This window comes from Struthio camelus, chromosome 2, assembly GCF_040807025.1.
Source record: "Struthio camelus isolate bStrCam1 chromosome 2, bStrCam1.hap1, whole genome shotgun sequence".
In the NCBI taxonomy this organism is placed as follows: domain Eukaryota; kingdom Metazoa; phylum Chordata; class Aves; order Struthioniformes; family Struthionidae; genus Struthio; species Struthio camelus.
Window position 1 is genome coordinate 137932338 of NC_090943.1, and position 72089 is coordinate 138004426.

The window sequence follows — 72089 nt, forward strand, 5'->3', positions numbered from 1 at the left end:
GAAGTTTTTTCTCAGGTTCAGAACCTGAATATTACTGAATATACCTGAATATAAATATTTCATTACTTTTAATTGCTATTTGCAGAGAGTAAAATTATTGTCCTTATTGCACTTCCTGCCCCTTGTAAAAAATCTTCATCTTGAAATAATGCTTTTTCTTTTAACCCATAAAACTTTCTTTTCCATACTTCTTAATGCTTCTTTTCTCTTTAATTTTGACCAATTCACTATGAGCCAGCATCTCTGTTCCTTCACTGAATGGGCTTTGGGTGTCCTTCAATAGCCTTGTTTTATTTCAACGTAACGGTCAGATCTGAGGAAAGGACCTCTTTTTATAGTAACCACAAATGGAGCTTAAGTGCAGTAACTCATTTGTTTCTGTTAAATACTTGCATTTTTATGAACAGAGCTTTGTAATTTTTTTTCCTGTTCTTCTGGAAACTGATTTTTCTAAACAGGTTTTTACCCCTAATGATCATCATTTTTCATTGGTAGCATGTTTTATTTATAAATTTTATAAACCTTGATCAATATGTTCCATTTATGTTGAATACGCAGATAGTTTACATTATTAAGTTCATCTCGAATTTTTCTGTTGATTTATTCTTGCATCTGAGCTCATCTTCAAGGGAAAAACAATCAGATTATTGACAGCGGGCTCTTCTGTACCAAATCCTTTGGAAACAATGAGGATTAACTAGTGTTATGTTTATCTATCCATTGGGTTTCTGAAAATTTCTATCTGTTAACTTCCATTCCAGCAGTACATATTTCTATTAAAATTATGTATTTTCTGATTGAATTATGTGGACACAAACCAAAGTTTGTGATGAGTGTGGACAGAAGAATGTGGGGTGGAGGTTAGAAAGACAGATCAATGTGACAGTGTTTTTTCTTTTTCTGATAGCATTCCCTCTTCCTTCCTCTACTCATTGCTACCTTTTTGCTGGATTCTTTCAAGATCATGCCTATGGAAAATATTATATATAAGCTCTTTTCTTCTCTCACTGTTTCAGACACCATCTTTTTGTTTTGTTTGTCTTGTCTCCAGTCTATCCTATAATATTCTGAAAAGCAAATTCATCCTATTTCTATAAGAGTAACATAATGGCAGCTGCCATATCTCAAGCATTCACACTCTCAAATATCACCCATTTTTTACTGTGCTCTTTCACTTATAGATCCTCATCTAATTGTATTGACTTTTTCCTTCTACGGTTTTTATAATCTGCCTCTTGCTTTTTGATCTATCGATAAGCAGCTCATGTTTTTTTTTCTTTTCTTCAGTGACTGTGCTTTTCCATCTCCCGTGTTCAGATGTTCTTCATTTTTTTTGTGGCAACTAACGTCATCTTCGTCTTCTAGAGGATGGAAGCAGTGGATAAGCATTTACGTTGCAGTCTCTGCCATTAGCTTGTACCTATCAAGAAAATAGACTATCTAGTCATTGCTGGAAGATAATTCTTTCCTTCTGCTGTTGCTGCAATCCAAATCTTGAGTGCATTCCACTATAGAGTCTTTTTTTTTTTGAATTGCTTTCATCTTGAAATCAGGGAAATTTCTATGTGTCTTTAGCCTCTGTGGGAGAAGTACATACTCATAAAAGTTTCCCTCCACGAGAACTGGAGGGTAAAGCACCATTTTCATAGTGGTATCTTCTTTTAATCTCCAATCAACTGGAAATTTGTTAATTTTCAATGTAATGTATTGATTGGCAGTGACATGTTGTCCTACATAGAGAATGCTTACAATTAGGAAGGCATCAAATTACGCTACTTTGTCTTAGGTAAGAAAAGAACAAAACTAAATGTCATTGTGTACATGTGTCTTTGTGTCTGTCTCTCCTAATGGCTTTCAAACCTAGAAGAGTGTGGTGAAATGAGGAGGTTCCACATTAGGAGCCTCATCTGAAGGAAACGCTAAAGAAGGAGGTTAGAAACAGGACAGGAATTGTTCCAGTACTGCTAGGACAAATTATTTTATTTTAAGCAGGGAGTTCTTAAAGGTCAGTTCAGATTAGCTTTCTGGGGCACAGTGACCTATTTTATTATTTACATCAGGAAGGTAGAAACAGACAGCTAGGATGTATGCCCAATTCATTCCGAAGTAAGTACATTTTAAAACGTACTCTACGATAGGTTATTCAATAAATTTGTGTTTTCCAAATGTCAGTGCATCATTTATCCGCTAGGAACAGTGCGTTTTTGCCAATCTATTACTGTTCCAAAGTCTGTGATAGAGTTCTCTGGCAATAACATGTCGATTAACTTTAATCACAGCATATTGCTCAGTATTTTTTTCTCTAGATTGGGAAGAAGTCATCTCTGTAGAACATTTAAAACTAATTAGAATATTATGTTGGTTTAAAGTATTGAATTCTAGATTAGCCATGAAAATTGTGTTAGCCTTAGTGCAAAAGAAGTGTTCATTATCTGTACAGTTTTTGAAGTATTTAAAAAAAGTATCCGGATATCCATCCTTACTCCACTGTTTGACTATTACATACTCTATTTAATCATGCTCATAATCAAAATAGGCTTGAAAATTAAAAATAAACATGCTTTCATACTGAATTAATTTTATTTTTCCTTAGACACTTATGCATGCCAGTTAATTTTTGTAGGATTGATTTTGAGCACTCAAATGCCAGAATAATTTTCTTTCCAAACTCAAACTTTTCTATGAACAACAAAAAACAATTCACCCGTCTCTTCCTGTGAAATCTTATGTGGAGCTTTTTCCGCATTAAACCCACATTGTTAGGTGAAAAACACCCCTTGAGAGGAAAACAAGGTAGGAGAACAGGTATCTAGTTAGGAGGTATTCCATCTAGAAAATTTCCATCTTTACATATTACAAAACTCATTTTCTAAGTTTCCTAAAACCCTTAAACACTGAAAATTACAGATGAAGTCACTAAGCAGTAAAGCAGTCAATGGGTATTTTTCTGTTGACTGGAAAACGGCCAAGATTTTATTTCAATTGTTAAGATAGTTTTTTATTAACACCCATCCTAATGATTACTGGAATTAGGCAGCAGGTTTGTGAAGTAGTAACTATTTTCTTCTCCAAATACATTCGTGAATCAAAGACTAAAGGGTTTTGGGAAGAAAGGTGAAAGGGCAAGACGGAGGAAAGTGAAATAAATCTTCAATTGGGGTTACATTTTCTGCTGTTTCAAACAAATCTGAGTTTTGCTGATGGCAAAAAAAGAAGTTAATTTCATTGTGGTGGGGCTGACCACAAAGACTTCCAGTCATCAGCATAGAGCAAACTGATGGCCCTGCCTGAGAAATTGTACAAACTCGTAGCTGTAGAAGGCCGTCTGCATCAGACTACACAAAAGTACATAAAACACAGTGTGGGGTGGGGTAACAAAATGACCCCGCTTGGCAACAGTGATAGCACTGGTCACACTGCTGGGCATCTTCAAGCACAGCGGCAGCGAAACCACTAAGGAGCGCAGGACTTGAGAGGATCTTTTTTGCAAGACTGATTTCAGTTTATTACAGGGATTCACTTCAAATCATCCTTCTTATAAACCTATAAAATATTATGAAAGAGATTAATTTTCCTTGTCCATCTTGCAATGAAGTGGAAAATTAACTAATTTTATGACATTTCCTATGGACTACTGAACCAAAAAGAGAATGTGGAGGAATTCATGAACATGATTGTTGAAAGTTTTTGCTTAGGAGCAGTCCTGCTAGACATTGTTTGCAGAAGGCTGAGCAGTAACATAGATTATAAAATTGTTTAAAAGAGAATAGAAAGACTCTGTGCTTAGTAAAAGCAAGTCTGGAAAGTGGAGGAATATGCTGAAATAATGGTATAGAAAAATGAACTCAGAAGAATTGTTCTGAATAGGAATAGGTGGGAAATGAGCACTTGTCAAGGCCAGAGAGGAGGGGATTATGCTAGTCAGATCTGGTGAGTGTGAGGGCCTGGGTCATAGACATAGCTTATGTAGGAATGTAAATCTTTGGATTTTTCCAATGTTACCCAGGAAAATGTGTGTTTGCCAGTTACTCTGTCTTTGGCAATCTTATAACTTTATCATTTGTGTCTATCTCTCTCAAATTCACGTTACTTCCTTTTCAGACTCCTCCTGACTGGGTGAGGCCACTCTATGACTATGAAGACTGTAGCTTTCCTCATTCTCCAGAAAGAGCTCTCCGTTACTTCCAGACTTGTTTAAGGTGTTCCTAGCTGCTTCCAGATGCTTCCAGTCCACCTACAGTTCCTTTGTTTGAACATTTGGCTTCATCTAAGTCTTCACGTCAAATTTATTTTTATCCTACAAAGCCCGAGCTCTGGATCTTTGCCCCCTTCTGTGCAGTCTGATATGGAATCTTGAATTTTGTTTCATCCAGGAGAGGCAAACCAAGTCTTCTGAAAGTTATTGTCTTCTGCCTGAATTTTGGAAGAGATGGGGAGATGACATGTAAATCTTTGCATTTTTAACTATTATTCTATCATTTGTGTGCTGAGTGGCTACTGAAAATAAGGATATACTGGGAAGGAAATGCTAAATTTGAATAGGTATGAAAGAGTAGTTACATGATCATAACTATAATCTTTACTATATCTGTTCACAGGTTTAAAATTAATCACAGTCTATTTTCATAGACTATAATCTCTCTATAGATATAATCATAAAAAAAAAAATCTCTTTTTTTCCATGTAGTTGCTACACCGTTATTAATTCATATTTTTAAGTAAAGGGAGTAAGGAAATGGTCGACTGCTTTTGTTAGCCTCTGTCTCGTTCTCTGTTCAGTCTCCCCAGTCTTTTGCTTCCCTTTCTGTCTGTGCTACTCTTTCTCTTCTTCTTCCCTGCCTTGGCACCAGTGGCAGAAACTGATGAGCTGAGATTACTGCGTTCAGTCACAGGTTAGACTCTGTAGACAGGCTCACCCTGCTTAGTGTGAACAGACTCTACGGACACTTTCCCTCTCCAAGTCTGACAAGTGTCCTCAAAGCAGCTAGTAAGTGAGACTTTCAAAAGCTTCCAAAAAGCACCATTTGGGAGAGTTTCCATATGAATGGCACCCACCCAGCTGAAGTGACTGTTCTGCAAAATGGGAAGTCTGCATTCTAAATGTGTGTCAATACCAGAGTGCCTCAGCAAAACAACAAGGTAAAAACCAAACTGCCTAACCTTGTTCTCAGAAATGGCTGAAAACTCTTCTTTTTCCTTTTCCTTTTTTTTTTTTTTTTGCCAATTTCTCTCAAAATCATTAAACCAAAGACAGAAAGTTAGCATGAAGGAAAAAAAAACAGATCCAGTATTAAAATTTTGTCAGAAAAATATAAAGAAGTGACTTGGAGAGAATAATGGTTGAGCATTCATAACTTAAAGGCTATTTTAAAATCATTTGCAAATAGCCCTCCCTGAAGGTGAGGTAGAGGGTGGGAAGCGAGACAGGGAGACTTTCTAATGCTCTGCCCATTGCAGAGGGAGCTCACTCATTTTTCGCCCCAGAGATCATCATAGGTAAAACTGTTTAAAGTTCTCTGAAGATATTTAATAGGGCTTATCAGTGATTTATGCATATACATACATACCTGTGTGTGTGCATATATATATATATATATATATATATATATATATATGCTGCATAAATGAATTATATGGTGTATTTATAAAATAATTTTGTATTGAGGAAGAGTTACTAAGCTCATAAGTTTAAGATAATTTTGGTACTCCAGGAGACATAAATTCCAAATTTGAACCTAGGAAGCTTTAACTCTATCTTGTCCCATATTGTATCTGATGCGCATATTTATGTGCATAGTTCAAAAGGCAAGCGTGGAAACTAAGTTATGGATCTCATGGTCAAGAGATCAGATAGTTCTGTGTTCAGAATTCAGTAGTGGCACAACTGAGTGAAAAAGATGTATTTCTTTTTTGCTGCGTGTAAAGTGAAGAAAGCCAAAAGAAAAACTTTGATTAACTGAAGAAAGGAAGGGATTGAGAAAGAAAGATACGTTTACTTATGCTATTTTAGAAGTAAAAATATATGCATCTTTTACTGCAGAAGGTCAGCTATGGATCCTATTCTTTAACAATGAAGAAAGGACTTTTAGCCATTTATTTATTTTGTTTTTAAAACTGATAGAATTTTAAAGCCCCCAAATTTGAAACTTATTTCTTGCTTGTAAAATTTGAAATTTATTTCTTGGTTGTACCGAAAAGATCATAAGGCTAAAACACTTTGAGGATTTGCTGTCTCTCATGTATGAATTTATACTTCTTAAGATCCTTTTCAAATTTCAAAGATGTACAAAGTTTTACAGAAATGTAGGTTTGATATGATTATGTGTAATTCAGTTGTCTTCTAGGAAATGAAACAAAAACTAGAAAACCAAATGGCATATTTCCTTTTTTGTATTTGTTGCAATTAAGCATACTTAAAACTTTCAAATGATAGTAGCAATGTAAATACTAATTATAAATTATATTTATGTATTAAGTATTGCATATATGTATTATATGTATTAAGCATATATTTTTATTTGTGGAAACAGTTTTTGCCAAGACAGCAGGTTGAAGTATTAGTCAGCTGCTAGTATGGCTGTTGCTCAATTTCTGAAGTTCTTCTCATGCATGCAAATCAATAACTCTTCTTGTCATGAAGGTACAGCACCAATAGGTCATATTTTCTATGCCAGTAAAATTTCCATCAGTCTTGAGTAAATAGGTTGCTTACATGATCCCTTTCATGCTTCTGCATTGAATAAAGCCGTATTCAGAATACGAAAGCTATTAATTTCTTGATCATGCAGGTAGTGTGGATAAAAGGATGGGTCAGGGTAGGTGGTGTGGATAAAAAGATAAGGATAAAAGGACAATAAAGATAAAAGTTTCCACAGGGTATGGTGTTAGGCATGCTTTTTTCCCCTATGCCTATGTAAAAAGGTCTAAGGCCCATTTGGAATTAAATCTGGCAAGAGATGTCAAAGACAACAAGAAGGGGCTTCTTCAAATACATCAAGAGTAAAAGGAAAATGTGGGCCTGCTTCTGAATGGGGTAGGTGCCCTGATAACAAAAGATATAGAAAAGGTAGAGTTATTGAATGCTGCCTTTGCTTCAGTCTTTACTGCTAAGGCCAGTCCTCAGGAATTCCAGACCCTGGGGACAAGAGAGGAAGGCTGGAGAAAGAAAGACCCTCCCTGGGTCGAGGAGGATCAGATTAGAGATCATTTAGGCAGACTTGACATCCACAAATCCATGGGCCCCGATGGGATGCACCCATGAGTGCTGAGGGAGCTGGCGAATGTTATTGCTAGGCCACTCTCCATCCTCTTGGAAAGGTCTTGGAGATCAGGAGAGGTGCCTGAGAACTAGAAGAAAGCCAGTGTCACTGCAGTCTTCAAAAAGGGCAAGAAGGAGGAGCCAGGAAACTACAGGCCTGTCTGCCTCACCTCCATCCCGGGAAAGCTGATGGAACAGCTCCTCCAGGAGGTCCTCACTAAGAATGTGGAGGACAAGAAAGTGATCCGGAGTAGTCAGCATGGCTTCACTGAAAGAAAACCATGTTTAACCAACCTGATAGCCTTCTATGATGGAATGACTGTCTGGGTAGATGAGGGCAGAGCAGTGGATGTTGTCTCCCTGGACCTCAGCAAGGCTTATGACGCTGTCTCCCATCACATCCTCGTAGGTAAACTCAGGAAGTGTGGGCTAGATGAGTGGACGGTGAGGTGGCTTGAGAACTGGCTGGATGGCAGAGCTCAGAGGGTTGTGGTCAGTGATGTAGAGTCAAATTGGAGGCCTGTAGCTAGCAGGGTCCCCCAGGGGTCAGTCCTGGGTCCAGTCTTGTTCAATATATTCATCAATGACCTGGAGGAAGGGACAGAGTGCACCCTCAGCAAATTTGCTGATGATACTAAACTGGAAGGAGTGGCTGACGCACCAGAAGGCTGTGCTGCCATTCAGAGGGACCTAGACAGGCTGGAGAGATGGGCAGCAAGAAACCTTATGAAGTTCAACAAAGGCAAGTGCATGGTCCTGCACTTAGGGAGGAATAACCAGTACAGGCTGGGGGTTGACCTGTTGGAAAGCAGCTCTGCAGAGGAGGACCTGGGAGTCCTGGTGGACAGCAAGTTAAGCATGAGCCAGCAATGTGCCCTTGTGGCCAAGAAGGCCAATGGTCTTCTGGGGTGCATGAGGAAGAGTGTTGCCAGCAGGTCGAGGGAGGTGATCCTGTCCCTCTCGTCAGCCCTGGAGAGGCCTCACCTGGAGTCCTGTGTCCAGTGCTGGGCTCCCCAGTACAAGAGACACATGGCGCTGCTGGAGAGAGTCCAGCAGAGGGCTACGAAGGTGATGAGGGGACTGGAGCATCTCTCCTCTGAAGAAAGGCTGAGGGAGCTGGGCTTGTTCAGCCTGGAGAAGAGAAGACTGAGAGGAAGTGTATAAGAAGACTTATACACATCAATGTGTATAAGTATCTGAAGGGAGGGTGTCAAGAAGATGGAGGCATACTCTTCTCCGTGGTGCCCAGCAACAGGACGAGAGGCAATGGGCAGAAACTGAAACACATGAAGTTCTATCTGAACATGAGGAAAAACTTGTTTCCTGTGAGGGTGACTGAGCACTGGAACAGGTTGCCCAGAGAGGCGGTGGAGTCTCCTTCCCTGGAGATATTCAAAAGCCGTCTGGATGTGATCCTGGACAGTATGCTCTAGAGGACCCTGCTTGAGGTGGAAGGTTGGACTAGCTGATCTCCAGAGGTCCCTTCCAACCTAAACCATTCTGTGTGATTCTGTGATATCCTGTAAAGCCTTAGTAATATGGGTAATTCATGCTCTTGGACAAAATCCTACTAATCTCTAGTGGATAGAGGTGGATAGAGATTTGCAGGTTTCTGATAGAAATGGACTATTCGACTCACAAAGAGTTCTCAGGTCTGATGCACATTTAACCAGTTACTAACACAGAGAAATATAGTATTAGGAAGAGAAATGACAGGAATTCTTGGAGAAAGGCCAGATATGTGGAAAGGTAAAGGAGAGAATAAGTAGAGCAAAGAGAAGGGACTTCTTCAGTCTGCTTCTGACCATACCTTTGTACCTCTGGAAGCACAGTATAACCTTTCCATATTATCTCCATCTTACGGATGATGAGTCTTTTTCCTGTAACTGCCTCACAGCAGTATTGTGGTGCTTAAGCAGTCTGTAAAACACTGTGTTAGAATTCATCAGAATGCACAAAATGAAAAAAGTTCCCATCACCATGATTATGGTGTTTCTCTTCCTCCTCTTCTTCTGACTGCTTCAGAAAATGTTGCCTGTAGAGTTTATTTAATCATGTCCAGTTATGCACAAAACAAGGCTCATACAAAAAAAAAAGAGTTAGGGGATTTCAAAATCTTCTACTTACATGGACACATAATTATGATGAAAATTGTTCTAGTTATGTTTGGAGAGTGCCCTCAAAGTGCTCTTACTGCAATGCCATTGAGCATCCAGGGGCAATCACAGAGAGCAAGAATCAACCAACTCTGTGTATATATGTTATATAGGTCCAAAAATGTTGAATCTGGATTCTACCTCAGAAACGGGTCTAATCCAAGAACAGTTATTAATCTGGAAATTACCAGTAGACTCTTTCTTATACTCTCAAGTGATAATGGCCACAAAGGAGCAATGCTAAATAAAACTGGCCTTCAGTTTATAGAAATAAATAGCTAATGAAAGGGTCTGTAGAGAAAGCTCAGGTTATATAGATAAAATCTACTATTTCACCTGATTATCGTTATTGTATTACCTTAGGTGTGTAAAAAAGATTGTTCTTTAAACAAAAAAAAAGCTTAACTGGTGTTATCACAGTATGTGATTAAACTTTTATTGAATTCTTTATGATTTCTTCTGTTAGATATACTTGCTTGGTATAACATACTAACCTATAGTCATAAACTAGTAACTACAGACTAGGAATTGCAGGGACAATGGGTGATGCAGGAAAATTGGCAATGTGAATGCAGGGCTAACAAGTCAAGGCAAACCAGACAGAATAGTAGTGTCAGCTGAAACACATGAACAAGTCTTCAGATTAATCGCAGAACTGAAGAACTACAGGCTTTTTGAGCAAAACTGCAAGTTGGTGATTGCACAGTAAAGGCTTATCAGAGCACATAGTTGCTAAGAAGCTTCCATGGCAACATTTCTGAAAAGCAACCTTCACCTAAAACACAGCATACTCATATGAAACATTTCCAAAGGTTATGGAATTGATCCAGCCTGTGAAGCTCGGTCGAACACCAGGGATGGCCATGAACTCTGAAGATCTCTGGTTATTTCTGTTGTCATAGACACACACAAAGAGAAAAATCTAATCACAAGACTGGCTTATCAGTTTTTTTTCCTGCAAGAGACTTTTAGTATGTCAGAAATGTAACTCTCTGCTGCAACCTTAGGTTTATTCTATTTTTCAGGGAAAAGAAAGGCAAGAGCAGAGGCCTCTGTCTGACTCAGTCCATTTTCAATAGGTCCTTGTCCAGACTATATTCAAAACTTAGGGTTGTAACCACTTTTGTAGAAGAATAGATCTTCATTCTTCCTTCCTCCTGTTCTGTTTTTTAAAAGGTGGTCTTGTATTTTTCAGGACAATCAAAATTTCCTATAATAGATGGAAAGTTAATGCCAAGAGGTACCTTGCATTTTTCTGAAGAGCATAAAGAACACCTCATTCTGATCTCTGCTCCTGAATAGATCTGTCTTCAAAACCCAGATCCGGCATTTTCTTGGAAATGGGATTCTTCCCTGCAATCATCTAAGACAGTCTGTGAAGCTGTGATTTCTGAAACAGTACTTTGTAGGTCACTACTATGCAGTATTAGACGGACACAGATTTTGCGCTGCTCCAATATATATTTTAATTTTACTAAACTCACCTGACTGTTCCAGAACAGTAGGATACTAGCCATCTCAAATAAGTTTTTTTCTCTAACCTTTAACCTCTTACATTTCATTCATAAATAATAAACCTATCTTGCTAGAGGACCTATGATTGGGTCCCAATTTTTTCCTGACTGCTAACAGAACAAACTTAATCTGAACAGATTTTGAGGCTTTCATAACTCTGTATCAATTTAAGATGTAGATTAAGTAGTCTACAACCATCATATGCCTCTAAACTATACACTGCAAAAACACTTGGCAGAATTGAAGGTAAATGCCTTTTAAAATTTAGAGTAAAAACTTGAGATTTAAATGATTGAAGTGAGACACTCAGATTCACACGTACAAGTTTAGTGGGATGATTTTATCACTTACATTGAAATTTTAAAATTTTATTACTAGAATTTACAAACTAGTGAAACAATCAGTGATCTAACTTCAGATAATAAGCTGTTTAGGGAAGGAACCTGGTCTTTATATTTGTTTGTAAAGCAGAATGTCCTGCTACATCACAATATTATAAGCAGGAAATTTATTTCATAAAATCATCTATTGTTAGATTTAACTCTTCCGTTTTGTTTTATCTTTTCAAGATCATGACCACTTGCTGTGTCGTATTTATAAATAGCTTTGCCTAGACAAATGGGACACTTGAATGTTGAGCTCATGTATCATGTTAATCTTTCATATATATTCATTTTCTATTTCCTTGCCTAATTATATTAAGATATAAAAAATGTAAAAGTGTATATTTTGGTTAGTTATACTGAAAGGTAACTTTTATTTTTTGTTTTTGCAGGGAAAAAGTTCTTGTATTGACTGCATTCACTTGAGGACTTAGTTTTGATGCTGTGTAGGACTTCTGTTTCCTAGAGGAAAAAAATTTTTGAAAACTCTAATGGCAGGTAGAAGTGGAATTGTTCTGGATGAATACGGGCACGCTGCTTGTAGATCATGATAATGAAAGGCATGCTTGGATTGACTGATAGCGTAGCGGCATTTGACTGGCCTGTGTGAGATAACGATAGTCATTACACTTGATTTGGAGAAAGGAGATGAATCTTGCTTTTTTACATATCTAGAAAGAGTTTTAGCTACTAGATCAGAAAGCAGTTTGTCCTTCTCCTAATACTTGTTTTTCTAAAATGGACTGGGTCCAAGAGAAAAGACTGAGACCTAAAGCCAGACCGTTTCTGTAACCCTCAGCACCAGCCTATTTGGCAGCCTCAGCTGCAAGAGCTCCATCTCTCTCTCTCCCATTCGCCCCGACTGGGTGTCTATGCATGTATCTTCCATCCCAGGTAGTAATAAAGTGTCATTGAAATATATAGTTTCTACAAAACTGTGTTCCAGAAACTCAGAACTTTCCAATGGATAATGTTGCACTGGAAACAGAACTGTACCCCGTTGTTAGCAGATCTTGAGCTATTCTGGCTCAAGAAAAACCTGTTGTCCAAGACCTTGTCCTCGTCAGCTGATCAGGAGACAGTCCCAGGGAATTTATTTGTTGTGAAATTTTTCTGACTCATTGGATGACAACCTATAAAAGCTTTTATGTTCTGGTTAAATTCAAGTAAATTTTAGGAGAAACATTGCAGGATAAGAGTAAGATCAGTAAGAGTTACCTACTTAAAATATCTGACTGGTCACTAGCAATGGAGCAGTTTCTGACATTTGGCATCACAGAACAAGTAAGAAGTTATAGGCAGTAAAGACACACCAGCATCATCAGTTAAAGCATGTTATTGAAGCAGTGGAACTAAAACTACTGGCCACTAAAATAATTACTATTCCTGAGTTTTCAAAAGATCTTTGCATTTACCAAAAAAAAAAAAAAACCTTAAAGCAATTATCAATCTTTTTTTTTTTTTTTACCATGATTTGAAAGTACTTTTACACATTAGCTGGTATAGGATTCTAATTTATTCAAAATAAAAGGAACTGCCTTGGTGGGATTTACAATATGAATAAATTGATAAATTGTAATAATGGTCAGTTACAACAACAGTAAAAGAGATGGAATCAGGGTAAATGCAAAAATAACCCAGTTGTGTGCTATAATTCAAGGTAATTCCTAAGCTGTTGATGATTTTCTCTGTACCACTGCCAAGTTCATAATTTACACTAGAGGTTCCTTTTTGGTGCCACTTGCTTGACCCAATGTTACCTGGTCAACTCTTTCTCCTTCTGTAGACAGATTTTGTTCATCTTGGCTTGATCTTGCAATTTTCTGTGTTATACTTTTAGTGTGAATTTTATTTTCCCTCCCCTCCTCCTTGTGTTTCTCAAACAAATTTTTAGCCTGGTATTTTTATTCCATGAATGACATTGCTGGATTTAGTGGCACTGCACACAACAAGTAACACCAATGAAATTGGGCTTTGGTATTTTATGTGACCCATTTAATATCCTTCTAAGTGAAGTACCAGTTTTCTACTTTGATTTCCAACTCAGTGTTAAGCATTTGACAAATTGATTATAAACTCATTTTCCTCTTACATCATTTATTTAAACAAATGTCTCACAAAAGTGCACTTCCATATGCTGCAAAACATTGGCATGATTTTTCAGATTCATTTCCACACTAAGTAATTTACAACTTAGTATCAGCAGCAAACAATACAGTGTAAAATGCACATTTGTTCTCTTCGTCTGTGACTTCTATATATGAGTTGAAAAGTCTTTTCAGTTTTATCTTCTAACACATGCTGCTATTTGATATATTGAAGCAAAAAGCTGCACCATTGATGAGCTCTACAACGCTCTTCACAAAAGGAAAGCTTGAGTGAGACTTTCTGCCACTTTATATAGCTGAGTAATTATAATTGAGGAAAAAAAGAATAACAGTATTTGATAGCATCTCCAAATCTTTTCTGTGGCCCAGTATGTGCCAGTAGATATGTTGGGTCGCTTGTCCAGTGGACAGTGCTCTGCAGCACTTTGAGAAGGGAGAAAGGGGATGGCTACAAGAAGATCTCTGACCCTCACTGCCTGGTGGCATCACCCGCCTCACACAAGGTGAATGTGAGAACGAGCAGCTCTGCGACCTCCACCGCGCACACCCCGCACAGGAGGACTGTGCTCACCTGGATGGCAGCCAGACACCCATTAGCCTCCCACACAGCTGAAGAGGTGGGACAGGTCCGCAGTGCTTTGCAGCCTGCAGCTCCATTTGATTTTGGGTGTCTGGCTTGCTTGGTGATACCATATTGTGGCACCTACACCCTCTGCTGTTTGTTCTGAAAATAGCTTTCGCTGTGATTATACCTCTTTCTGCTTTCTTCTGCGGGTTCACTTTTTTGGTAAAACAGCAGCAGCAAATTAGATTGAAAGCTGGTAGCACTGCTGTAGCTTTTTTGTGCACAGAGGGAGTATCTAATACTATCAGGATCTTTATTATTGTTGTATTGCTGTATGTTATCGTTAGAAACTGTAATCTTTTCTCCATGCGATTGTAATTCCTCAAATATCGTTGTGTTTGTGCAGCTTGCTGATGCACAAGCTGTTTAATCCAATTCTTGTACAGGGCACTTGTGTGCCCTCGGTGTGTGTCCTGCTGCGCACTCCCTTCCTGCTAAACCTACCCTCAGGGCAGTTTGACAAAACTTTGGGTGTCCAGCAGAGCCTTGTGTTTGAGTATTTGCTTACCAGTTCTTAACCCTTTATTCAGTGGTATTCAAATAAACCCTGTTATTCAGGGTTTGCTTTGTGAGCATTGTTGGCACATAGGTATTCAAGCAATTCCTCTTGCACTTTTCCCTCCTGTATTTGAGGAAAGCTTTGTCCTCCATGCCTGCTTCTCCTTGGTACCCTTTGCTGTCAGGATTGCTGTTAATACACCATTCACTCCTACAGCTCTGGCTGATTTTCTGAGCATCAACTGAGTTAACTAATAGGAAGAGATGAGCAGGGGAAAGTGAAAGGGAGAAAGACAGAGGGAGGTTCAGCCTTTCCCACTCTGCCCTGGAGGTAGTAGTGGCTGGCATGGTCACCTGGTGCAGGCACAACCTCCTACTCAGAGAGCTAATTCACCCTTCTCTTATCACAGCACTTTTATGTTTAAAAAATTAATCATGTATGAACGAAGATGCCAAAAGCTAGGACACACAGGTGGGAAAGGAGGCGGGAGGAGTGAGGTTTTATGTGGAAAATTTGAGTTCTTTTCTCTCACTTGAGCTATGTCACTTGTTTTCATGCTGATTCTTGCTTCTGCCGGCCATCAGGAAAAGCAAACACACAATTCTAAGCCTGAAGCAAAGAGGATTAAGATTGGATATAATTAGCACATAACTGGCATGTGATTCTTACCTCCAGAAAATGAATCTTCTTTCTTCCCTTTGCAGTAAAGGTAAGGAGAAGGCTTTCCAGGAGCTTGTGCTCTTTGGGGAGAAATTAGTGCCCATCCCACATAATCTGCTAAGATCTTCCCAAAAGAAATAACCAGAATAATGTTAAAGTGACTTTTACTTATGCCCATAAAGTGGCATCGACAGTGTGGTGTGTATCAGAGCAGAAGCTGAATGGAAGTTGGGGTGGTATTAGCTGATCCCCGTTCCCTCCCCGGAGCGGTGTATCAGCTGCTGACAGTACTGTGCTGTTGCCAAGCCATGCTTTAATCGCTGGGCAGCCAAATTACTGTGAAAGGTGATCAACTGATAGTGCTTCACCAGAGAAGGAGCTATAAATAATCATTAGTAAACAGTAATTAGAGACACTTTAGGATCAGGTAGTTTTTTTTTTTTTGTTAGGTAAGACCTGGACTATAGATCTCTGAGGATCACTACAATTTTCCCCTTTAGAGAGGCACTAAAAATTCTCCACCAGGTCGCTGTCCGGCCACTCTCCGTTTGCTGGTGTCCCCTCTGGGAGCCCTTTCTGCCGTTCGCTCTGGAAAAGCAAGGAACCGTAGCAAACCTCCAGCTAGGGGCCTTGACTAGACGAAACGTAAGGAAGAAGGTGAAGAGCTTTGACCTGCTTGGACAGTTTTACCGTTGCTCCCGAGACGCGGCCCTGTGCCTTACCACTAGCGATCCCGGCCGCGCTGCCAGGGTGCTGCAGGGCCGGGCCCGGTCGGGGAAGGACAGCGGGGAGCCGAGGTGGCCACCGCCGTCCCGATGACGGTGACCGAGGCCATCCGCAGCCCAGCGGCTGCCGGAGGAGCCCGCAGCAGTGGGGCAGGCCCGCGGGGGAGCCGGGCAGCCCAGGCCGCGCCATGCCGGTGGCCCCGCATGGGCCTGGCTGCCGCCACACGGCACGGGAATAATTATTCCATCTACCTTCCTGCCCTCCTTTTTTTCCCCTTCCTTCCCCTTGCTGGCCTTTGAGGCGGATAAGACATAACGTTTCCCAAGAGCTGCGCTCAGGCGGGCAGCTAGGGTTTCGGGATGCGCAGAGGCAGGAGGACTTTGTTTCCCTGGCAACTGCGACCGCAGGAAAGCTCTTACCGCATCTCCTCCCTTTACGCCGGGGTGCTATAATTGTAGCCTGTGGTCAACCAGGTAGCAAAAATAACTATGGAACGACCTGAAAAAAGGATTTGATAGCCTGCTCCGCTTAACTCGTCTTGCCTCCCTCCCCATCTCTAGAATAAAAAGCGACCTTTGCGCACGATCCCCCGTCAAAATACCCAGCGTCACAGTTCGTGGCTGAACTTCAAGGTTTGCCCTGTTCTGGCAATTTGACTTAAGCCTTGAAAGATGCCGTGGTCTTTCGGGGAACAGCACTGGGGACCAAGCAGCTTCCGCGCAGCAGCGGCAGTGCGCGGGCACGGGAAGGGTACAGGGGGCCCCGCTGCAGCACCCCGCGCGGCTGCCGCACAGCACCGTGCCAGTGATTCAGTGCGTTTCGTTCGTAGCTCTGAGTCAGGGCTGGAGTAATGTCCCAGGGCATTGCTAAGGTTTTGAAGCACTGTGCTGATGGAGGAACAGCTTTTTAGCTTAGACATTGGTAATGAAGAGAAAAAAAAAAAGTCGAAGCCCTTCCCACCTGATATTTTAAAATATCCTACATCTCCCTCCCGCCATGTTCCCTATTCAATCAGGGAATTTCACTAGGCATGCAGAAGGAAGCACTTTATAGCACTTCTACCTAAATGTAGCAATATTACGTAGCTGACCTGTGAATGTGGAAGGGATTCTCGGGAAAAAAACGGTATGGTTGTGTGAATGCACTTGCATTGTTCTGCCTTAGCTATAGGACCGCTGAATGTGGTATTTCTTTACCTTTGAGGGCTAGAATTTACAACATAAGGAATGTTCCTTAAATACAGAATCTGATATGGAATTTTATTTTTTTAATGGGAAAAAACGTCCAGGCAAAGTCCAGTGAGGTGAACTCTGAATCTCCAGTATTGCCATGAAAAAATCTGGGGGCATGTGAGTCCCAGATCTGCAAAATCAGTGTTGCAGCAAAGTTGTAGCTGAGTGGCTGAGATACTGTGCTCTTATGCTGTCTTTTTTCCCAAAATCGTTCCTTGTCTTCTTTTGAAAGAACAGGATCTGCTGTCTCACATGATCCCTCAGAGGAGAGAAGAACTTCTGGGAGAGTACTGGTGTGTGGACAAACTGGGCTATGTTGACTGCAGACCTTTTCTTTCTCTTCCCTCATGAGTTCAGGACACTCCTGTCCTCCACCCCAGGACTATCAGAAAGGATATAACGGCGCTGAATGATTATCTGTTGAAGAAAATGAAGAAGATGGGTAAGCATGATTCTTTGTCCTGGGTTTTTCTTTTGATACTACTGCAAGCATTTCTAGTACGTATGCTGAGCCCAGTCACTACTGGTAACCCAGTTATATCAATTTTCCTCAAGAATGCAAACATAAATAAGCGAAAGATTATTTTTGTCAGTTTATATGAATTTCACTTGACTTTCAAAGGAAAAGGCACTTCTCTAGACCAAGGGCTCCTTCCTCTTGAATTGCAAAGGCCTAAAATAAATGATAGCTGGAGCTGAGCCTCTCACATGGAGGATACAGAGACAGAAAGCACAAGGAAACATATATTGTCTTTGGCTTGCCCTGTAATTTGCAGTGTCCTGGCCAAAGTCCACCTTATTCCACGCCCATTTATTTGCAACACACCCTTACTCCACTAAGGGGCAGCGATTGTGCTGTTAACACATCGTTTTAGATGCGATCACTGAAGAGTTTCAGTGCAGAGTTTAGCAAGAGAAAGCTAAAGGTCAGAACTATACTGTCCAACTTCAAAAAGCTTTGAGTCTACTGTTGTGCTTGAAAAAGCTTTGACTCTACTGTTAATTAATCATACTAAGTTTTTCAGGCCATCTCCAGTTTAGATTTATGCATAGCAGTAATAGACTTTTCTTCCCCATATGGATGTTTCTGATCCACCTGTAGCAACTGGAGAATTGCAGACTGCTGCTGCTGCTTTCTCCCTCTCCAGAATAACCCGTAAAATCCATTTCATTGATTAAATAGCTATATTGCAGCTGTGTATGGTTGCACTTAAGGTACTTCCCGAAACAAAATAATTGCTCATAAGAAATGGATTATCAATGAAGGCTAAAAATATTGCTATCTTATGGCTCTCCGGTATATTTTAATTCCAGAATATGAAGAAGTCCAGGGAAAATGTTATAAAGAAGATAGCAATTGCCAAATTGTTCCACGTATGAGATGAAGTAGCAGTAATAATTCCTTTCAGTACTTTTGCAGAGGCCAATGGATTGCAAGGGAAAAAAAAAACAGGACAGGGATCTGTCCATTTTGTGTTAGGGTCTTGTTTTGTTTTCCAAGAAACTTTTATTTTCTTAGGTCTATGTTCAATCCTTAAAATGTATTTGGCTTAGGAATGCTTTTGTTGTATGTTTGCTGTCTTGCACTTGTTGACAACCTCAGCAAAGGTTAAACTTTTAAACAGCTCTGTACAGACGGTAGTAAGCAGATGCTGTAACATACAAGTCTGTTCTGGACAAAGCAGTGGCCAGACTCAGAGCCACCACCACCTTTAATCTTGAGCGTCTGCCTCAAAAAGAAAGGATCTGGATATTTTAAGTTTTCTTCATGACTTTCAGCTCTGCAATAGACATTGCAGTTTCCTTTTTCTCATCTTGATTATAGGCTTCGAAAGAAAAAAATGTTTTAAAAATAGAAACTTCAGCCTGATCACAGAGGCTCTACAAAAGGAACATGAAGTAAAGTTTCTACATAAAATAAGGATGAAGGATACCCACAACATCTTCTCTGGCCTTCTGAACTTCACTAAAATACACAGAAATGCCTGGCAGTCTGCTCTGGCCTGCAGAGACCTGATTTCTGCAGTGTGTTTTGACATGCAGCCAGTCTGGCTATATCCCACCTCTTCTAGGGGAGTGGAAACTACTTAGGTCCTTTCTCACCTCTCCAATTTGGCATTTAGAGGGAGTTCTACTGGGAATTTCAAGGCCCGCATGTGAACGAAGAGGTTCTGTACACAGATTGGGATGCCAGCCCCTGCGTGATGGGCTATTAGCCCGTGAGCTATGTGAGCTATATAGCTCTGAAGGGTTTGATTTCTGCACACGCTGACCCTCCATCCCCAGCCACAGTTGGTGTACAGAGACAGCAGATCTCTGATGGTGGAGTTTCTTGTGTGGTGCAAAATGGGATTCTTGGCTTCCAAAACAGTACAAGACAGTTTGAATTAACTACGGGCAGCAACTGGGGTTCCTTCAGCTGTTCCTGGCTCTCTCTCTCTCCTTTAGTAGCCACCTTCTGACATCCTTCCAGGTTGTAAGTGTGAAGGAGCACAGCACAGCTACCCAACTAGAAGTGGTCTGAGTATGCAATTATGAAGCTGAGTCACAAAAGAGCTGATGGACCAGCCAAGGAATCTAAACGGAAAATTCCTGTTTTATTCAGCATCTACTAGTCCACAAATCATGAGGGATTCAGAAAGGTAGGAGGGAACATTGCTTGAGGCCTAGGATGCAAGGGGAATGAGGAAAGGCAATTTGGAAAGTGTATACAAATTATGCATTCATTTATTGTAGAACTTATTTCTTGCTTTTCTTTTAATTTGTCTGCCTCTCAGTGTTTAGACAGAAGTCATGTGAGCTTCTGAGCTGCAAGCATGGAGACAGAGTAGAAATGTGTGCATTAGTGCAGAGTGCTGCTGGAGCCCTAGCAGAGTAAGAGAGAGGCAGAGAGAGAGAGTGTGAGAGTGAAAAGGGGTAGTGGTGGGAGCTGGAACAGCAGCAACTGCTGCTACCACATCGCAGCTTGTGCCTGGGAATCAGCTCCATTGCCAGCACATTCCTCCGTCTCCAGAGGTGCAGATGCCGCCGGTTCAAAAGTCCTAGAAGATCCCTGGCACTGCCAGGAGCTAAGCAGGTGCTTTTTCTGCTGCAAAGAACATCTGTCTGGGGACTTTGCTCCTTTGCTGGACTGAAAGAGGTATTTTATGTCATTAATGTGTGTCTTTTCTGAAAGCAGGTGTGGGATCTGAAAGAAAATAACTCAGGGAAGGATGTCAAAGCAGATATGGAGAAAGGTGGTGGGTTTTCCTCTCTCTTCTCCTATTTAGGAGAGCTAATGCAGTAAGGAGCCCCAGTCATTAGGATACTGTTTGACTAAAAATATGGAGGATGGGAGAGAGAGGGTTAAAGCGCGGGGGTGGATTGAAGCTGTTTCCCATCTGCACGATATCTCTTCTAATTGTTTCTCTGTGTAATCTCTGAAAGTGGAGGAAAACTTTCCTTGTGCATCTGAAGGAGCAGAAGTTACCAAATATATATCAAGATTTGAAACTTGTATTTATTTACTCCAAATATGGTTTGCTCAAATCTCTGCCTGGCAAACTACAGTTCCTGCCACAACAGAACCCTCCTTAATATATACAGATTTTTAGTGTCTTAATGTCCAGTGGCTGTGATATCACTTCTATTTCATTCCCTCTTTTCTGTCTTTCTAGTGTACTTGCCTTCTGCTGTCTGCACTCTTGTCCCAGCCTCTCTCCTGCCCGTGGGGCCGTGGCCGTATGGATGCCCCCGTGCAGATTTTCCGGGAGGAGCCAGGCTCCACCTGCTCCCCCGGGTCCTGTCGCTCCCCCAGCACCAGCAGCAGCTGGCTCCTGGGCTGGGAGGACTATGAGAGCAACGCCACCGGGGCCTTTGGGGACGCCCAGCACAACCACACCAGCATCTCCCCCGCCATCCCCATTATCATCACTGCTGTCTACTCAGTAGTCTTCGTTGTTGGCTTGGTGGGAAACTCTCTGGTCATGTTTGTTATCATAAGGTAAGGGGAAACGGCTTTGGAGCCGCAGTTGAAAGAAATGCACATGATAGTCCTGAAATTTGTTGGGGGGGAGGGGAGGGGAAATAGTTGTGGCCCAAGAAAGCTTTCTGGGAGTGCATAAATGAGGAGCTGGTAAAAAGTAACTGGAATGAGCTCAGATGTTTTCACTCGGAGTAGTTTGTCTGGAAGTGCAATTAGAAACAGAAGGGAGAAGCTGGTTAAAAGTGATAAATCCTGCAGCCTGCAGGAAATGTGCTATGTGCCCTGGAGCTGTGTTCGTTAGGTGCCCTCTAGGGATGAGTCTGCGGTTGTCCAAGGGAAAGCTGGAGTGGAAGAAGAAAGCTTCCACTTCCAGCTGCAAGACAGCTTTTCCCTGCAAGGAGTCCTGTAGAGAGCAGGATGGTTTATGTATCTAGTCTTGGGAACGCTAATATATTGCTGCCTTGTCATCTAGCAAGATGAGAAAACTGTAAATGATAAAAACATGTGGAAATGCTCAGTGTAAAGCAAGGGATGTTATTGCTCTGTTTAGTATATTTAAACTCCAGTTGTTGCTGTTTGCTTGATAAAAGTAAAGTAGATGCTGAGAGAGGTCTATATTTCATGTTATTTCTCAAGAAATAGGAAGAAAGCTATGTATCTGCACTAGTAAATTTTTCACATTAAGCTACTTAGTGAAATCAGCCCTACTTGTACTTACATTTACACTTGTGTGTTCTTGTATATTTTAGTTTGCACTCTCTTTTTGTCCTTTCCAGTTGCAACTTATAAAAATGTTCTGGGTAGTGCAGATTAGCAGAGTGATAGTGAGCTACAAAGAAGACTGAAATCATTCAACTTTTTGGACTCCTGCTTCACATTCTATATAAAACTTGCAAAAAAATCTGAGAAAATAATTCTATAGATTGTTCATTGCTTAAATGAAACCAGCTTTTACACAAGAAGGAAACTGGAGGTATTGAAAGATATATTACGAGTTAAGCATGCATGGTAAGGGTCAAGCAACTGCAGCATGGTGAGATATCCTGTCAGACCTGATATAGCGGGATGCTAACTACACTGGAAACAAAGATCAGTTATACCCAGGGGAATGCTCTTGAAAAATGGAAATAAAATCCTCTTTAAAAATCAGTCTAATGAATAAAGGTGCCTGTGGTCAATGTGGAGGTTTGCTTTGGCTTTATGAGGCTGTAATTTTTATACTCTTCCATATTGCTTTACCCATTATACGGAGTAGAGATTTCATTTCTTTTTGTATATATTTTGCAAGAAAAGAGACTCCGTACTTGACACACTCTTATCCCAGCTGCAGAGGCAGAGTTTTTCTAAGCCATCTGTCATTAACAATGATAGTGTTAATTAACTGCTCCTGGGCGGTGGAAATAAATTCAAACTTAGTCAGAGCTCTGAAAGTTATCTCTCATGGATTATACAGTTTTTATGCATTTCCTTTTTCCTCTCCTTCTTTTACCATCCTAAGATTATTTTTGTGAGGGTCCAGCTAACTGTGGCTCCCTTTCCTACCAGTCCCTGCCTTAGGCCTTTATTATAGTTTGCCTGTCTCCTGATTACGTGATCAAAAGAAAGAAAGAACGAAAGAAGTACTACAAAACACCTTTTTCAGTATCTCCCTCTCCTAGGATTTCTCTGTGGCAAATGCTTTAAACTTTATTAGAATCATTGGATGAGTATGCCTGTTGTGTGAAACCTACAGTTTCCAATTTTTTATTATATAAAAATAATTTTGAAATATTCCAAATGTTCGTGCAGGAATTGTCTTTTTTATTTTTGTCTTAACCACTCATCTCCCTCTACATCTCAAGATGGTTATTCATGAGACACTGAAAAATGTAGACTGCAATGATGTCCTTTTGTGTGGAAAGTCAAGCTCTGTGGGAATTTTGTGAAAGAGGGTGGCAAGAGAGAGGGTGTCACATCCCCTAACCATTCCACATTGCCTTTCCTCTAGCTGCTACAGATCCCAAGGAGGATGGGGACAGACTGAGGCTCTTCTTTACCGGACAGTTGTGTAGAGAGTTTGTCTGAGTTCCCTCTTTGCCATTTCTCTTCAGTCTGAATCCTAGAGCTGCCGTTCTCCTCCTAATGCTTGCTGGATCGGTTCGCAACACAGGCCTGGCTCCTCCTCCTATTTCTCTTTTAAATAACGTCTGATACTGTTATACACTGAGTCATCTTTTGTGTGACATAAACAACATCCCTTATGTCCCAAGAGCCTTGGTGAAACTGTTGAATTGTCAAGATTCAGGAGCTTCCCAACAGTCTTGAGATGCCTCAGAAATAGGCTCAAATCCAGCCAAAAGCTGCGAGTAGGCAGGCCTCAGCCTATAACTTCCTATAACAGCCTCCCCCCCCCCCCCCCCCCCCCATTAAGGACTGTTTTCTACCTCTATGCAAGGGCTGCTGAAGAAGCTTCTGGAGACCAGCGAGTTGGTGTGGTGCAGAACCTCTCAGCAGCCTCTGCGCAAAGTGCTCTATGTTGAAATCTCCTTCAGGTGTGTGCGGGGTGTGTTTCTGCCTTACCTTTGTGGATTTCTGAGAGAGAAAAAACGCAAAAATAACAGGAGTACTGCAGCTCAATGACATTTACAAGTTCCTGTCAAAAAAGTATCTGTTCGATATGTCTATGCAACTTTTCAATCTTGATTAGGAATCAAATCATGTCATTACATGGTTTAGTCAGGAGAAGGAGGTTCTTTCAAGTAGCTTTCTTATGCGACTATAGCACCCACCTTACTGGAGGTATGGGTTAAGCAACAGACCCTGCCTTTTTCCTAGGTCTCCTGTTGGAGAGCATATGCCCACGTATCTATGTGACTATGGAGGAAAAGTAATTTTCCTTCCTGCAGTGATGAGAAGGAGGAGAGAACACTCACCTAGAGGTTGCATCCCTCTTAAGATAAGAGGGAGGAATTAAAGAGTATTTTGTACTCTAGAAGAGAAGCACCAAAGAATATGGAAGGGGAAAAATGAACTAAGAAAGGCTTCTACCTAAGATAATACTATGAAAAGAAAGAGAAAATTGCAGGTCAAAGAGTATGGGGAGAGGTGGTCCGCAGTTCGGAGGACTGTTATTCTTAGTAATTGAAGTGGAAAGGAGAACCAAGAGAAATACAACCATTCCTAAAAGAATAAAAATAGAAAATAAAACTGCCGTAGAAAATAAAATCTCTATCATGTTTTCTATGACGAAGATCACTGGGGAAAGTGACAAAAATGCTTTCTAGAAGCTGATGATGAATAGGATATCCTTTTGATGTCCTCAACTACTGAGATTAGAGCAGAAGATGGATAAGAGAAACTGGTTTGATCACTGGTTTGATGGATAAGAGAAACTATAATAAGAGAAGTGGAAACAGGAAACAAATAGAGGAAAGGTATTGAAAAGGGGTGAAGAAAAAAAAAGCTTAGAGATATGGAAGGCAATGCTAGGGAGGAAGGGATAGGTTGAGACACAGAGGTAGAGACTTAGTCTTTCCTATACTTTAAAGGTAAGGGGAGAGAAAATGCATTAGCAAATTGGAAGGGAGAGAGAGGGAGAAACATATCTCTTTAGTGTTGAGAAATCTCTGTGATAAGAAGACATCAGAGCTGAAATAGGGTAGTAGAGACATTTTTCATCACTGTTCAAGTATCTAATTTCCTCATCTTGGTGACCATCCATTCCAGCTCCCCTAAAGAGAGATTTGGGTTGAAGTCAGAAGTGGAATGGTACTCTAGTAGTGTGGTGGCAGCATGGCCTGTTAAAACACGTCTTGAGAGACCTGAATTCTTTCTTGGTTTTGCTACCAGGCTTCAACACTTCATCTTGATGAGAAAAGGCTACTTCATGGCTCAGTTTCTTCTTATGTAAAATGGAGATATGGATATTCACTCCCTTTAAAAAGAAAGAAACAGTTAAATTTAGAAAAGCACAATGCGAGCATTAAAATTCTAACAGAACAAGACCAGGACTGCTGTAAGCACCTGGGATTCCTTAAACACATTGTGAATGGGTACGTTTAGTACTGCACAAAGAGCTGTGCATTTAATATGCAGTGCAACCTACACTCTTCTCAGTGTAAAGTCGGGTCTCACTCTGTGGATGATTTGTAGTAACTCTCTCTGTGTTTCGATCAGCTACGTGGTATGTGTACAAAGGCCCAAGGGGTCAGACCAATAGCAAACCTGGTGAGCTATCAGTCCCTCAGTCACACTGTGCACATGGGATGTACTGTTATCTTGCAATGGCTTCTTTTCCTAGGAAGAAAATAAGGCAGTACTGGGAAATAATTTTGCCTGCTGCAGTGGTGGAAAATTCAGATATTATGTGAGAAGCACAGTATAGTCCCTATAGAGGAGAATGGGAGGGATGAAATAGGTATGTAGAAACTAGGTGATATTATCTGAACTCGGTTGAGTAAATTTTTATAGCTTTGTGTGTCTTGGTATGAGCAGCCTCTCTATTTCAATCTACCTCTTTTTTTTTTTTTTTGGATTGATTTTAACCTCAGAGATCTTCTGGAAGTGAAATAACTGGCTGAAGATGCTATATAGTAGTACTTGTCCCTGGAAGCAGAAAAGTACTTTTCTTCTCTTCATCCTCCTTCCTGACTTTTATTTCCCTAAATTTCACTTTTAACTTTAAAGACAAGGGTGCTTTCTTGTGATAGCTGGAGGGTCCTCAGAAAATGGAATCTGAATGAAAGTTCTCAGAATGGAATCTGACTTAGAGCTTTAGCTATGGATTTACTCTTGTAAAAAACATAAACATACTCTTATAACAATCCTGTGGGAGCCTTATGGGTGTCTCTTACCCGTTCCAGATTCCCTTTTACCATGCACCCTACCTCCATTGTTCCTGAAGTCATTTATTGAGAAGAACAATCACTATTATCAGGATCTTGACTAACCAATCCTGTTTCTTTTAAATTTATCTTTCAAGCTTGCAATGATCTAAATAATATTCTACATTCAGAAATAGTTTTAACGAGAAGCTATGTCACAGATATGTAGATTCATTCCTAAGGGAAAAGAGAAAGCTTGTATTCCCTGCCTTGTCTAATGTTTAAGAAAAAATATAACTAGTAATACATTTCTATTCTAATATTCATTGAAACCAATAGCACCTCGTGTAACAGGAAAATAAATTAAGAAAAGTCACTTAAAATCACCTCCTTTACAGACTGCTTTTAAATCTTCTCCATCATTCATTCCAAATCAGAATGAACACAAAAAAAAATTCCAGGAATGAAATTAAGTCAATATATTAGTGTAAATCAATATTAGATTTTGATAACATCAAAAGATTATATGTTAATTTGTTTTAAATTATTGTTCTAATTTTATTAAACTATTTTTGGAAATAATATTGTTCTGAAATGAAAAACGAAGTTTCAGAAGAGTCAACCTAACTGAATTGCCCGTTCTCTGTTACCCATAGTCAATATAATTTCATTCTTTTATAAAATCACAGGGTAGGCAGCTAAAAGTAAGTGTGTAGCCATAGTAAACTTTGAAGTTTATGGCTTTTTACCTATTGGTGGCTTGATTAAAAAAAATAACACTTTACTATATCAGTACAGAGATATCAAATGGATTGACAGGTAATTCTTCAGTGGACTTCAAAGAGCATCTGTCAGCATCTTAGTGTATGGAGATAATTTTTGTGGGTTCTGCAGGTCTTGACCAAACATGGCACCATTTACAGTAGGATTTTGAAGACAGATCGCTGCTGATGTCTTTTATAGATAACACAAAGACCAAGGCAGTGGGAAATGTGAAAGAGGGCAGATTTATAAAACAGTGTTGGTAGTTTAGCAAGCCCAGCTCATTTAAACAAAAGTTGAGTGACTTTATACATTTAACACTTTGGTAGACAATGACTAAGTGAGACGTGGGATTTATAAGCAGACAAGAAAATCAGCATGAGTTCCCAGTATGATGCTGTAATATGAAGGACTGGTGCTGAAAAAATAGAGGGAGCATAGAAAAGGCTTGAAAAAAATATTTATTAGAGAGAGTATTAGAGTGAGGCTGTAGCTTATCTGTTTGACTTCTGAACAATGACTTGATATCCAGCCAGACACTTCCGTTGGGTTTGCAGCGAGCTATTCATTTATTTCAAAGAAAGATGCAACTGGAATCAATGGCTGGAAGCAAAACAAACTATGAACTGATAGAAAGTGAAAATCTACAAGAACATTCCAGTTTGGCTACTGGAGAGGCAGAAAGCTTGAAATAATCTTCCTGACCTCAGCCAAAAGAGAGAGCTATGAGGAATCTCATGTTCCTGAGCAAAAGTGTGGAGTGGGAGTGCAGCTGGGAGGTGGAGGCAGACCAACTTAACCTGTCTGTTGAGTGGGATGAAGGGAGGAGTGGGTGGGGACCCTTCATTGTAGTTTTTACAACAGAATATTTCGAATTTGCTGAAAAGGTATTTTGGCAAAAATATCTTTTCCTGATGACTTTGATCTGCCTGAGATGCACTGAAAATAAGTCAGGATGAACTTACTGACTTGCCTAGTCCTACCCTTCCCCCCCCACTTCAAACTGTGATTAATTTGTCTCTTAAATGAATTCATTGAAGTAGATGAGTTCCCAAGGAGAGTTTTGATTTTAGTTACACACTGCTTTCCAAAGGAAAACATCTGGAAAAAACTCCACTTCTAGGAAGTTTACTTCATGTCTCTGCTTTGACCCTCTCATCTGTAATAATCAGATATTTCTTGCAAAGTGTGGAACCTTTGATCTTCTCCTCAAGGAAGACTTGATGCTTTGTTTACTGTTATTTTCATTCGTGAAGTTTGGAAGGCATGAGGAAATGGCAGCATGAATGTCATTTTCTCTACTGACAGGCATCAGCGCACAAACTAAATTAGCTTTGGAGAAAGGACTGGGTACAGATGGAATGAAAACAGAAAAGGGGAGTGTTTGACCAAAGCTGGCATTCTGCAAAATGTGAAAAGGATATAAATAAAGAATTTTTATGGTCCTGTTGGAAAGTTTGCATGCTAGCCTGTGTATCATCTTTGAAATGTTTATTCTTCCTGGAGCCACAGGGTTCAGGTCTTATTAGATTCAGTTTCTAATCCCTAGGGAAGTGAAAATTAATTCTAGGCAATTTGCTATTTTCAGTGTTGAGAAATTATTTAAAAAGAAAGCTCTGCCTTCTCAGCACTAATATTAGAGGCTAGTATGATTCTTTCAGTGCTCAAGTTTCCTCTGATATCATGGCAAGAACATTTCTATCCTCTCCATTTCTCATACTAGCCCACCTACGCAACTTACAGTGTTCTGTGTGGCTGCTCCTTTCTGCTTCAAAAATCAGTGCAATTCTGCTTTGTACTATGACTGAACATCTAGGTTTCCCAAATGTAGCTGCCCTACATCTGGAGGACAGATGATTTTATATTTGCAATGAATTTCTGAACTCTTTCTTGATTTTCCTCCCACAGAAACATCTAACTGGGAAAAATGTTCAGTAACATTTGGCTACTTCCAACCAAGATCTATATACATATCTATTGCATTCAGAGCCTTTCCCACTGCAAAAAAAAAAAAAAAAGAAAAAAAAAAAGAAAAAGAAAAAAAGAAGGAAAATAAGACCTTGAAAACCTTCTACTGGAGCTGCTACCCTTGTCCCCTTGAACACTGAGATCTGTTATCTTTACCAGGCAATTTCTGTTTCATAGCATAGAAAACCGCCTTCTCTTTCACACAAGCACATAGGAAGCATTTTATTCAGCTAAGGGGGCTCATAATGTCCTTCAGAAAAAAAAAATCCTTTCAGGCGTTAAGAACAATGGGCAAGGTGAGTGTTACGAGAGATTCAGCACTCGCTATGGGAATGGACCCATGGTGAGTGAGGAGGATTAGAATGGGCTGTGTAAGACGCTGGGAACTCTCCATAGCATGACTGGTGGCCTGAAATGGTCTGCACCAGCATAAAGTTTCTCAACAGAGAGAGTCAGCTGCTTGACCAGCTCTAAATTGATCTTACTTATCATTAGAGATCAAAAAGTCAGGAATCTAGTCTAAGCTAATTGTCTAGGCTCTCCAGTAATAATATTAGATATATTGTTCTTGAATAGAGAATCTGTTTTTTTAGATTCTGCATTCTCATGTTTTTCAGCTCAGGATGTGATAAATCGCACTACCTTTGAGTTTTCTCTGAGCTCCCCCAGGAAAATCATGGAAGCACAAATTTCACACTATTGATTTTTCTAAGATTAAGCATATTTTGTTCAAAAAGGAGCTCTTAAATCTCAGACAAAAATATTAAAAATCTTTATCTTAGAAGAAGGAAAACAAGGTCATTCTTGTTGTAGTACTGTGAATTTTTCTGTGTTGAATGACCAGGATGTATATATGAATCTTCTTGAACCTTCTCTTCCCTGAATTCAGAAACTGTTTCTTTAGCTTGGGAAGGAAAGCTTACACATTTAAATCCAGAAAGTCTTATTCACTCCCAGCTGATGGCTAATTCAGTGGAGTAATGGTAGTGGATTTTAATGATATCTTCTGATATTCAGGTAAATTTTCCCTCCTGAGAGGAGCATAAAAACCAAGATCATGCATTTCTTCATTAAGACACTTAAAAATAGGTACCTACAGGTGCTTATTAATACACAGAAGTCCACTTTGGGATACTATCTTATAGGCAGCATATATAACTTTTGAAGGCTCCCAACAACTTTGAAGTTAAAAACAGGCAACATTTAAATATGTGCACTGACAATGTATGCCTCTTTTTAAAGTATTTTCTGAGGCCCTTTCCAGTGTTAAATTCTGGCTGTCTTTTAAAATGTGATAATAACATATAACCCAATGTGAACATGGAGACTGCAGCACATTGATTTTTACATTCTTTACATAACCTCTGTCTTAGCTTCATATTGGCATAAGCCTTTTATATCGAATTTTTAGATCCAAAAGACAGCATTTTATTGAACTGATGTGTATTTAGAATAGATTTTTATCCCTTTTTTTTTTAATGTTCTGACACATTGTGGTATTGAGCATGCCCTGAACATAATCTTGAGATTTAGAGTTTTTCTGACTAAACTTTTCAGTTGCTTGGTTCTTCATTTATATCATTCAGAGAAACCTAGTGGAACAGAAACTGCATCCTGGTGATAGGTGCTTTTGCCATTTGCTTTCATATGTACTTTAGCCTTCAATTTCATGCGATGACTCAGGTATCTGCCAAAAATACGTACTTGTTATACCTTGTTGTATTTCATGCTTCGGTACTTTACCTGTGCTACTACTACTGGAGAACACTGCTGTAGTATGTTTCTTAGACTTGCTAAAACCACCTCCTCATCCCAGGTTTCATACTGTAGAGAACATGTCAGCTATTGAATTAAAAAAAATTAATTGGAGCTTTCTCAGCCTTTATTAGCTTTATTAATATTATACTATGCTTTTTAATCATGCTCCTTTCCTCTACTTGAGATTTTAAGGGGCTATACTAGCAGGTTTAGATTTTGGGGCATTTTGATTTTTTCTGAAAGCATAAAAGCTTCTTGAGAGCATGCTTCCTTCTTCTATAACCAAAATTTCATTGACATGATGGAGATGTGATTTCTTCCTATTTACTATTTTAAAACGATATGTAAAGTAAATCCTGATCCAGGAAGGAAAGTACAGTAATAATAAGTGAAATGAGGACTTGTGGAGATGAATCTAAAGCCAATCCTGGAGAATTCATTTTTGAAAACAGAAGCTAGGCTAAGTTATGATGGTTTTGAGAATGTTGTTTATGATATGTAAGCAGATATCATTTTAACCTTGCTCCTGAAAAATCATCATCATATATCCATACAAAAATACATCCAAACCAAAGATTTCATCTTCATCTTGACTCTGTTTTTCTGCTGGGTTTCCATATAACTTCCAGTTGATTACATCCCACAGAAGCTTGAACCCTTACAGCTTAGTAAGTAGTCTCAAGATCCCCCAATTCGCTTAAGTCATCAGAAGTTACTCTGCCTCTTGAAATTAGATTCTAGCATCTAATTTAAAAGAGGGATCTTCCATTCATTCGTAGTACCAGAAAAGCTGTCACCTTGTTATGTGCATTTAACAACCCAGCATTTAGCAAACCATTTTCTGGACACATAATTTATAGTAAATGGTTTATACAGCAGTGGTTTATAATTATTTTAACGGTCTTTGAAGTATTTCAAAGATGCTAAGATAATGCTTGTCATTAATTACCACTGTGTCATCTATGCTGCAGTTATGCTCGGGTTTCCCATATCTGCTCCACTTGTTTAATTGAAGCAGGTAGTAGTATTTTCCCCTTAAATCAAATTCATCTATTTGAACAATAATTTCAATTTTGCAAAGGAAAACATGATTCCCTTACTCCATCAATATTTTCACCTTGTTTAAGTGCAGATTTGGGTGAGCCAGGGGAGGGGGAAAACCCCAAACCACACACAGTATTACCTCCTATATTTTAGTGCCATAAAATGAGGTTGTAGAAAAGCAGTAAATCAAATCTCTCACCATATGTTAGAGTCAAGACTCTATCAGGCTCCACTTCAAAGTGTCTGACAGCAACAGCAGTCATTTTATTAACTTAACTGGACTTTTGATTAATGCTGTAAGTGCAAATTTTCAGGAGTATCTAGGCATTCAGCAATTTTAGATGCTTAATTCAAATAGTTCAAAAGGAGTTTAGATGACTAAATCCAGATCCTCGAAGGCATTTTTGAACTTATGAACATCTGAATGACTGTATGATTTGATCCATATTGCCTATCAACCTTAAAGGCTGACATCTCATTTACATGGAGGCCATTGCTTTCAAGTGAGAGCAACTGAGCGCTTTGCATTGCTAGTGTGAGGTAAGTGAGATTTAAGGCACTTCAGTAAAACATGTTTGGATTTAGCATTGCAGTGTTTGACCAGTGTGCCCTTTGCCACTGAGCTAGGTACCTAAGATCCCTCTGTGGGAAGGGAGGATTTATTACCTAAATGTAATTAAGTATTTATTGGAGCAAAGATTAGAGCCCTGGTCTTCCTCATAGGTTTGACAGAGAAGTGATCTGAACCTGTTTAACAGATGCCTATTCTGGCCTGGAGTGAACTGGGCACCTGGTTGTGGTTTGTGAACCCGGGTAGATTTGCTCTCTCCATATGGTTTTAGGCCCAGTCAGCTAGCCATGGGAATGCCAGGCTGGTGAGTTGTAGGGAAGCATTAGGTGCACAGCTGGTAAGGTCATCAAAGATGGGGTTGTTAGATGCCTGTCTCGCTGGAAAAAAACCAAAGCTTTTCAAAGAGCTTTACTGGTGGGATGGCATGCTGTGCATGTTTTTTGCATTATATGTTCTCTCTCATATATAGCTTCAATTCAGCTACATTGAAGGTTGTCTAAATGATGATGATTGGATGAAACTATATTACTAATTATCTGCGAATGCTAAAACACCCTTCCTGCTGGTTCAGTGTAGTGAGAAAAATTTATTTCCTTATATGTGTGCATTGTGTAGTCTAAGAAATCAAAACTGCTCACTTTAAGTGCATAATATCATATAAAATATGTATATGCTCAGAGGACATGATTGATGTTCCAGCTTCAAAAGCTTGAATCTTGCAATTGCCTAAAAATTTAATTCTGTTTTACAGAGGGTCTTTCCTATTCCCCACTGGAAGAGAGGGAAAGGGGATAAAGGGAAAATATAGTATATGATCACATAATTAAACTATATCACAGTGTCACACACAAAAATAATTTGAATTAAAGTTGCAAGGCACAGGAAATACCAGATATAAAGGCTTTCAGGTAGCTAATTTGTCAAATCTAGTACATTTCTTTTATTATTGGAGTATATGGTATATACTATATAGGCACATATAGGAGTTATATTTCATTGTAATTTTCCAATTTTCATTTAAAGGAGAAAGATAAAAGAAATTTTTGTATATGCAATAGCAAACTGTCCTTACCCAAACTTTTGGAAAAGCTATGAAAGATAAACAGAAGCAATAATTCAGAAGAACTATTAATTATTTAACTTTTGTTTATCAAAGGTCATTCCATTTCATTTAAATATTTCTGCACTAAGCCTTGTCACTTATATTTGACTAAAGCATAACTTTTTGCAAAGCATCAGACATTGATTTGAAGACATCAAAAGATGGAAAAATTACTCCTTTCCTGTGTAATTTGTTCCAAATAATAATCACCCTAGTCGTTAGGAAAAATCCATCGTTGTTTCTAAGCTGAGTTTGTCTAACTTTGACTTTAGATATTGCTCCTTGTAATGCTTTTCTCTGCAGTCTGAAAGAGCTCTTCAGCACCTGCTATTTTCTCCCTGTGGAAGTCTTTAGACACTGTAATCAAGTCACCTCTCAGAGTTCTTTTTGATAAACTAAATGTATTGAGCTCTTTAAGCTACTCATGGTAAAATTTTTCTCCAGTCCTTCCAGTTATTTTTGACTTTTATGTGTACTTTCCAATCTTTTTTTTTTTTTTTTTTTTTTGCATTGCGGACAAGACAACAATTCCAAATTTCATCAGTGCTATCTGTAGAAGTAAAATTGCCTTTATACATGTCCTTTTTCAGACATTTAATGGAAATGAGTCCATTTTAGCACAGATTTGTAATCTGAGCTTTTAGTGAGTTTTCATTCAGTCTAACAGTTGGGTTGCATTCAGAGCTGCTTTTCTTTTCCAGGAGGAAAATTCCTGGTCTGTTTATGCGTCTTATATTTGTTCATCCTAGCTACATACACTTGCATTTGTGTTTCAACAGTGTCTTACCAGCTACAATGTGAGCTCCAGGAAAGCACGCCTTACGTGATGAAAGGCCTGTTTGGGACATTGATCTGGAAGAGCTAGGGATGCCCAGCTCCAGCTGGTGTGTGTGCTCTTACCTCTGCTCTGCCTCTGATCTTGGAGAAGTTCAAAGTGGGGCAGAGGGAGACTAGACCATTGGGGATCATGTAATGAGTGTAGAGCTTTTGTTGCTGCTTCCTTCTGATTGTCTTTGACCAGATATCCTTAATGCATCACTTGCTGTGGCTTTGTTCAAGATATATGCCTTCATTTGGACTGTTCATCAGACAGCAGAAAACACACTCCTGGGAAGCAAGTATTAGGAATCTTACAGCCGTTTGCAGCAGTTTGTAGAGGGACAGGGTATAACTTGTTGGCATCTGAATGAGAAGAGTTTACTTTCTTTTCCCTTGCAGTTCTCTTTTCTGTGCTTTAAAGCAACATTTGGTTTTATTTTCTCAACAAGTTGTAATCTGAGTGATTTAGAAAAACTGATGGTTTTATGTAAGGCTTTATGTTGGTCATAAAATGACATTTTTGTTCATATTTTAATTAAAAGCTAACTTACTTGACAGGCTCATTTGTCAGTACTCTGAAATACTGCTGAAGATTTTTTGCAATTATTTTTGATGCTACACATTGAAAGGCAGGTAGCCACATTACACTGTATAGCGTTCATTAGCTGGACTGACCAAGTTTTATATTTCCATATGTAAATTACTTAATGATTTACACTTCACCTGTGCACCTTTTACTCAGGGGACACAGTCAATGTAGGTGAAACAGTTATGAGTAAGGGAAATCTGTCACTGAACCTCATAATAAACTAATGCCAAAGAGGAATAGTAACTACTTAAGAAAAAGGAAGCATTTCAGGAAGGAGTGTTAGATATGTCTCTATATTAATAACGGGGAAAAGGGGCGGTCTCTCTCCTTCACACTTTGTGTCCATAGCAGAGTTGGAAGCAGTTTTCTGCATTCTGGAACACAATCTGTTGCCCTAGCAGTTAGATTATCACTGTGGCAGAGCAAAGGCAGCGTGCCATCTCAAAAACTGTATCCTACTGTTCTGTGTAGGGTAAGATTCTTACCAAATACTTCATCTTAATGAAATTAAAGGATACAGCGAAAATATTGCTATGATCTTCTTTTTTTTTTCCACTGTGATTTCTTGCTTAAACAATCACCATATTTTCCATTCTGTGTCAATAAAGACATGACAACTGGGAAAAGTTGAGGATAAGTAAGGAGGAGCAGTTGGAAAGGTAGCAGCAAAGGAGAGGAGCTGCTAAAACTCGTACAAGCTGGCATCGTTGCAATGAATTCAAGCAAGAACAACTACCTTGTAGGAAAGAATCTGGCTCATCAGACATAACGGTTAACACAGATTCTTACCAGAGAATGGGATGCCTATTACCTTCATTAAAAAAACCCCACAAAGCTGGTAATCATCAATAGTTAGCTATAAGTAAGGGAAGTTGAAAACTGTTCTGTCACTTCCAAATGTAAGCAATGGTATTTGTTTGTAGATGGATTTGAAAAGATGGAATTGACACCAGCATTTGGATAAGCTGGATTAAATTAATCTAAATATTTGCTTTTGTCGGCGATAAACAATTCTAACGGATAATGCAGTTGCTGAGGGACTGGGTGAAATGCATTTACTATTAACCCAATGGACTTGAATGTGTGGGCCCTTCTACACAAATTAGAAAAAATAGTAAAAAACTAACTATGGCAAAGGTTCCCTGACAAACTGTTGCGTATTTGAATGTAGTGACTTAACACTATTTTGGCGTAATAAAGACTTGTTTTTTGTTTCTCAGATATACAAAGATGAAGACAGCTACCAACATCTACATTTTCAATCTGGCGTTGGCAGATGCACTAGTTACCACTACTATGCCTTTCCAGAGCACTGAGTACCTGATGAACTCTTGGCCATTTGGGGATGTGCTCTGTAAAATAGTTATTTCGATTGACTATTATAACATGTTTACCAGCATATTCACACTGACTATGATGAGTGTTGATCGATACATTGCCGTGTGTCATCCTGTGAAGGCTCTGGACTTCCGTACTCCTCTCAAGGCAAAGATAATCAATATTTGTATCTGGCTGTTGTCCTCATCTGTTGGCATATCTGCCATAGTTCTTGGAGGAACCAAATTCAGGGAAGGTGAGTGTGGGCGTTCAAACTTGAGCATTTTGTTCCTCAACTGACATAAAACGTAACTCGGAATATTGACTAAACTGGATTGAGTCGTACTTCGGTAATTTATACCTGCCGTCATATTGCATGTAAAAGATCATTCACATTCCTTGATTAAAAACATGTTTGAATTTCTGATACTTTGAAATATATTGTGGAACACTTGAGTATGAGATATAAATAGCGTAAGCTAAGGTGCCATTGCCAACTGAAAGAAGAAAATGCACTTTGAAATATTATTCTTGCAAAGATGAGACCATCAAAAACTAATAGCAGACAGCAGGTAAGAGTAATCAAAGATTTCAACATTGTGGAGAGATCAAAGAGGATCAGCTTAGGATGAAACTTCAAATGTGGGTTGAAGGTGCTTTTTATAGGTTTTGAGAGAATAGTTTAGACGAAGTTCCAGGAACAGAAACTAGCTTGCCTGTCATTACTATTAGCATTAAAATTATCATTAGTGTTAAAACCTGGGAGCTGATTATTCACAGAACTTAATGGTATGGTGAAGGAAGAAAAGAAGATAGAGAAAGAGAAAAAGAAAATTGAGCTAAATGCATTCCAAAAGATAGTATCAGAAATTCTGCTATAGAAAGGAATGAGAATGTCTATGAAGACTTGGAAAGGCTGAGAATAAAACCAGCAGGGCAATTGGAAGTACAGAGCATGGCAGGAAAATAACTACAAGAACATAAAGTCAATGAAGTCTGTATGCAGAGCACCTGTAGATTCTACTTGAAATTTCTAATCCATTAAGGACTGCAGATTTACTCCCTCTAGCTAGTGATTCATTACCAAAGCAGCCACCTAGGGAGTTAGACTTGTTCTGAAATCCTTCTTGAGAAGGAAAGGGGAGAAGCATTCTCACACACATATACGTCATACCTGCAAGCATGATACCCACAGTGCAGGAACAGTTGTATGTTTTCAAAAGGGCTGAGGCCTCTAATGATGTCCTTGTGTTGAGTTTATATAGCTCTATAGCTCTATAGCTCTATAGAATACAAGAAGTCATGCTGCATATTTATTTGGTGGTAGCGTTGTTTGAGATGTAAATTATCTTTTGAAGAAAGATTAATGAGTTCCTGTATTGACAACCTTTTCTAGTAGAAATGTTTCACTTCTTCCAAGAGAAATGGTAAACTTTATGGGACACTATTTTATCCAGCAGTGAAAACAAATGTCCAATATTAAACTGTTTGACATAGATCAATGCAAACAAAACATCAATGTATGTTAACAGCTGCTGAAGGGCTGATTGATTAGGTTGCTGTTCAAGATATACAGATTTTGTTCTTGTTCTTGGTTTTCTGATGGGTAAATTCACTTTAGGCATCTTCATTTGAGAATAATTGTCTGACTTGTTTGTACAAAATCTTCAAGGCTCTGAAACATCAGCTCGGTCAGTTGTTCTGATTGGAGCATGCTTAATCAGCAGAATACTCCTGTCATTCAATATAACCATCGCATTTAGAACAAGGGGCTGCTCTGAGGCTGGAAACAAATAAACGTTTCTCATGCCATGTGGCAGGAGCCTTTCCCCCGGCCCCACAAAGCAGGGAGTAGAAATACACATCTCAGCTGGACAAAATGAGTTCTGAAATTAGGGGTCAATGATCCTCAGCCCCTACCATTCTGCCCTGCTTATCTGGTCTAAGATCTCAAACATTTGCTGCTAATTATCTTGTGTAGTGTGTGCATGAATTGAGCTGATAAGTGGTGCAGAGGATGCAGCAAGGATAGCTTTCTCTGTCTGGCAGCTCAAGCTCAGGACTGAAATTTTAGTTTCTATAGGTGAAAATATTTGTTGTTTACTTACTATGGGACCTGTGTGGAGCTCACATTTGGACATCAACTGAACATCAAATAGAAAGTGTCCATATCTGAAACGTCCACCTGATGCTCAGTTAGTCCCTTTTGTTCTCGTAGTATGGGATTGTTCCCAGTGGTATATTTTGTGATATGTTTTCTCAGCAATGTAAATTTCACATCTATGTAATTTTCTCTTTCTGGCCTTAATGGGGTCTTTCTTACTGAAGGTTCATTCACTTAAAAAAACAGAGAGAGAGAGAGAGAGAGAGGTACTATTACTATTCCTATTGATAGTATGTAGGCTCCCGTTCACTACGGAAGAGCATGGTTGCTTAAAAATGGAGAAAATTAATACTATCTGTCAGAAATATATTTCCTGTGTCAGGATTAAGATTTGTTTTAGACAATAACTTACCAAACACATTTTGAAATATATTTATACTAAAATACTAACTAAAATGCAGTATTTTTCTCTAAATATATTAATCTCGTTGGAATAGCTGCCTTCCTTCCTGAGTGAGAAAGGTCAATATGAAATCTTAAGTGCTCACTTTGTGACACTTCTTAGTTCTGCATATTTTCAGGTCATAAGAATAAAATATAAATTGGATTTTATTCTCTTCCCAAGTTACTGGAAAAGGTTAGTGCATCTTTTCCAAGGGTCTTTGATGGTTAGCTGGTTGTAAACTGGGATTCCATGTATTTCACTGTATGGTGAAACACATAAATATTAATGAATTTAAAATAAGATTTTGCGTAGAAAGTAAACAGCAATGAGATCCAAATCAATAATCAAATTTGTATTTGATTATTTGAAATTCTAAAGTATCTGGTCACTTACAAATCATATTAGAGCATAGCAAATATGCCCATATTTAATCCAGGCTCTTAATATTTTGAAAAGTTATCAATACTGACATTCGATGATATGTGTTGGGATAAGTATTTGTGACTTTTTGTAAGCAAATAGATTTTTGCCTTTGCTATGCATAAAACTTGAGTCCCACGTTGCGCTCTCAGATACAGTCAAATTTAATTCTGTTGTTCTGAATCAAAGGATTCTATCTATATGATTATTTTTAGGAAAAAAAAAAACTACTATAGCTTAGTCTTCACTTTCTTGAATACTTAAAGTAAACTAGTTTAGGATTAAATACATACTGATTGTTGTTAATGAATTTCAGTTTACTAAACTGTTTGCAATATTTAATCAAAGTTAATTAAAATAGTTACAGGTATCACCTTTTTTATATATATTTTTTCTAGTAGACTTCCAAATTTAATTAGAACTGAAAAGACTCAAAATGGCACCTTAAAATTTACGTGCATCAAATTCACTTATTAACCACAAACAAGGAGGTGAATCAATTTTTTTTCTTATATTATTCTAACATATCTCCAAGGAGTTGCTCAAGATTGTACTGGTGTTACATTTTTCATTTTGTGGCTGATATAATGATTTTGATTTTTTTCTCTGACAGAGATAACTTCTGAGAATTTTATCAGAAATCAAATTTCCAGAAAAGAAAAACTGAGATCAGTTACGTCAATTTGAGTCTATTATACTGATTTTATGATTTTTAATCTTCTTTTTGAGTGTACTTATGCCTTACTTTTTATATTTCCATACTGTTCCTGTTAAATTTGTTAATACAACTATATTGACACAAGAGGTTATCTTAATTTTGTGGTGTTACTTTTAAATCTATTACACATGAATTCAATTTTACACATTTTATCTTAATAAAATACGTATTCTTTATAGTATATTTCAACATAAAATTTAAACAAATTAAATGAAAATGTACTATGAAAAGGAATATCAGCATGATCCATTGCAGTACAGTGGACATGAAACATAACCATTTTTTTATTTTCCTGTTTTTGCTTTCAATTATTTTTGATCAGAACTAGCACGGATCAGTGAAATACTTTATTCTGGAGAACTAGCATTTCTAACCAAAATTTATCTATTGGAAAATTTTGGACTAATTTCTGGCCTTTTCTTTTCCATCCCTGGAAATCCTATCTGCATTTTTAGTCCTTTGATGTGGGATTACTGTTGGGACTTGTTTTTCCAGCTGCCGATGAAATGTTTTGTGCTTCCAGCATGACTCCATCTGTTCACCAGCTTCGTGTCATAAGCTCCTATCCCCTCAGACGTAGCAGCATGACTGCATTCAAATGCCTTCCCATGGCTTTGTCAAGATGGTTTGGCTAGCGTACACATTTTAAACAGTACGGGTTATTCTAACCTAAATATTTTGATAAATCTGGGCCAGAGACTAACTGTGTATGAAATTAGGGTGGTACGGACGAAGAGGCAGTTTTCCATGGGAAGGGGTTTCCATGCAGCTAGATGTGGTCCAGAGCAGTTACCCCTGATGACACCCCAGGTTTACCCAGAAGGGCAACATCTGACTGCAGCTGTGCTAGTACGGCAACTGGGACTGAATCCTAACTCCATTGCCACTGCTAAGCCATGATGTGCTACAGGTAACTGCAATAATCAATGTGAAAACTTCTTTGAAGATGATTTTTGATGTTTCTAGGAAAAAAAATGAAGGTAAGATGCCTTAAGCATAGATCACAAAAGATTTAGACAAATTGTCTGAGAGTCATAACCTTATTAAATCCTACTTGTGCTGTCAGCTTAACATTAACCAAAAGATATGTCTTTTCACTCTTCAGTCTCCAGAATTGTCCATTAGGCATTATATTCATTATAACAAAAGCTCAAAATGTTTTACTTTAATTTCAATTTTTTAATCTGAATGTTCAACATGATGCAGTAACAGCTTTCTGATATCAAACCATGAGAATGTCTATATGATATCATAATGTTAACATTTTTCCCCTTGCCATTTTTCAGAACAAATTCTCTGCTATATCTACTTGATTTGTGAGGCATTCAAATATCAAAGAAATATGTTTTGATGGAATTTTCTCTGACTAGTTCTGCTGGAGACAGATATGAAAATTTTATGTGTAACAATATATTGAGTCTTTCCATCTTTAAATCTGATTCAATAAAAGCCAATATGTAATAGTTTGTAAAGGAAAGAAGAATTCTGTAGGGAAAATGAAAATACCCCCCAAAATAATGCAGTGCTCGAGAGGATAAAGTCTAAACTACAATTCACAGTGAAAAATCCTTCTGTTACCTTTACATGTCTTCAGCGGAGTTTATCTGCTGGTAGTAGTTGTAAATCTATCCCTTGTCTTATTTAACGATTTATCTTGTTTGTTGTTTTTCCATATGGTTTGTATGCTGGAAGGCCGCAATGAGGTTAGCAAGTAAAGCCTAAAATATTTAATTCCTTAGCAGTCTCCTGTTAGATGGACTATTACCAGGGCCTAAAAGAATTTGATAGCCCGTGATTTTAACTCCTGGAATGGGCAAGAAGAAAGGGAGTAGGCCACATCCTGCAGGCTCTATGTAGGCTGAATTTTCAATGACATGGTTTGCAGAAAGAGCAGATGATGTCTGACTGTGCACAAGCACACATTTTCTTTGCCTCTATTTAAATGAAAAGAAACTGTTGCCAGGAAATAAGTTTTCTGAATGCAAGCACTTACACATATTTCATTTGCGCTGAAGAAGGCACATGGGAAAACATTATTACACAATTATCACATATTGGCAAAATCTTCCTACGATCAAAAATCTCTTTCAGCTCCTACCCTTTAGGATACCAAAAATTTGCCTCCTCCCACAGGCAAACACATGTATAGTTCAATAATAACTATGAGATTTCTACTCTATTGAACATGATACTCCTTCTCACTTTAAACCTTCAAGAGAGTCAAAGGAAAACAACTATTCAGCCGATCTTCACAAATTTTTATTTTTATGCCTCTGCATTATTACCTCCTCCTATGGGAACCAAAGTCTGTACAATGTTACATGTTTTTAAAAAGCCCATCTCCTTCTAAGTAAATTCTAGACATAGTCATGTAAAACCAATTTCAATTGTAACTGAAGACTTTCCTTGGAGTGATTTAATAACTCCATTCATTAGTACCACATTACATGATAATCACTTTTGCTAGCTTATATTACAACAATATTATTGTTTAGAATATGTAATAATAAAGCAATTATCTTCTTCTTGTTTCTTTTGTTCCTAGATACTGCTAGCACTGAGTGTTCCTTGCAATTTCCAGACAGAGATTACGTGTGGTGGGACATCTTCATGAAAATCTGTGTTTTTGTCTTTGCATTTGTTATTCCAGTTCTCATTATAATTGTTTGCTATACGCTGATGATCCTGCGTCTTCAAAGCGTACGGCTTCTCTCGGGGTCTCGAGAAAAAGATCGAAACCTGCGCCGCATTACCAGATTGGTTCTTGTGGTTGTGGCAGTATTTATTATCTGTTGGACTCCTATTCACATTTTTGTGCTGGTCGAAGCATTAGGGGATGTGTCCCATAGTACTGCAGCTATATCCAGCTACTATTTCTGTATTGCTTTGGGTTACACCAACAGCAGCCTCAATCCAATCCTGTATGCTTTTCTGGATGAAAACTTCAAGAGATGTTTCAAGGATTTCTGTTTTCCATTTAAGATGAGGATGGACAGGCAGAGCACCAGCAGAGTCAGAAACACTGTGCAAGATCCGGCCTATATGAGGGAAACAGATGGGACAAACAAACCTGTATGACTAGTCGTGGAAATGTCATCTTACTGCCCTCAAGAGAGAGAAGAATCCAATGACCTTGGACTGACTCAGATTACTACTGCGCTTTGAACTAGACTCACCCAGAGAGACATTTTTGGAATATTTAAGAAATCCTGGTCATTTGAGCTAAAACAAGTTAATTGTTGACAAATAAGAAACTCCTGAAAATAAGCTCAAATGAAAAGAACCTGACTGGTGGCCAGGTTTTGGGGCCACATTTACTGTAGAGCACCTCTGGGGAGAGAGGAGGTACTGATTGTCGTACCAGGTGACTCTGGATCAGGAAAGCTCTGGCTTTTCTCTTCACTGTGTGTAAGGTAATAATTAAGCAACATTTGGTCATAACACTGAGTTATGCTAGAAATACTGTTTTGACCTGCCAGTGATTGCTTTTGAATGGTCTGACGACTTGATTTGTTGTACTCTTTTACTGTGAAGAGTATTTAGGTTTCTGCAGAACATTGCCAGAGCTATAATCAATATTCTCAACTAATATATCCATAATATTTGTCTGTGCTGTGGAAATACAAGTTAAACGTGATCTGCCTACGTACCAAAGTGATTTTATTGTGTCTGTATATGGTAAAGCATTTCAGCGTTTTAAAAAATGTGTTGGGATTTAAGGCAAATTGTTAGTATATTTTTAGCACATGCTTGGTCACCTATGTGCTATGTTTTTTATGTGTAATTTTCCAAGATGATTGCATATTTATTGATTGTGAATAATATAATACGCATATCAGTAATGTGTTTTCAACAAGAGACAGGAAAATTTCAAATTCTTCATTTGTTACAAAACCGTTAAAAAATTGTTCCCCACTCATTATACTGGAACATAAATATTTGCATTCCATTTTCACTGAAGGATATGCTTAAAAATAGTGCTGTACTTGTTTTGCCAGACAATTTGTAAGTAGACCAAAATAAATATTTGAAGAGTTGTTATTAGAAACTTGTATACTGATTAAGCAGACTGATACAGAAGAAATTAATATCAAATATATTGGATGCTCTAAAGGCACTTGAAAGTGAAAGTTCTCATTTTATTGGTGATAATAACTTTTTCTTTGAAACGATCCTATGAAATTAGTCAATTTATCTGTTTTCCTGTGAAGATGGAGAAGCCAAGGCACAGAGAAGTTGCTGGCTTGCTGAAGGTAAGTTTATGGCAAAACTGAGTCTAACCTGCCACCTTCAGTCCATAGTCTTTAGTCTTCCTAACTGTTAAATACTATTATCCCTATTTCTCCTCTCCCTGAAGTTCGGGGAAATATTATCATTATCTTCACCGAGAACAGGTTTAGCCACCAGAAATCTTGATAACTTATTTGTTTATACAAAATCGTCAATAAGGTGGATGCCTTTCCTGCATAGTAAATTTACTGAGAAACACAGTCTGGCTTGGTTCTAGCGGACCATGAAGCCAACCAAACAAAAATTATTTGTGCACACCAATACAACTCATGAGATTTACCATTGTAGCTTGCAGTACAGGTCTTGTGGAAATGCTGTAGAGAGGCAACCATCCTGCATATGTTGACATTCTTTATTTTCAAATACAATCACGTATGTCTAATAATCTTTGCACTGAGTAAACAAATGCAGCTACATTCATCTTGCAGTACCAAAGTAATCCTGAACAGTCAGTGGTCTGTATAGCCATCCAATGGAGCGGCCATGTAGAGCAGATCTTGTGAAATTCAGGCCATGAAGCTTTGTACTTCAGAACTAACTGCTCTAATGTAATTTGCTTTGTTTCGCTTTGTTAGTTAAAATATTGAGGATAATCTTTACTGGCTAAAACTAGTACTTTCTGATTGTTTCTAAGTGGTAAGTGAATAGCTGACCTCAGAATACCAGATTTGCCTGAGGAAATGAATGTTCACAGAACTGTTTGTATGATTCTAACTTCCTCTGTCTGGTCTGTCTATCTCTCTTTCTCTCTCTCCTTTTTTTTTTTTTTTTTTGAAAGCCTCTCTGTAACATGTATACACATTTCTAAATGATGTTCTGAAGTTTAAGTATTCACAAGAGAATGTTTAAGGTAAAAACTAAGAATTAGTAAATGAACTGTGATAGAAATAGGCTCTAATGAATTATTTTCATTCGGAAAACCACTTAATTCTTGTCAATGTTTTACTGACGTGTTGTGTATGTTCATCTGTTTTGGAAGAGTTATTATTCCATACATTACATGCAGTGCTGAATGAAAAATCAATGTTATTCTTAAGTTGTTAAAAGGAGAAATCTAATCATCAAATTTTTGTGATGCCTTTTTTGGGTAATGAGATCATCTTCCCTATCATATTTGGGGGAAAGTATGAGATCCTGGCAAATTTTCTGGGTTTGAAAACATTAGACTTGAAGAGTGATACAAAAAATATATATTAAAGATTGATTTCTTTCCATTGAACATTAACAGACAAATTTGTTTGGGTAAAGCAGAAGGAAATCTTGGAAGTTTTCTTGTAAAATTTGAAGGCGTACTATGTTTCACTGAACAGCAAAGGAAGGTCGGAGTTGTTCACAGAATCTGCTTCCAGATGCTTAGTTTCCCATTCTTCTTCCACTAGTTCCCATATTAGAATGATTAATAGACAAGACCAGTTATTTTTGCAAGGACATGCTCAATAACTTTGGAAACCTGTATTTAATCCTTGTAAAGTACCTTACTTTCTGTGTAACTCCAGACAAATGATTTGCCTTCACTCTGTTTAGCCACCAGCTGAAGAATTTTAGCATTAGCTTCTTGACATGTTCAGTTCCCTACTTGTAAAACAGGGATGATGGTGTGGTACAAGGAGGTTTTAGGGCAGCAGAACCTGTGGTCATAGCTGATGAGTCAAACACCTTTGTATACCTTCAGAGGGTTTCAGGAAACTTGACGTTGCACAAGTATGGCACAAGGGAATAGACAGCAGCCATTCGTCCAGGCCCTTCACCCACTGCAAATGAGTGTGTTGTCATCTATGTCACTGGTACTGAGTCTGTTATAGTAGTGCCAGTATTTACTTCACGGTTTCTTCCAGGCTAAAAAATTTCTTGGAGTGACATGAAGATAGATAACCCAGTTGCGATTACTAGACAGGCAGTGAAATATGGGGTTCCCTCCTGTTGCAGGCTCAGAACCAATGCTCCAGATTTCCTTTCATTTCTCCCGTCTCTGGAAACTCCCATACTCCAAGCACCATGTAAGACACGTGTGGTCTGAGAGAAAGTGTCATTTGATCTGGTAGAGCGGCTTATTCCCATACTCTAATTAGGATATTAGGGAAGCATCTCCTGTGTTCTTTACTTTTTAGTATTTAAAAATCCTATATACGGAAAACAGCGCCCTCGTTCAGTGCTTCTGCCTGTACTTCAGCACAGCAAAAGAGCACTCCTTTTGAGTTACTGAAGCTAGTAGACTATCTTCTCTGAAACCTCACTTAGACTTTACAGTGTAGAGGTGCCAGACCAATTAGAAAGTGGAGGACAGTTTTGGTCTCACGTCTCTCTCTACTACAAAGTTTAACTGTCCTTAGGATTTACTTTACAGTTGCCACTAGACAATCACTGTAATTAATTTTATTTACTTTTTAGTGAGATTGTAAAAGAATAATTAGGAGTAAAGAATAGCTAGGAAATTTGTTCAAATCTCTCTAACCCTGAGGATTTAACTGAGCCCACATTTTTGCATATAGATGAATTCTTCTTAGAATTCCACAGCAAGGAATAATAGTTCTTTTTTTTTTTTTAAAAAAAAAGTTGTTTCCTGGGGTGGAGAAACCTCAGTAAAATTCCTATATGTCACATGTTCTTCACTTTCCCTATTGTTGCAATCTTCCATACACTGAATTTTTCTTTATTCAAATATGAAAGCTCTTGCCTACTTTCAACACTGTTCTCTAAAAACCAAGGTGACCACTGTTACTTTTACCTTCAGTTGCAATTCAGTAGTTCATTGATTCTTATTGTCCAAGACTACCTTATAGTAGATTTTTGTTTTATTTAATGGCAGTCATGATTTCCTCCTAAGCTAAAGAAAGCAAATATGTATTGAAAGAAAGACAAATTACATAACTAATTTCCATGACAGAGACAGACTGGAAGTGGAAAGAAAATATAATTAGGTCACTAACAAACAGAATACTGTTCATGTACTGTACATCATAACAAATAATGAACTAAATAAAGGCAGAAAGTCTCACCTGTGGTGGTGAGATTGTGAAGGATGGGATGTTTGTGTGCATGAGAACTAGCCCTTCCTTCCCTTGCGTGTGCACACATACATGTATATAGAAAACTATTCAGTGTCTCACTACTGGTGTACTCAGCATACATTAAATTGAAGAGGGCACAAATAATCAAAAATTTTTTTTTGGCTGCATGGATAAATAAAGTGCTAAAGGAAAATTATTCATCATTACTAAAATACAAAAAATAAGATATGCTCTGCCACAGTGTGTGATTGGTAGCAGCTGCGTTTTCAGGTAGTTACTGCTCTAGTAGAGGTGATTAGTTCTGAAACACGCTATCTTGTTTTGAACTGGACTTAAACATTTTCCATTTAGTATATGGCAAAGTAGCCAGATGCTGAACTTAAGCTGCCACTCATATAGTCTTACATGGAACAACCGGGTATAGAAGGAACCTTCTGAGTTGCACAAAATATATTCATTTCCATATTTTTCTATGATGATAACAGATGGGACCAAAAAAGCAAGTTTCACAATACTGTGAGAACAGTTAGATTTTGTATTATTGGCAGCACGCTAAGAAAAGAACTTCTTGTTGTGATCTACCTTGCTCACTGTCACAGATCTAAGCCAAGTTTGTGATATTTAAGGTGTTCCAGGGGAAATATATGACTCTTAAACGTCCTGATGGAAAAATAATGACACACAGACATTGCAGCTATCTATCTTTTGTATATATATAGTAATAACTATTTTCTAATTGGAAGCCTAGAGAAGGATAAGGAGTTTTATTCAAACAGCCAGTTTCATTTAAGTTTCATATTTTGCCCAGGTAAAGCAAGACGGCACACTTTTAGTTTTTAAGTCAAAGCAGCTCCTTAAACGGTTCAGCTCTGACTGTTCACTGTTCAGAAGGAATTTATGTGTCACGGTGAAAAGAAGCTACTTTCAAAACTAAACATGCAACAATGTATACAGTTTCTAACAGGTTTTAAGTGTCTTCTCTCACACATGCCTTTAAAAATTTCCTCCCCACAGTAATATAAGACATAGCACTTTATTTTAAGGCTAGACAGTGAGACCTCCTTTAATCTGTTAGTAAATAAAATAGAAGAGAGGGATTAGTAAGTTTTTCTTTTTCTTTTTTAAAGAATTTGAACTTGAAAAATAAACGATGTCAAAGAAGTGATGTAATTTTACTCCAGATAAAGGTTTGGCTAATGGAGTTGGCAAGGCAGCCACTAAGGCGTTGCCCAACACGCAAAACCACTTTTCAAGTTCAGAGAGAATGTCCATTAAAAACAGCCATCTCTAAGGAGACTGAACTTTCCTTAAAAATTCAAACCTGCTCTCCTCTGCCAAGTTATGATCAATGTAAGCAGGCCAGTACTGAAATGATATATTTGCTTATTATGAAATGTTTTATATCCAGACTTCATATTAAAATCCTGAAGTGCCATTTTTCTGCTTGCAGTTGTAACTGGCTAGAAAACTTCTACTTTTACATTTATTAGCTTTTAGCCAGGTTTGTTGGTAGAATTTGACTTCCTCTTAAAAAGCCTTGACTGTATAATAGAAGTTCTAGTAACACATTTTTGAAGGATTATTAACAATGGAAGGAAAAGAACAAAGTTGAGCAAAGCCTGTTTACCACACAGAAGGAGGACACAAAAAAAAAAAAAAGTCATTTGCTGCATCCTGTCCACACTGTGGTTGTGAAAGACTGCATCAAAATCTTTGTTTGCAAAAGATACATGTTGGACTCTGTCATGAAAGATCAAATTATTCTGAAGTACTGATTTCAAAGTTCTGGTTTTGAGATTGTAAAGTTTCCTGTATTAGTGCTGCTCTCTGATAAGACTCAGTTACTTACTATGCATACTAATAAAAGCCTGAAGAGACATGAAAATGGCAATCAAGCAGAATTGCCTTGTTTTCTCTGACCCACCTCCTCACAGAAATGTAATATTTCTGAATTTCTAGAATTCTGTTGCAGGTCTAAATACTTACGATGCTGCCTAAAAGACAGAGCTCTAAAATAATAAATGTATGGTAATATGATAGCGCAGTGCTAGTAGCAAGCTGTCTGACACATATGAAATGGTAAAACTAGCAGATGACAGAGAAATGACACTCAGCTGCTGAGAAACTCCAGGCTCAGTGATTGATATTTAAGAAATATTAAGATATTTCTTAATATGCTGAGATTTTTTTTGGAAAATTTAAAGGGAAAATTCTATCCTATGAAAGACGACAGGAAAGCTTTTGATGATTTAGGCCAGCGTCTCTCTTTGTGGTGGTAAATCAAGAGTCCTTCAGGAGAAAACAGTTGGGGTGACTGTGTTGGAGTATTTTTCAATTTCTTATCAATTCTTAGTCCACCATAACACTTGTTCCAAAGGAGAAGTTTCAATTGGCTGAAGCAAAATATTGTGACTCATTTTGTTTCTTGAAAAATGCTGAAAATTTGACTTCTTATGTTGATTCAGAACTAGATGGGAAATTTCAGAATTTCCCACGGAGGAGGGAATTTGCTGGTTAAATATAGTCTTTTCATTGCCAGTCAGGGAGAGGACCAGGGTGCTACATACGTTATAGCAGCTGGAAGTAGAAGACCTTGTAAGAAGACAGCCTTCCTGGATGTGAACTGATTTGAGCATCTGTACAGCACAGCAGTGACTGCGTAATGCTTACCAAAAAGTAGAGCTTCTTAAAGCAGCATTGCCATAGTATAGTCAACCAAATAAATGTACAGGATGCTAGCTTGCATTATATGTATTTTTAAGCCTGAGTTTCCATTAGCTAAGGGCTTTCTGAACTGAATTATCTTATTGACTCTTGGAATGAGGGCACAGAGGATTAAATCTGTTTAGTTTATAAAGTGAATTGGTGGGTGACACTACAGAAAGGTGAAAAAGAATAGAGAGGCAATAAAGGAGATGATCTATCATCACAGTACAAGAATAAAAATACATTTTTTTTGAAAAAAAAAAGAAAAAAGGTTGAAAAGTCATCAATACTTGCATACACAATATATTATTAACACGTGGAACTTGTTGCCAACACATGAAATTGAAGCCCATGGCTCAGTCACGATCCAAAAGAATTATTTGTGTAGTTGAATCAGAGAGTTAAGAGGATAAAAACCTTCATGTTTAAATCACCATTTCAAGCATTAAACCAACACTAAGCTGACCAGGAGCATATAGCAAACTTGGGGTTATAGGCTAAGGAATAGTATCGCCATCAGGGAAGCTGATGTCCAGCTTTATTTCAAGCCCCTGCTCAGAGTAGCGGAGCATCTGGCGGATGTTGCTCTAGGACGGATACCCAGGGATTTTAGGATGAACTACAGTGTCTGGTGAGAAGAGAAACCGACTATAAGAAGTAGCTTTTCCTTAGGACTGAGAAATTACAATTTTAAAATGGAATCTGAAATGAGAGCTACTGCTCAGGAAAGGAATAGTTGATGACATACCTTGGTGTAAGTGCAAAGGCCTTCTGTATTTGCTAGATAACAGAGAAATATTATTTTAGGGAACTTAAGAAAAGAGGAATATTTTCATAAAGTAAGTTCTGAAGAATAAACACAAAAATGTTGGCTAACTAGGTAGTTTTAACAATTAATAATATTTTTCTTTTATATTTGTACACCGTGCTACATTTTGATATTTACACCACTTAAAAAATTGTTTCCATCATGCCAGTATTTGACTATATGTGTTAAATGATCTAATGGTGAAAAATAAAAGAGGTAAAAACCATATTTTCTCTTTCAGTATCTGTAACAGCGCTTTGTATGTGTGGCATGGGGATAATTGACAAAATAATTCTATTTCAAAAAAGTACATTTTTTATTCATATCTCAGAATCGTCAAGACAAATATTTGTCTCAAATCATACACGTAACTATGACAAAGTAATTGGAATTGAAAATACTTTCCTTCCTCCTGCTGTGCCTGTACCACGTGCAAGCAGTAGGGCATGTTACTCATCACACTTGGTAACATATTTGATGAAAATGTCAAAAGATTGAAGCTTTTTATTGTGATTGTAAGTAGACTGCTAAAGCTGAAACTTCCCCAGAAAGCATCTAGTTAGATAAGACTACTCCAAGCAGTTAAAAAATTTACAGGTTTTTTTCCATATGTTTTAATATATTTTCAGCCCTAGTTAAGAGAGTGCTGTGGACCTTGTTATGCCTCCTAGATGGGAATTTAGCAGCTTTGAGCATGTCCTGGGATATATCAGAATTGTGTGGCATCTAGTAATTAGAAAGCTAAGACTTAGTGCTAGTTTCAGGGTTTTCTGTCCATGTTAATAGTTGGACTCTGAGACTCCTTTCTTCCTTTCAAAGAAGTAAATATTCTCCTCTTTTGAAGGGGAATACAAAATGGGAATATAAAATTCTGGGCCAATGCACAGCAGTTTTGGCAAATCAGAGACATAGTGGCGTCTTTCTTCATCTGCTCTGATGGCAATGCTGTTTTATAACTGTTCAGAAAACAAGCTTGACCTTCTTCTTCAGATACGTGGGTAGCTGCCTGCTGGACAGGAGCTGATACTATGTAAACAGGTCCATAAATCCACCACTGGATTTAATGGTATAAAAATTTGAAAGTAGGAAGAGGGACGTAATATGAGAAAGCCCAGTGACAGGGACTGATAGAAGATGCTTAGGAAAATGGTTTATTTTATAAAATCTAGGAGATATGAGTAGAGTGTGCATGAGTGTGTGTGTCTCTATATGTGGGTCTATAAGATATCTTTTTTTTTCTGATGAAAAAATGTGTTTATTTTACGTGAGGTTGCATCACAGAAACAGCTGACTTGATCATCTTTTTCTCCTCAGAACGGAAATATTCCACCAGACTCCTGCATTAAACATGGGCTTAATCCTGGCCTAGCCTAACCTAGAAAACTGCATGAAGATCCAGGTTTCACAGAGCACAAGGGTTTTAAAATCTTTTTTGTGAATTCCTCTCTGTAACTTCAAATATAGTCTTCCTAATACTTGCTGTAAACATTTAGTTTTAGGCTTTCTCTTATATATGACAGCGTGATCACCTGCTTAGCTGTCTGTTGGAATAAGACTCCTTGGGAATTTAGTGACGGGAAGACATGGAGCCCTGATCTCACAAATTTAGAAAGCTACTGCAAATCATAAGTCAGCAGCTCTGAGTAAAAAGAAAATTACTGGTAGCATCACAGTTGTGGAGCTGGAGCCTCAGAGAAGTATAAAAATGCCAGCGGAAAATAGCATTCCTTTGATTTGTGCCTGCAGAGAGGAAGTTTCTAGGTGAGTTAACATGAGCTAATCCTATTTACAGACTAGCTGCTGGGAAAGCTTGATTGCTGGGTTTCTACTTTCACCCTAAGGCAAACTGTATTAATAGAATCATTTTTCTTAAAATAATTGGGTTGTAGTGTTATGAATTACTGCTTTGAAGTACTGTGTTATGAAATACTGTTTTGCAGAAGACTAGTTCTGGAACATTAAATTTTAAGGTGTTAAGTGTATACGTTGTGGAGAAACTTTTTAATGCTCGTCAGCTTTAAGATTGAGAGAAATATTATGTCTATGGTTGAGATAGCAGTCAATACAACAGTGCATGTTTGCCATTTCTAGGTCATTTCTAATCTGTGAAAAGGAAGAAAGGGGTATAAAAAGTAAAGAAAAACTTTTATCTAAGGAAACTTTCCAAGGTGACTTTGAGGACTAAAGGTGGAATTGGAATAATACTCTGAAGTGCTGTTTGTCCCACATTTTTTAAGAATTTAGAAGGAGAAGGCTTTTATTTGCTGTCCTCAAAAGACAACTTGTTTAATTTGCATTTTCTCTTCTAGTTAGAAAGTACAATACAGTCAAAGTGAAATCAAAATATTCACGTCAAACAAAACATTTTTATCGACTCACAATTTAAAAATATATATACTTGAAAAATGATCACTTTTCTGAAAAAAAGGAAAGAATTGTATGTATTTTCTGAAAGCTGGAAGTTCATATTTCCTGCTATCTTTTCAACAGAAAAACAATGTATCTGTCTTCTAATCAATTGAAATTTGTTCTGAAAGGCTTAAAGACATAAAGAATTTAAAGAGCCTCCATGTATGCAAGTAAAGTAGAATAGATGGGTGCTGATTTCCAAAAGGAAGTTATCAGATTTCATAAGGTGGGAAGAAGGTGGCAGATGAGAAGGGTGGTTGAGAGGTTTGAGAAATACTGAAACATATCTTGATAGAGGTCAACATGTCTTGAAAGGCTACTTATTACTATTGGTGCTTTTTCCTCCAGACTGTTTCCTTTCAAAGTAAACACTTAACCGTCCACCTCCAAAAAACTATGACCTTTCTTAAATTATTTTCCTGCACTGGAAGGTTTTCAAAAAGGTTTTCAAGGCCAGAAAGCAATCATGAAGGCAATTTTGATGACAGACCTGAGAATAAAGGCTATTCTCAAGTTATTGATGTTTACCGTGGACAAGAAACCTATTGAATGTATTTATTTTCAGTTTCTAAGAATCTGAAACAGGACATTGAAGTTCTGCATCTGTTGGACAATTGCTTGATTCACCTCTGAAAATATTGTTATATTGTGATATTGAAACATATTTGGCAAAGTCAGTGTTTAGTAGCTAAGGAAATGGCAGAAAGCATTCTGGAAATATATATATATCTATCTTCTGCCTTCCTCTTCATCTAGAAAAAGAAGGTCAAAAACGCCCATCTATCCACTCAGCTCAAAAACAGCATTAATATACTGCTCTCTGCAGCAGGTAACTTGATATTTCATGCTCTCAAAGGACCTTTTCCCTCCTCAGCCTGGAGCTCCTGAAGACATTTGGTGACATTTCTTACCTCTGGCCTTTGTCAGTGCTAGAGAAGTGTCCAGGAGGGCGCCAGCTCGGGAAGGCGGTACTGGTGGTGTTCACACAGGCAATACAGCTCCTGGACAGGGATTATGTTTACCTGAAGTATTTTACCTGTACCCCTCCCTTCTTGCCACTCCTGACCCTCCACCTATCTTTGTATTATTGGCTGCAAAAAGTGGCAGAAATTTTATACCTAGTGTAAAGTTATCTGTATAACATTAATATTATTATTATTATTTTGCATTTTAGAACCACAGCAGATCCCCAAAACTCAGTGATTACTTCTAGTTATATGAGTCCTGTTAAAAATGTAGTGCTTTGGACCCATGTGAACTATAGCAGGGGTTATAATTCTGCCCTCTGTGTAACTCTTCACTTACAATATTCCCTGGCAGCTGTGTTTCTAAGTATATAATTTCTCTTTTCATATCTGAAAGGTCAATTAAAGTGAAATTTAGCATCTCTACTGTACCCTGTAGGTATTAGCAACATATGATACAGCTGGCTCTTACTTCCATTTGTGTTTGTGCATGTTTTAAAACTGTTTTGTCGCACCATAACCAGGAGATACATGCAGATTGATTCTTCAGTTTGGCATCCATGCAAATGAGTGATAATAATAATAATAAATAATAAGCGGTTCATTATAAAATATAATGAAAGTCACTGAAATGTTCGTGACAAAATGAGACATTAGAGACATTTCATCCATTTAATAAAAAAAATGCGTGAGCTGTCTTTGGGATCAGGGAGAGAACAGAAGCCTTTCTCATCCTGGGAGAACACCTGAATTAGTGCACTGTGTTCACCAGGCTTTATTTATTTTTTGCACAGTGGAAAATTTTCCATAGGGTTGCAGGAAACCTGCCACACAGAATAGTTTCTGTGTGTGTTGTTAGGGCACTTTCGGCTGAGTGAGGGTTACAAGCTGGAACCTCACGCAGTAGGTGTCAGAGCTGGGTTTGAATATGATATGAAGTACTCTGCCCCCAAGCTGATGCTGTCACTGTAGAGATTTTTTAACCTAGTCGGACTTTGGATGGTGGCAGCTGCAACTGCACTTTATGTTGAACCCAAAGAGGCACGTGGGACACATTTCTGAGCCTTGACTGTCAGGCTAGGGCATGAACCATACAAGGAGGTGCTTAGCATGCTAAGGCATAGGCTGGGTACACGCAGGAGAAAAATTTGAGTACGTAGAAATCTTCAAGAAAAGACATGTACGTGTAGGTTAGCCTTCTGTAGAGTTAAATGACAACTTGGCAATATAGTGAATATATTCTGCAGATGTATAAAATTCAAATAAATTCTATATATCCTTTAAGAAAAGGCGGTCCTTTCTTTTTGCAGGCTTTGTCCTGAAAGTATTGTTTTGTGGGTAACAAAAGCCACATTTTTCATGAGTGAATTCTAAACAGAAAATAAAATACAGTAAAGTCACACAGACCTGATGATAACCCCACATACATCACAGCCATAACTCAAATTGCATTAAAGTGAAGTGATCAGTATAGATCTCTTTTTATGACCTTAACAGTTCTAGCCGGGAACATAAGAATTTTGAATCCTATGTATTCAGGTAATATTAACTGGTATCACACAGGCAACAAGTCAGATTAGGTACCCTGATATGATCACTGTACAACATAAGTATAGCTACTTTTGTTTATTTCTTACCCGTACAGAAAAAGGTAGAAAGACTTTTATAAAGACACATTTCTCATGTATATGGCTTTAAAAAAAAAAAAAACAACCCCCCCACCAAAATCAGATAACAGTAAGGACAAGTATCATGCTGTTCTGTGGAAGTCATTTTTGTGTACTCTCATCATGTAGCACAGAGCTTAGAAATAAATTAAAATAATAAAACGGTATCTTTTTATAGTATTTTTCATTTGGAGGAATCCCAAAGTACTTAACAAAATGGAAACAATGAATAGAAATTTCTTTCTAGCTAATGAAATTCAGCAGTTGATTTGATTATTGAGAAAACTGAGAAGATCTTTCTGTTCATTTAAATGTAAGCCTAGAGAAATTTCAGGTAGCTGAATTGCCAGGCTTGTAATCGTCCAACTCCTTTGAGGAAAATGCCATGGTTTCACAGAAAACAAGCAGACAAGGTTTTCAGCTACTCTGATATTCTTTACTCTGGAGAAGTTCTCAAAGGGCAAAGAGAGGGAGAGAGATCGGTTTAATCAAGTATAAGAGACCATAGAGGGCACAGGACTGAAGGTATCAGAGGCTTGATACAAGGGGACCAAAAGGGCTCACCTGGAAGACTACTAGCAGCCTCTGCAGCTCTACAGCAAGACTTTAATTCTCAGAGGACCTCCCATCCAGACAGCAAAAGTTGTTTTCAGAAGACGTTCAAAGGCTGAGGCAGATACAGAGGTGTTGCGGGGGTGGCATGTTCTGACCTTATAGCCAGCACTGAGAAACACAGCTGTCCAGCCTGAATTTGTGCTTCTTCCTACACAAGGAGCTTGGAGCTTTAGGCTGGTGAGGCTGGATTTGAATTAATGGGTATCAGTGACTACAGAGCTGGAATAAATACAAATACTTTGGACATATGGATACTGCCATTCTCAAGTGAGAATCACTTGCGTCCTAACAATCGTCATATCAAATCCCTTTAACCAGCTTTACTGCAAGGTTTTGTATTACAAAGAAGACAGTAAATAGAGGGATAGTAATGGAGGGACAGTGAGACAATGTTGCAAATTCAAATTTGCAGTTTTTTCCAGTCTAGTAAGCCATACAGATCTCTACAGCAAATGGTAATAAGGCTTTTAAAAACAGGTGTGTCCAATTTATTGCCTTTCATTTTGTATTTTGTCTAGTTTTACTTATCAGCCTCACATTAAGCTTTGCTATGGGCTATCTAGAAAGGCATTTGGGGGAATGATTTGGAGTTTAGGAAGGAGTACCCACAGTCAGGATGAAAAGCTGGGATACTAAAAAATGCTATGAAAATATTCAGTTAATTCAAAAAATTAATTGTATAGTTTCAGAAAAGTCTTTTCCATTTTAAATATCTTATGCTAGAAAAATATTTTGATTACATTTAAACTGAAAAAAATTCTAATAACTAACTACAGGAGTCTGTCAGAACCAATCTTTTCCTATGAGCCATGCTAACAAATACAAAAGTGGCATTTTTCAGATAACAGCATATATTCCATCAAATTTCCTGCTACCAACAGCCAAGATGTTCTAGGTCGGTTTATAACTGTGCTTCTAGATCTTCCAGAGTTTTGTAAGACTAATGCCATTTGGAGTATGTCTGTACCGGACAATACCAGGTCAGTGTGGTGATGGTGACTGTTACCTGAGCCAGCTTGTCCCAAGCTATCTTGAATATCCTGGGACAAGACTATAGAGTGCCGTGCAGATAAACCCTTGACTTAGGATTGTGAAGAATTTCGATGTAGAAATGTGCCCTTATAGAGGTTTTGTCACAGTCAAATACAGTTAAGATTAAAATACGCATGTGGATGCTATAACGATGGCAGGCACATAAAACCCAAAATAAATATTTAAATTGACGTAGGGAGTTGAAAATTCCAGATACAGTCAAATAAAATGCTGAAAAAGCACTGAAAGAAAGTATGGATAATTAAGTACTTGTATACATGGGAGCATGAGTGCAGAGCAAATGAGATACAAGTGAAAGTGCACTCGCTATCCCGCGACTTGCCGTATGTGCACTCTGATTCCATCCACTGCCTTTGCTCTGTTTACTTTAATTCACCTTGTCTTGTCCTTTACCACAATATTGTTCATAGTTTTATTCTTATTCAATTACTAGAGTTAATATTACTTTTTCTGCTAGAGAATTGTAGTGAAGTAATAGATATCACCTTTTTATCTGATTTGTCAGCATAGTGCCTAGCCATAAACTGCTGAACTCTACACACGCCAGCAACTTTTATTGTATTGTATTTTCCTGAAGTCTAAAGAACTTTGTGGCACCTCATGGCAAGACACAAATAGCACGCAACGTGCTTCTAATGAAAAGTTAGTGCTGTCTCAGCATACTCTATGAGAAATTTGGTCAGCTAAACTGAAAAACATTCCTCACAAGCTTAAAGTTTTTGCATTGACATTTATTTCAAAAACTTCTGCTGTTTTAGGAAACACTTAGAAGATCCTTCTTCAATATCCCCTTACTATTTTCACCTTTTATCTAGTTTCCTCCCATAAAAAGTTCTATGTGGTAATACCTTTGGAAATGAGCCCTGAAAGAAAATGTAATTTTTCCACAAACATGACTTCTAATTTCCCTAACTCCCACGAAGAAAGGTTAAAAATTGATTACTTTTAAAGAGATATTAGCTTCTTCCAGGGCCAGACAAAGCTCTGATCATGATAGTGAAGCCTGACTGCTTGCCAGCTGTGCACATGCATGATTGGGAGCGTATGTCACACCGGAAGATGCTATAGGAAAGGTTAGAGAGGGCCACAGCCTTCACATATCTGTTCTGTCCCTGTCTACCCCCTATTTACTGAATGTTTATTTTTGGGAATAAAATTAAAAGTATATTCTATTCTTATAAGACTTTTACTGCTTGTGTTACTCTTAAGGGCTTGGAATAAACCAAGACAGGGCCCAAAGAGCCAAAATTTTAAAGTGCTTTTTGGTGAGAGTGTTCTTCATGGGATGAGAAACGTGGAATGAGTTGTCTTCCACCTGCAAACAGAAAGAGAGGTCAAAATGTGGAGAAGAGAAAAATATTTGTGGATTACTGTGATATTAACAGTGATGTAAAGAGTGTAACATCTTGTGACTTGATTTGACATAAATATTTCACATATCCTGTAAGCCTTACAGAAATCCTCTGAGGCGGAAAATGAATCAAGCCATTAAGAAATAGAAGAAAGAAACGGAAATTCATTGCTTGGCAGAGAAGCAGTTGGTAGAAGGGAAAAACTGCCTTGTATGTAGTAGAGCTGACTTGAAATTGGAATTTATTTCAGTAAAGTGTTTTGATGGGTGGAGGGGAAAAAGAGCTCTCTGCCAGAGAAAAATGGCCCACTGTAGGCTGCCTGATTCCCCGACCTCCAGCCCTCGAGGAGGCCAGCAGTAGGAAGCTGCCCAGGCAGCAGGGGGGAAAATGGCTCAGGAATTAATAGGAGCCGGAGCAGGAATACAGGGAGCCGGAGCAGCATCCTGATCACCTTCCTGCTTCTGGCGCGTGGCTGTGTCCGAGGGGCACAGACATTTTAGATATCCTACTGGCAGAGGCTAGACAGCCAGCTTTCATTTAAAAATATGTGGTTCTAGCAAAGAGCTAGGTAAGGCAAATAGTGAAACACTAAGCTTTGTTTGTAGTCTGTGCTGGTTGTAATCTGTGCTACACGTGGCATCCACAGCACTTATTTGTAAAGCCAGGTCAATGACTTGTAGAGAAGATGGTGGGTTTGAAGGAGGAGGAAGTCAACTGATGACAAGTAAGAAGAGTCTATTAAGCCTTACTGTCTCTTCCTGGAGACTTGAATCTGTGATTGTTGCAGGCAGAGCACATTTCGGTCTTAACAGCAAAAACAAAATGTGATATATATAGACATCTGTATCATGGTTCTAATATAAGGCATGAGGCAAAATTAATGCAACCTCTTAAAAGGTACTGATTTAGTTAATGGTGATCAATCCAATTTTATGATATTATAAAAGATGGAACTGTAAGTATACTTTTAAATATTTTTGCCTTGCGATTATAACCTGAAGTTTTTTAAATTATTTTTTCTTCTTCCACTTGTAATAGGAATTACCAGAACATTTAATTTTGAAATCCCTCTTTACTCACATTTTCAGAAAGATTGTTTCTTCTACTCTTGGAATATATTTAGTTGCATATTAACTGCCTTTCACTATTTTAAAAATTTGCAACCTGACATTCTCCCCCAACTCTGACCACCTACAAACCTTTTCACATCTTCTTTTGGTGTCTTATCCCCTTAATCACTGGGGCGGGAGATCCAGGAAATGCTAGCAGGCCATGTGTTACCTGGAAACGGAGAAGTCATAGTGATGCCTATTTTTTCTCATGCATAAGACTGTGACAAGTTCTTCATGCACTTATGACTGCATGATAAGCTTTACCCAGAAAGTAAGACGATATCTTTGGTACTGTTTCTTCAGGCCATGTTTCTTGTAGATTTCTTGTTAAAGGGAAATGATTCAGTTTAGTCCCAAAGTTACAGACTAGATGCAACTTGATGCCTCTCATTTTTATTCGGGAAAATGGTTTACACCAGAAATCTCTCTACCATCTCAGCCTTATGCTTCTTTATCTCCCTTAAGGAATTAATCTGACAGTATTGTGATTGTCCTTGAAGAAATTTTTGTGCCTCATTTCTTTCTCATTCATTGTGTTTCAAAGCTAGTGCTTAGCAGGTTGACTGATCTGATTTGTGTGTATTTATTTTACGTTTAAATGATTTTAGTAGGTCAATATTTTTCCTTCTTCTTTTTAACACAATGTTGAAAAAGAGCCTTGAGACTTTTTACTAAAGACATTATGGCAAATTTTCTAAACATGGCATAAAAGTAGAACTCCAAGAGATCTAGTTTCATAGGACAGAAGGCAAAATTGGAAGAATCTCCCAGTATCCTACCCCCAAGCAGGATCATCTAGACTTATCTCAGTTCTGACAGATGTTTCCCTACATTGTCCCTTGTCCTTGACATCCAGTAATGCTCATACCGTATAGGCAAAAGATTTCAGATCTTCACTCTTCCTGATGTTCCAAAGTTTTCTCTGTCTGTCTAACAAACACCCTTGCTATAATTTAATAGCATTAACTGCTTGTCATAGACTCTCAGAATAATTCAGGTTGCAAGGGAATTCTGGTGATATCTAATCCTACCTCTGCTCAAAGCAGAATCAGCTAGTTAGGGGCCATGTCCAGTCTAGTACTGAATATCTCCAAGGATGGATACCCCACAACCACTCTGGGCAACTTGTTCCGGGGTTTCACTACCCTCTTGGTGAGTTTTTTTTTCCTTGTGTCTGATTGGAATTTCCCCTGTTCTAACCTGTGGCTGTTGCCTCTTCACTCTGTGCCGCTGGGAGGAGCCTGGCTGCATTGCCTTTCCACGCTCCTAAGAGGTAGTTGAGGACAGTAAATTTCCTTCCTGACCCTTTTCTCCTTAAGGCGAAACAAAGCCATTTCTCCCAGCCTCTCCTTGTAGGTCCTATGCTCTCCCTCCTAATGAACAATAAATATATACGCGGTTTGCAACTGCCTTTCACCTCCTTGAAGCATTTTTTGAACTCTTTCGAAAAACTACTATAACATTTGATTAAGCTCTGAAAATATATTTTGCCAACCCCAGATAAAACGTCTATGGACAATGTTTTCCTTCTGTCTGTTGCCTGTTCTGATATTAGTACTTACCAAACTGCTAAAGTTTGCAGAGGCACTTTTTCATCTTGAAAGGCACTATTCCTTTCCTAGACTTTTTACATTGCTTTCATGCTGTGAGGCTGCCTTGAAGAATGTTTTGAGTGTTTGTGGACTATCTATTAATAGAAAATTACTTGGACTTTGTAACTCCATGAAGAGTTGAATGAGACCATCCATAAGAAAACACTCATAGTAAGCATCTGCTTTAGCAAGATATAATCAGATAGGGTGAGATGCCTTGAAGGTCATATAGGCAAAATGCCCATATGAAATAGCCCAAGAAATATTGGATTTTTAGTTTCTGACTGCTAAAGTGTACTGGTATGACTTCTATACAGTTTCCTTCTTAAGATAAGGTGCTTTGGGAGCAGCAATTTAAATATAAATGTTATATTTGACACATGTCCTGGAGCCCTAAGTGTGGTGATGGGGAATGTTTCAGAAACAACCTTCTGCCATTGTGAAAAGAACAATCAAACAGCTGGTGGGCACTTCGGGGGGCTGCCGTCTTTGTCCCTCACCACTCTCCTTTCTGCACGTTCCTTCTAGCTGCTGCCTTTTTGCTCATGGATAAATAGCTAGTGGCTACTGGGTATATTTGTCCTGTTAATTTGTCCCTCAGAGGGACATCCATCCTCATTATACCTTCGAGAATGAGCAGTATTGCCTGTATGTTTAAAGTTAAATCTGAAAAGCCATGAGATGTATCCTTTGAAGAATCTGAAACCACAACACTATTTTGAGGGGTGGAGAATAACGTACACATTAGCAGAGGCTAATGCTTTGGAAAGAAGCTGTGATTTTACTCCGGTTTGCCAGATGGTTGACTCCTTTCTTTGTATGTTGAAGAAGCATTCATATGTTACTTTACGAGGGAAATTTGCCTACAGGAGTCTGATAAGTAGCTCATAAAAGCTGTTAGAGCAATCATCTCATCTCTTTACAGTGATCTTACTGTCAATTCATAAGCTCCAAATATCTAACCTTGTAACCACATATACTGACTGCAGATAGTCTACCAGTAATAAAGGGACAGATTTCATGGATTCAGATTTATACTAATTTGTAGATATGCTTCTATATCTTCTGAACCCTTAACCTGCTTATGTGTTACTAACATTCCTGCGGCTCTGAATTGCTTCATCACACATGTCACATGCAGCTACACCAAAGGGGGAACACCTACAATCAGAGCCACGGCAAGACCATTTGATATTTCCTATGTGTGCTAGTGCGGCTGTGATGGAGGTGCCTGAATCTCTCCAGTCCTTAACACCGTACCTTCTGTATTAACCTGGCATCCCTTCTCCTTCATCCTAGGGCAGGCATATCTGTGTCCTGCCCCTTGTCATAGCCCTGCCAATAATATCAGGGAAGTCATATATCCCTTAGCTTGCTTAGCTTAGCTTGCTTTTGTGTACATCATTACTGGCAAGCCTTACATGTATGGCTAACATGTCCTGTCCTCTCAATGTGACTGCTCTTTATAGCTATTTTCCTCAGTGACATATTCTTGCTGTAATAACATATGCTAGGAAAATAGTACAAGATGTCATGCTACATGGCATTCAAAATCAATTAATCAATCAATAGGAAGTTATGAAGTTATATGGAAGGTGGGTATGTAGCTGTTCGGTTAAATCAGGGCTCAGATGTCTTACATTTTTTCCTCTTCTGAACCATTTGTAACTCTGTTGCAGAAATACGCTGATCTTGCTAGAGCAAGAGTCTCATTTAGCATAGGAAATCTTAATTTTTGTGGCTTCCTAATTTAGTCTTTTTGAGTTCAGCGTTCTGACTTTTTATTGTCTTTAATGAAGACAAAAATACTTGTGTAGCAAGTGTAAGGTGAATTTCCTCAGTAGGTAAGCAAAAATGGATAGATTAGGAAGGGCTTTTACTATGAGCGCTATCCAGAATTTTCCAACTTAATATGTAAGATAATCTGAATGCTCTAGATCCTCTCACAGATTCCCAGAACATTTTTCCTCTCTTCAGCTAACCTCTTCTCTTTCTTCTCTCTCAATAGATACCTGTTTCTGTTTGTTTCCACTCTAGCTGCTTGAGCTATGTGCACTGAAACCAAATCTTGTATTAGATATGCTTAAATGATACGTTGTTATTTTTCAAGTCTGAAGTTCTCCTTCTTATTTTCAATTTTTTAGTTGGCAACTTGCCAGAAGTGCTCCTCAGTGAGCACTTAACTTATTACTAATTAGGACAGCTGACAGAAAGAGTTCATGACTATGCTTTCATTTTTGTAAACAGCTGGCAAAGCTCATCACATCCCAATAATTAGCATATATTGATGCACCAGAAGGCAACCATGAGAGCTAATTGGGATTGTTTTGACCAAAGGTACTTTTTACCAGAAAGTACTATTTTGTCAAAACTTAAATGCTTTGTAAATACATTTGTTTTGATAAAATTTTTCTGGAGGAGCCTTCTTAGGGCAAGGTGCAGCTTTTGACGAATACAAACACAGCAAATCTCCAGAAGGGCTGCAGTTTAGTTGCTGCATGCTTACCTGGGATGCAAGAGACAAAATTTAATCACAGAATTACAGAATAGTTGGGTTTGGAAGGGACGTCTGGAGATCATCTGGTCCAACCCCTCCTCTGCTTAAGCACGGTCACCTAGAGCAGGTTGGCCAAAATGCCATTGGTCTTCTTTGCTGTAAGATCACATTGGTGGCCCATGTTCAAATTGTTGTCCACCAGAACCCCAGCTGGTTGGCTCCCAGTAGGTACTGGGAGTTATTCCTCCCCAGGTGCATGACTTTGCGCTTCCCTTTGTTTAACTTAATAAGCCCATTTCCTCTCTACTGGTTTCTCCAGCCTGTCAAGGTCCCTCTGAACAACAGCACAAACATCTACTGTCTCAGCTACTCCTCCCAGTTTTGTATCATCAGTAAACTTGCTGAGGGTGCATTTGGTGTCGTTGTCCCGGTCATTAATGAAGATGTTAAACAATGTTGGCCTCAGTATCAACCCCCAGGGGGCCCTAATAGTGACTGGCCTCCAGCTGAACTTTATGCCACTGATCACAACCCACAACTCTTCAGTCTGCTTCACTGATTACTTATCTAGCCTGTATTTTATCAGCTTCTCTGAAAGGATGTTATAGCAGACAGCGTCAAAAGCATTACTAAAGTCAAGGTGAACAACATTCATTGCTCTTTCCTCATCCACTAAGCTAGTAATATGGTGGAAATGAGGCATGCAGGGCATGGAATATGGGTCTCCCACATCTGAAGATAAGTAGCTTCGTCTCTGGATGACTTGAATTTTTTTTCAGTCCCCTTCCTGCTGTGCAGACCTCTTCTCTGGAGACATGTGAGATCCAGGAATGGCTCATACCATGGGAAGGATGGGATGGGATGGGATGGGGCCTCAGACAAGTTATATTATAGTGCAGGGGCCATGAGGATAGGTGGCAGATGGATACTTTGCTTTTTTATTGGGTCCCTTTGAAAATGGGGCCCACTCAGGTAGTGCCTCATTTCTAACTGCAGTGTACTCATACCTGCTATGTCATACCCAGATAAATAGGCTGCATCTGACTTGGGGCAGGAGAGCGGCTGCAACATGGTGATGTGAAGGAGTGAGATACAGCTCTGCTTAAGGACACATGTGAGACAGCAGCCAGCTGCATGAGTGGCTCTGTGAGTGTGGGAGGCTTGTCAGGTCTGCATTTCAGGATTTTTTTCTCTCTCTCTGAACATTTTCAAGTGGTCTCAGTTTTATTCCTCACTACCAATTGAATTCTTGTTTTTCAGACAGCCAGAGCAGCTGCTTTTAGTTGAACAGGGAGTTCTCCTCGTTTTCCAGTTCTGATCTTTATTTCCTTATTCCCTGTTTTGTTAGTAAGAGTTCATGTGGACAACATTTTTGTTGATGTAGGAATTCATGTTTCAGCACGTAATATGCCAAAACACAGGGTGCTCGGCATAAGGGAAAGTGCAGATGCTGGCTGTTCCACACCGTATCGTTAATTTGTCTTCTACAAGTGGAGATAACGAGTATCCATGGGAAATTTATATTAACAGAAACTGGCTGTGAATTCCAAATTTTCTTTTAATAAAAGCCATTGTCTTTGTGATGCTTATCAGAAAAGCTAGTAATGTTTTGTTCCTTAAAAAGCTCACATTTAAATTCTTCAATTAGCACTCCAGAAGTGGAAAGATCATCCTGTAGGTATCCTGGACTGGGACTGTGGAAATAGGAGCCCAATACCAGATGCTGTTGCAGATACTTGTTGGGAGATCAAGGAAGTCACGTGTGGGCAAATTTTGCAAAATGTTTTAAGGAAGGTTAATCTGAAAATGCTAAGGCAGTTGACCTCCAATGCATTATAGAGGAGCTGAGTGACAGCATGGTCTAAAAATAACATTGTGGGCATATCTGCATTTTTTAATCACAGAATCATGGAATGGTTGAAGTTGGAAGGGACCTCTGGAGATCATCTAGCCCAAATTCTCTGCTCAGCCAGGGTTACCTAGACCACACCACCCAAGATTGTGTCCAGATGGCTTAGGAGCCCTTTTCTGGACTAGCTCCAGGAGCGTCATGTCTCTCTTGTATTGGGGAGCCCAGCACTGGACACAGGACTCCAGGTGAGGCCTTACCCAGGGCTGAGGAGAGGGGGAGGATCACCTCCCTTCACCTGCTGGCAACACTCTGCCTCATGCACCCCAGGATACCGTTGGCCTTCTTGGCTACAAGGGCACATTGCTGGCTCATGCTTAACTTGCTGTCCACCAGGACTCCCAGGTCTTTCTCTACAGAGCTGCTCTCCAGCAGGTCAGCCCCCAGCCTGTACTGCTGCATGGGGTTATTCCTCCCCAGGGGCAGGACTCTGCACTTGCCTTTGTTGAACTTCATGAGATTTCTCGCTGCCCATCTCTCCAGCCTGTCTAGGTCTCTCTGAATGGCAGCACAGCCCTCTGGTGTATCAGCCGCTCCTTCCAGTTTCGTGTGTTCAGCAAACTTGCTGAGGGTGCACTCTGTCCCCTCCTTGATGGGTCATTGATGAATATATTGAACAGGACTGGACCCAGGACTGACCCCTGGGGGACACCACTAGCTACAGGCCTCTAACTAGACTCTTTGTCACTGATCCTAGCCTTCTGAGCTCGGCCATCCAGCCAGTTCTCAATCCACCTCACTGTCCATTCATCCAGCCCACACTTCCTGAGCTTGCCTAGGAGGATGTGATGGGAGACAGTGTCAAAAGCCTTGCTGAAGTCCAGGGAGACAACATCCACTGCTCTCCCCTCATCTACCCAGCCAGTCATTCCAGCACAGAAGGCTATCAGGTTGGTTAAACATGGTTTTCTTTCAGTGAAGCCATGCTGACTACTACTGACACCTTCTTGTCCTCCACATGCTTAGTGAGGACCTCCAGGAGGAGCTGTCCCATCACCTTTCCAGGGATGGAGGTGAGGCAGACAGGCCTGTAGTTCCCTGGCTCCTCCTCCTTGCCCTTTTTGAAGACTGCAGTGAGACTGGCTTTCTTCTAGTTCTCAGGCACCTCTCCTGTTTTCCAGGACCTTTCCAAGAGGATGGACAGTGGCCTAGCAGTGATATCCACCGGCTCCCTCAGCACTCATGGCTGCATCTCATCAGGACCCGTGGTCTTGTGGGTATCAAGTTTACATATATTGCATTAATACCTTTACAAAGGTGGTTTCTTTTTAAATATGGTGGTTTCTTTTTAAATACCTTTACCTTAACAAAAGTCATAGTGATACCACCTCCTGTTGGCGGAAGAAACTGTCCTGTTCTAGGTCAGACTGATCTGTCCCTACCCTGGGGTTACCTGGAACCACTTTTCATGGGATGTTGAGGCAGAGAGAACTTGTGTGGAGACCAAACGGAGACCTGATATGAATAGCACATAGAGACTGAACCATGAAAAAGACTGTTTCATTCTCTTTCCTGGAACAAGAACACAATCTACACATGACAGTCTTGCACCTTAGAGGACTCGTGTACTATGTGTAGGGGATAAGTGGATTCCTAGAAAATACATCTGATGATTTAAAAGCCTACTTTTTTAAGTAGCTCAGTTTGCACTACAAGTATGTGTGAGGATATAGCTAGGATTTGATGGGGGGAAAAATGGGGAAGGGTATGTTTGCATAACTTTCATTTGCCTGGCAACCTTAAGGAGAATGAATCTCCTATGTAGGATTAGTTGTGCTTCAGAATCATTTGAAATGCAACAGAAATTCTGTTACATAATTCATATTTGGAACTGAAAACAACATAATAATTAATGTAATTTAGGTAATTGTTTGAGAAAAATAAGAGAAATATCATTTTAATCCTTCTAAGAAATTACTGAAATTAAAAGACAATGTATTCATCAAAGAGGTTAACTACCTTAATATTTATTTAAAATGCAGTAAAACATACATCTCTTTGAAAGCTCCTTATGGTGTTTATTCTCCTGAATGCTGATGAGTTATTTAATTTGCCAGGATTCTGTTTTATGGAGCTTCAGGACTGCATAATTTTGTCCATTTCTTTTAGGTATATGACTTTAGAAGAGATTCTGCCATATGTTGCAGGTGCATACAACAGTTCAGATGGACCATACATGTGATTTTAGACCTCTTCAGGCACTGAGGTGGCCCTGGATATATTTTGAGTACCCGTGAAGCTTTCTGCAGGCACGTTAAGAACCTTCACTCTTCAGTTTCATGCTGTCTGTCACATGTGACTCACCCTCCACACAGGGTAGGAGGAGAGGACACACAGTAGGAGAGGATTTTGAGATAGGAGCCAGAAGTTAGCCATGAGCTATTGTGCCCAATTTGTTAAAGAAACCTTCCTTAAATAGCTTGAGGGCTTTGAAACATCTTTTGTACTCCTTATCTCACTAACAAGATGAGTAGATGGCAGCATAGAGATAAAGATATGAGTAATCTGAAGAAAATCACGTGGTTTAGATATATTTATAGAAATTAATATGGTAGAAACATTTTTGGGTGTTCACCCTATTTTCTTTTTTAAAAAAAAAATTCTGTTGCTTCTGCAGCCTCTGCTGAATTTTTGACATAAAAATAGAAATATAAAACTTTTCTTTAAAAATGGAAATGCACTCTGTTTAATTAGAAAATAGCTCTCACACTTAAAATGAATAGTTTCCAAGTGTTTTATATAGACACCTTGAGTTATTTTTCTATGTATTACTAGCTTTTAATAGTATATCTTACCTGAGGAACCAACGAATTGTCAAACAATGATTGGAAAAGCCTCAGGGCAGCTTGCCAAACATGTAGAGCAGAGAGAACAGATACTAACAGATGTGGTCAACATTAACCTGTGGTTCAGTAGCAGAACAGTTAAAAGTTAGTATGTTTGATTTATTTTCTCTACCAAACTATTCCATCACGCATCTCTCTCTAGTCATGATAATGAAGTTAAAAGAGATCTGTGACACGTTAATAAAACTAATACCAAATCATTTTAAACCCACATGCCTGTTTTGTGCTAGTCTTTATGGATTTCTGAAATGTATCAAAGTTATGGGCACGTGGACTTCCAAAAACTGACACTTAATGATAAAATAAATGTTTTTTGTTTCCGTTCTGTCACCCAGATTTTGCATCCATCAATAATTCATCCAAAACACTGGAAAAAAGTTATTCTGATAGTTTTTTTTCAGTCTTCTGTCTTTCGAGCAATATTTTATAATAAATTACATATGTCGTGACTGGAATAACATTAACTCATTTCTTTATTCAGCTTCTATACCAGTTTTATCATTTCTATCCATTATGATCATATCTTCCTTGATAAATATTCTTTACTCAAATACTTATTTATGCTTTACTGTAAGAAAAATTTTACTAAAGCTTAGTACTGGTGGCTATAACCTTCCCTATCTATTCGTCTGTTCCTATCCTGGGCACAGTTTCTTTTATGACCTACACCATCAATACTCTTGGAACGCTCGTCTAACGGATGGAACAGGGAAGTAAATGTTTCTCTTAACCTACGCATGTTTTTCAATTGTAAAATTCCTATTCTTCACCAGGATAAACACAAAACCTCAACAGCAGGAGTGTAACATCAGAGGGCAATTCGAGTAAAGTGAAAGGAAATTACAGAAGATGAAGCCATGTTTTATTTCAAGGTATACAGTTAGTATCAGACATCTCCTGAGATTTTTTATTTTGGGGCAGCAGAGCTTATCAACAAATTTGTTTGTGGCACTGTTTGTGCTTTTTGCAGGACCAAAATATCAGTTCCATTTCTCTGAATTATTAATTTTTTATTATTTTAAACTCCGATATTGAAAAAAAGCCCTCAGAACTGTTAAAAAAGTCAGTCTAATTCATTCTCTGAATTCTTTTCCAAGATTTGAAACCCTTACTGATTTTTTTCAAAAAATACGTAATCTAATAGAATGTATTATCCCAAAAGATAGTTGAGCATTAACCTCTATATTGTAAGGCAGTTTATCTTAGATTACTATAATTCAATACTGCAACCTATTAATTTCAATTTATGCAGTATTTACCCCAGTTGTGGGTACGGAATGTTAATTTGCTACTGCAAATCAAAAATACAAATGTAATCAGTTATTCTTAAGGTTTATTTTGAGAAGAAACTACAGCTATAGCACTTTTTTGTTTTCATTTTTCTACTCCCCATGGATTCTCAGTCTTACGTTTACTGCTTAACGCTGTAGAACTCTAAGAAAACTGATTGTATCCTCCTGCAAAAAATCCCAAACATAAATGTACCAAATTACTGCTAAAGATTGTTATACCAGTGCAAACACAAAGATAAGAGACTGTATGGGTCAATGCCACACTGAGGAACAATAAGTTTCATAGATTTACCTCTATACTGTGAGGTATACTTCACGGTGTGGTAACTTAGCCTGTTCTCAACTCTGTACCCACCCAATGAGACAGTTGTGATCCTTCACTTGAATTCTTAGAGTTTGTTTGGGTAACTGTGTGCTTTTCTCACTTTCATGATTGTTGCATGGATATGTTTTTAGAGTCAAATTTGGCCTTCTATTACAGAGGTAACAGAAAGAAAATAGGTTGACCTTTCTTTTGCATTCATTTATAGTGCTAAAAATCAGAGAAATATCACCCGCAAACTGAGCACATTGATAACAAAAATATTGAATCAGTGAACATGGAGTTACACAGAATTGATGGTGCTATCAGTTTTTAGAGAACAACTATAATTTAAGGTTATACAAACACTTACGCTTTATTTGTCTTGACCAAACTTCCCAGTTGTTTTTCTTATAAAAGAAAATAAACTTTTCTTATAAGTTTGCTTGTAAGTTGTTTTTCTTGTCCTAAAATGAACTTCTGCAAAGCACTTAATCTGACAGGGAACTCTCTAAAATGATTCTACCATATTTAACAAGCACTTTGAATAACAGACATGGATGTTAAATTTGCTCAAATGGAGACCAGAATATATGCGCAAAGGCCAACTTCAGTCTAGTGTGACTAATCAGCTTCGGTTTCCTCAAGAGGCAAGGGAGCCAGAGCTGCTCTGACCCATCCTTTCAGCTGCGGGGGCAGACTAAGGAGACTACGGATCTCAGAAGGCTGACATTAGCCTTTATCTGCTTATGTACAGAGGCAGAACAGAAGGGAAAGAGCTGCCATCTATAGAGAGGGCAATGTTTAGTGAAGATACAAGGCTAAAACCTGATCATGACTAAAGAAGAATGTGATTAAGCGCAGGTTGTGCACTGCTATGCAGGTTGCCTAGGCAATTTTCAATTGCTGTATATATAAGAACAGCTGGCACTTTACTGAAGTAAAGCATTTAATTTTAAATTACGTGTTTCTTTTTATTACTACCGGGAAACTATGAGTGAGAACATATGCCTTTATCAAGGTCTAATGAAAAATAAGTTCCTAGAAAAAAAGATGAGGAAAAAAAAGATGAGCATATATTATTCAACTAAGTGTTTTATGTCAGTAAGTTTTTGTCTTATTTGTAATGAAGAGCTCTCAGAAGGAGGGCATGATGAGACAAGGAAGTCTTCCTCTCTTAAGGACAAGATTGATCTGAGAACCAGATAATCATGAAACCTTCCAGCTGCCAGGTATTTCAAATGCTGTGTTTTAACATATGAAGCCAGTATATCTACTGCGTGTGCATAAAGTGAGAGACATCAGTAAAAGGTCTTTAATGGAAGGGCTAATGACTTTTTGATTCCTCTGAGGCTAACAGTGATGGTATAGATGTGACTGTGATTGCTGAAGTAGATCTTTACGTGCATAGTACAGTATAATACAACTTGGGAAATTTGACTTTTACAAGAAATTTGCCTATGAAAAACAAATCTATTTGGATGATAGAAATTTTGATGGGAGAAAATATTGGTAGATTTTCAGTTTAACAATTGAATATAATTCTTTATTTGTTATAATAGAAAAATAATTTTTCATGAGACAATATGGATGCAAATAAGCTCATACTATTCCTTCAGAAAAATAAGTGGAATTTTCTGCATAGTTGTAATTTTAATCTTAAAATATTCAAAAATGAATTTGAATGACAGTACATTAGAAAAAAATATGGTCATTCATTCTACATAGAATTTTTTCCAAGCTTATGTACCTTAATGAAACAATTTTGTATGTGAACATTACCTATCTCTAGGTACATATCATTGACTAAATCCAGATTGAAGAACAACTGACTGAGCAGTTGCTCTGAAGAAAGTTCTAGGGGTATAATAGATCACTAGCTGTATTCGCTTAGTGATCTGATGTTTTTGCAAAAACAGGCATAGTTTGTGCCGGGGATGTGCAAACGAGAGTATAAACTGATACCATTCCAAGTAATTCTTCTCCCTTCAATAGTTGTATATTTTCCACTGAATACTATATCCCATTTTGGACCAAGAAGGATGTGAACTAACTGGAGTGAGTCCAGGAAATAGTAACAGGTAAAAGGTCTGAAAAAATAAAATTATTGAATGAATTTGGT

At 38.5% G+C, this 72089-nt stretch overlaps 1 protein-coding gene across 1 annotated transcript; it reads left to right on the forward strand.

Annotated features, from left to right (window-relative positions):
• The first annotated feature begins 19686 nt into the window (after window positions 1–19686).
• OPRK1 (opioid receptor kappa 1) lies at window positions 19687–45522 on the forward strand. The gene is made up of 4 exons (XM_009673552.2): window positions 19687–20301; window positions 20819–21144; window positions 35762–36114; window positions 42091–45522. The coding sequence occupies exons 2-4, from the start codon at window positions 20885–20887 to the stop codon at window positions 42621–42623; spliced, it is 1146 nt and encodes a 381-aa protein (XP_009671847.2). The 5' UTR covers window positions 19687–20301; window positions 20819–20884; the 3' UTR covers window positions 42624–45522.
• The last annotated feature ends 26567 nt before the right edge of the window (window positions 45523–72089 follow it).

Bases quoted from the DNA above. Each gene is read 5' to 3' on its own strand.
- OPRK1 (XM_009673552.2), top strand. From the start codon at position 20,885: ATGGATGCCCCCGTGCAGATTTTCCGGGAGGAGCCAGGCTCCACCTGC. The intron at 21,145-35,761 runs GTAAGGGGAAAC...TTTGTTTCTCAG, and splicing joins GTCATGTTTGTTATCATAAG to ATATACAAAGATGAAGACAG. The intron at 36,115-42,090 runs GTGAGTGTGGGC...TTTTGTTCCTAG, and splicing joins AGGAACCAAATTCAGGGAAG to ATACTGCTAGCACTGAGTGT.